The following is a 72089-nucleotide window of genomic DNA, read 5'->3' as shown; positions in this document are numbered from 1 at the left end:
ACCTACCATTCCCGATCTTGTTTTATTTTCACACGTTCTTGAAGTTAATCTATGTGATTTAGGTCAATTTGAGGCCAAATAAGTCAAATTTGATGTATTTTAAATAGTAGTAGTTTGACTTATTCTGATTCCGTACCAATAATTATAGCCACTATAGTTTCACTGCAGTGAAATAGTCATGCGTTCCGATTTGTATCATAATCATCATTATCAGCCTGTGGCAGTCCACTGCTGGACATAGGCCTCCCCCAAAACTGGCCACTGAACCCGATCTTCGGTTCTACGCATCCAGTCACTGTCAGCTAGCTGCCTTGCGCAGGTAGTCGCTCCATCTAGCAGATGTCGATTCCGATTTGTATGGCGGGCCCATATAAATATAATTAAGACTTGGACCATATGCCTCTTGCTATGGCTAGTGTTAGCAAACTCGTCAGGTTAGAGACCCGTGAGGTCACCTACTCGCTCGGTGAAGTATAGGAAGCTGGCATAGCCCCTCGAGATTACCAGCATAGGTAGGAAAAAAAACACACCACATGCCTCCATCTGAGTCGTAAGATCCGCGTTTTGTTGTATGAACTATTTATCTATCTATTTATCCCCAGATGGGTCGTTTGCTCGTATACCCATCTAGGACACAAGACACCCGGTACTGGAGTTGATAACAAGTAGTATGGGAGTAGTGGAATATAAAAATACTAACTACTAAGATTACCGAACTATGGATTTTTTTTACAGTATGAGTTCGGAGTATTTTTTGCCTATTTTATCGTTTATAGACAAAGAGACTATTAATTCATATATCTGGATAAAAATTGAGGATTTCAACCCGTATATATTACTAGTTAATTAATAAAATTCTGTAACAAAGCCGCTTAAGTATTTCGCTCCCATGAAACCTGACACCACCGCTCCAATATTATGTTGATTCGAGAATTTCACAAATGAGTTGGTTATCTACGTATAGGTGAATGTGTAGTCTTAAATTAAGGAAATCTTATTACGAAATTCCGACGTGTGTCGCCGGCTAAAAGCCGGGGCGAGAGATGTGGGCCCTAATGAACGTGTTCAAAATTTATAACACCTTTAGCCTTTTAGTTACTCTGTAAGAAGTAAATTGGACCTCAAACGCTTTACCCTAATGGGCGATAAGTTTCTTCGTATTGTGTTCTTTATTTTTTTTATACCTTCATTGATTACGCATTCGCTGTTTTCATTTGACCAATTTTGTTAATATATTTTAATCTGAATTTTGTTTAAGGCAATAAAGCTGTCGTAAAACTATATTATACACCGTGGAAAATGATACATTCTCGATTTTATGGATATCAATCAGCACATATTGTGAAACTACATAGATACCATGAGTTCCAGTTTCTTGGGTCTTCACAGCTCTTTTTTTATTTTATGTCTGTTGGTGTGAAGTGATTTTCGGAACCTGTATACATGTGTCATGATGCTAATTCCGCCTCCTTCCTTGATATATGAGCTCTAAGTCACAATTGAATAGTTACTACCAGGGTTGTTCCAACTTTACTTAGGCTTACTTATCAAAATGAATGACTGCTACGTGGCAGAAACCAATACTGTAGTATCTCTTTTTTTTATTGCTGGGGCACGTACCTATACAAATATCCGGTCGAGTGGGTATTTATTATAAGTTACCTACGTAATTAAGCAAATTATATTTTTTACTAGTTTAAGTTATATGTATTTTTCCTTCATCGTACACGTCATTCGTGAACATGCATTGAGGTCCTGTTTCACTAGAAATAATGTTTTGTAATAATAATATACGTGCCTGCAGGATTTTAACGCAAACATGGTCGCATCGCCTGGTTCATAGAAAACCGGCGCATTATACTTTAGGCCACCAAGACTTCTATTTTGTTCGAGCTTAATACAAACTACTTAGAAAAGGTAAATATGTAGTTCTTTCTTTATGTAAGTACCTACTCTCAAACTTCACAGTCTGCAATATAAAATGGTTCGCTTTATAAATAAATGGTAGCAATATTATATCGAGATATTTCTGAATGTTTTCTTGGTGAAAAACAGCATTGTGCTATCAATCAATTATGAGATACATTAGGACGTTGCGACTATAACAATAACTATAAGATATTTCCGTGTTACGACTGAGGGGGCAAGTAAGTGGTGTTAATTACAACTTTAATGTTCGACCACGTGGCTTACAAACACACATGTGTATACATACACGTGTCAAATGATTACATAAACATTAAGGTAGCTACCGGGATGTATCCTGTCAATTTGGATTACAAAGCTAATTGTGATTAATGCGTACAATTTGTATCTAAATAATCGTGTTTCTTGTATTTATATAGATAAGTACATTAGCTTATTTTTTCCATTGCAGATTTTGTATTTAATACTAATAACAAATACTTACTGGTCTTAGGACCTCTTGTGAGTCCGCACGGGTAGGTACCACCGCCCTGCCTATTCCTGCCGTGAAGCAGTAATGCATTTCGGTTTGAAGGGTCGGGCAGCCGTTGTAAGTATACTGAGACCTTAAAACTTATATCTCAAGGTGGGTGGCGCATTTACGTTGTAGATGTCTATGGACTCCAGTAACCACTTAACACCAAGTGGGCTGTGAGCTAGTCCACACATCTAAGCAATACATTTTATAAAAAAAATACCGCACCACCACCCGAATGTTGAGCACGACCACTCTGCCAAGAGCGCATATAACTGAGAAGAACTCCTCTATCATGTAACATTTCTTCGCTCACTCCCCTCTTACACATATCGTCTTTCACGATATCCATCCATTTGTTCTTAGGTCTACCTCTTCCTCTAAATCCTTCCTTCCTTCCTAAAAATGTATAAGTACTACCATCCTGCCTATTTCTGCCGCGAAGCAGTAATGCGTTTACTACATTTGAGACTTTGAGAACATGTTTCAAGGTGGTTGACGGCGATTCTCTTTCAATTCATGTAATTAAAACATAGTAAGAATTTTTGCTAGCATAAATAAGCAATGTATAATTTTTCAAATTTCAAAAGTTCATAATGTCAAGCCATAATGATGCTATATTAAAGAGATACAGAACAAAACTTATATTATTTTCTTCGAACGCCGAGTAAACTTGTCGATTGTCTCATGTTTCTTCGGCCGGCATTAGAATCTCGTAAAAATGTTTTATTGAAATCTGATATACTCATCTTCAGTTGAATGCCTCGAGTATTTGTTGAAGGCCAACAATAATATTATTTAGTCCAGATTCTTTCTAAGTTTCGTAATTTAGGGGTAATTTTTTTTTTCATTGAGTTAGTCTACATTTTTTATTGCATTCGATGGACTGCCGAGCACACCTTCTAGCATTCCAGCGGTGTTTTCATCTTTGTTTGTTCTCTCTATCGTAATTATAACTCTGTTTATTTTTATGTTTCTTTAATGACCACTAGCTTAACACATTCTTTGACTACAGAATAACAAAATCAGAACTCATATTCGTCATCTGCTACACCTGTGTCTTCTTTTTGAAGGCCTTGTTTGTTTAGCTCTATGATTTTCATGAGAGAGATCATATGTCATTCATTTCTCAACCTGGAGAGACTCAAAGTAACGGGTAATTTGAATGGAATGCGATCCAGGGGTCAGAATCTGAAAAGATGTAGTGATCAAGTATCCGAGCGCCTGGACACGAGACTGAGCGACACACTTAAGTGTGCCACTGATCGACATAAGCAGCTGCAAATCACACAAAAATTACTCAGGTGAGCGCATCACGATGCTCAACAATTAGCGAAGGACTGGACAGGAAGGATGATTTTCATACCTAACAAAACGTTCAACACCTACTGCTGTGTAGTTGAATATAATTTCACATTTAAACTAAAATAGTTCTCAAGAGGACTTTTGCAAATCTAATGCAATATCCAGACCGAGTTTTAAATGGCAGTTGACGTCATATCCGACACATTCACTGCAGTCGGATTTTACGCCTTTATACTCGTACTGCATCAAGCATTTTTTGAATTTAAATATACTGAATATGTTATTAGGCAGGTTTGTTGTATTTTTCGTAAAAGAAAAGAAACTGCCTTATGAGTTTGAGCCTGCCGGATATTTAACAGAACCCATAGATATTCTCAAGGCATGGCTGTATCTTTAGGCGTAAAATTAGAGTTAACCAGCCCCCATTGCGCTTTTATAATAAAATTTCGGAAGCTTGTTATTACTATGGCAAGAGCTACTCCTACCCGTACACGACGTGCCCTCTAACTCTAATAATTTATTACTTCGCTGGTTTCATTTGAGTGTCGTTCAAACCTGTTCGGCATACAGATATTAAGTTGGTACCCACTTCGGCTTAACACGGCATAGCTGTGAAAACATTGACTACCGATATGAGACGTATGTCTCCCAGCTAAAATCGGGTCTTCATCGCCTATCACGTGCTGTGGGGTACAGCACTCTATGAACACCCAACAATAGCTTATTTTGCGATTAATATGGAGATTTAAGCAATGGTACTGCTGAACATTACAGAATTTCAGCTTTTATAGAAGAAGATTGAAGTCAAAAAGGCTGTATGCATATCTTTTGATTAAAACCCGTATATACGTAGTTCGCTTAGATCATCTAACCATCATTTCCCAAAGCTGGCGATAACGCCCCCTTGTGGGCGCTGAAGGCCTAAAGGGGGGCGGTAAGAGACCCGGAAAAAATATGGGGGCGCTGTGTAGAGGCTTGGGAGGCGATTTGTAATTTCATCTAGAATTACTCTTAGACACCCACTACTGAGCTTTCACTATACTGGTTTTTTAGCAGGCGAAAAAATGGGGCGCTAAAAATAATTTATTCTCAAAGTTTACGAACCCCTCATCTAACCATATTTTATCTAACGCCCCAGATGCTACAAATATTTCTACAATTATACAATTTACAACTTCGTGAATCTTGAGATTTCAGTTTTGTCTCAATGAAACTAGTTTAACTCAGATCAAGTTTTCGTTTACGGCGAGATCTGCTCGTTGTCGGAATGAAAGTGGCAAGAATTACAAAACTTGGGCTGAGGTTTCAATGGCTTATTTAAAGTTTACTTAGATTTTGTACTTCTCTTTGGTGTTGGAGGTAGGAACTTTCCGAAGGCTTTATAGAGGACAGGAAAAATATGAAAAAATGAATATGTGCCTGTGCATTCATTTATAAACTAGCCATTTATAAACTACTTTTATGTATTAATCAATCGGCCGTGACGGCGATAACTGTAAAGTATTTGAATCGTTCGAAATAATTTTTATTTAATTTTTATTTCTGTAATGTACCAAAACCTAGGTGCGGCATAATACTAGGATTACAATGTAAGTCAATGAGGATAATTAAATAATTTTAATTTAAAGTAAACAACTAATTTAATAAATGTATCCAGGAATAAAGTCCACTGACCTAACTTAGTGTCTATTAAGGCCAAACACTTTGTTCATGTGTTCTTTAGTTACATCACTAACATTGTAATACTAAATAATGGAAATAATATAAAATGAGGCTATGGAATGAGCTCCCCTCCACGTGTTTCCTGAGCGCTATGACATGTCCTTCTTTAAAAGAGGCTTGTGGAGAGTATTAAGCGGTAGGCAGCGGCTTGGCTCTGCCCCTGGCATTGCTGAAGTCCATGGGCGACGGTAACCACTCACCATCAGGCGGGACCGTATGCTCGTCTGCCTACAAGGGAAAAACAAATCAATATAAAAGACAAGATTAAAACGTTAAAGTGGTTATAATGAAACCTAAATTACAGTATTAATTCTTTGAAAAACAGAAGAAAACAAATAAGTAACGTACCTAACAGTTAAGTGATTTATTGCACTGAATTTTTTAATTGGAATTCATAGTTTGAGCGTGGGATGATATAATTAATCACAAATCAATATAGAGAGAAAACGTTCAGCTTACACAAAAAAAAAAAGAAAATACCTATAAATAATTAATTGAAGTAAAGTAAATATCCATCATTATTAAAAGAAAATAAGAAATTAACCTTCAGTAGATCGTGGAGCGCGCGATCCAATAATGATTTATTAATTTATCAACAATCGAGTTTCGGCATCGTAAATCTTTATAACGTTGTTAATAAAACTCGTTAAGCGTAAGTAATGAAAGAGGACGATCGACAAATGACTGGGTCTAATAACACAGTAAATACGCAGATTGTATGCGAATAAACTTATTCAATGAGAGAGCTCTCTCTCTTCATACGGTATTTTCTTTTTACAAATTTGAAATTTGGGAACAGGCAATCTCAAATGGACGATAAAGAAATGTTATAGGTACATCTATATATTACAGATTTGTTAATCTATGTATATTTAAAGCTAAATTTAGTTTAGTTTTACTTAACAAGAACATAGTTAATGAATGCATTATACTATTGCTGTATCACTTTTGACACGCTATTTAATATTAACATCACATTATAATAAAGTATCGTGTAATTTACGCGTGCAAGTTTTCATTAGTAGGACTTTTTTTTTATTGCTCTTCTAAGCAGACGAGCGCACGGCCCACCTGATGCTGAGTGGTTACCGTCGCCCATGGACTTCAGCAATGCCAGGCGCAGAGCCAAGCCGCTGCCTACCGCTTAATACTCTCCACAAGCATCGTTTGAAGAAGGATAAGTCATACTGCTCGGGAAACACCGTGGAGGGGAGCTCATTCCATAGCCGGATGATAGGTGGTAAAAAAGACCTCTGGAAACGCGCTGTGGATGACCGCAGTGGCTCCATACTACGGAAGAACTCTACTCCGGTGGCGGGCGGTGCGATAGTAAAAACGAGATGACGGTATCATCTCAAACCGCCACCGCGCCCGCCACCGCACCCGCTAGTCAACGTGAACAAGCACTAAATGTTAAATAACAGAACAAGTTCTTGCGGCAAATGGTGCGGTGGAAAGACACCGTTTATGGGTCCCGTGCGACGTGACTTGTAGAATGCTGGACGTTCACTCTGTTGCTCATTACGAATTTAAATAATTCGGAAAACTATGTTTCCACTGTTGAGCGGAGTTAATTAACGCTTTTAGACACTAGTTTGTTTGACCATTTTGAAAACTAGCCAGACTTTGAGAATGGATTTACTTTTGGTGTTTTTACTCATACGGCTCCATCCTGTATAATAATCTATGTCATTTGTAGAAGATCTCTTTTTGCAATTTCGACTCGTTTCCCTAGTTTGGCAACGATTCACGTTGTGATATTTAAGTAGATAAAGGCTCTGATAATAGCACATTCTCGCTCACGACTCGGTCGTGCGCGGACGTGCTTTCCGATCCGTGGCCCGCTTGCGAGCTGCGTCTCAGAACTCACAGTTGTGCTCGACAGTGTAGTGACCGTGAATACATCGTGCGTACAATTCAGTAGTGCGGACGTGCCGATCCGTTGGTCGCTTGCGATCTGCGTATCGAGGTCCATTTTTGTGCGCTAAAGTTTTGTAACCGCGAACCCACCCTTACCAACTGCCTTTTTCAAGGCAAAACCAATCGCTACGTTCAGCTTCCTGTGGCACTCACAGGCTAGCGATTTCCTAACCCTTCCCAAAAACAACAGTCTTTTTCAAGACTAGACCCCCGCTCGCGATTCTGCCTGCTGTAGCATTATACAGCCCGAGCGGGTTCCTTTCCTTTTCCCCGCCGATTGCCGTTTTCACGGCATAGGCATTCCCCCCCCCTGCTCCTTGCTGTCCTGCAGCACAGGGGGGTTACAAATCCTATCCGGGGCCTCGCCTTTCGGCGAGTTCAACAAAAGTCCCGGGGCCGCCCCCCCCGGGCAAGAAGACCGAAGAATGGAGCATGAAGATAGTGCTAGTGATATTGTCGGGTTCCTCCGGGATAGGTACCCGTCAATTAGGGCCGAGTATCTCGAATTTAGGGCCTCTCGTGGCAATCCCTCCCCCCCGCGTCCGTCGCCGCGTATCTCAAACGTGCCTCGGAGGCACGCCGCGCGCCCCCCGCCGCCGCGTCAAGTTCGAGCGCACGTTCCAACGATGCGACTCACATAGCGCCTAACGCTACCCCCACCCCCGCGCCCGCGTCGATTACGTCATCGCGCGCTTCGTCCGTCGCGACCTCGATCGTTTCGAGTTCAGGCTCCGATACCGAATCGGAGATGGATTTCGAATCCGCGTCAAGCCCTCAGCCTGGAACTTCGGATGGGTTCCAAACCGTAACGCGCGGCAAAAAGCGTACTCGCGCCGTGGAGTCCCGGAGCTCCACGACGAAGCAAACTAAATCCGCGACCGCCTCCCGCCCGCAGGTAGTCGTGACACCGGAGTCGGACTCCGCTCGCCGCGTAACCCCGCCGCCGCGTCCCAAGCCCGCGCCCGCTCCTAAAGTAGCTGCCCCGCCCCCGCTGATACTTCAAGAGAAGACAGCGTGGAATCGCGTGTCCCAGGCCCTTCAGGCCAACAAAATTAATTACACCCATGCGCGTAACGTCGCGCATGGGATTCAGATAAAGGTCGCAACGCCGGGCGACCATAGGGCCCTCTCTTCATACCTCCGAAAGGAGAACATAGGTTTTCACACCTATGCTCTTCAGGAGGACCGCGAGCTCCGCGTAGTGATACGCGGAGTCCCCAAGGAGTTAGACATCGATTACATAAAGGAGGATCTGACCGCTCAGTCCCTCCCGTTAGTTAGCGTGCACCGGATGCACAGTGGGCGGGGCAAGCAGCCCTACAACATGATCCTGGTAGCTCTAGAACCCACCCCGGAGGCCAAAAAGAAGATCGCATGTCTCACGACAATTTGCGGCCTATCCGGGATCTCAATCGAAGCCCCCCATAAACGTGGTACTCCCGGGCAGTGCTACAGATGCCAGCTTTACGGCCACTCGGCTCGTAATTGCCACGCGCGCCCCCGCTGCGTAAAATGCCTCGGCGATCACGCCACATTAGATTGCTCGCGAGTTAGGGAAACCGCGACCGAACCTCCAAGCTGTGTCCTATGCCTTAAGCAAGGGCACCCCGCGAACTACCGTGGATGTCCTAGGGCTCCGCGTAAACGTCCGACCCACCCAGCCCCCCGAACCGTCGGCCCAAAGACTTCGGCGCCTTCAGTGCCGAAACCCGCCTTCGTGCCGGCTGCAGTTCCCACGGTCTCGGCGTGGAAAAAACCGCTGCCGTATACGAAGGCGGGAACGCAAACCGCACCCCCGCCCCCGCTCGCGACACGCCCCGCGCCCCAGCCCCTGCTCGCACCTCGCCCCGCGCCCGCGTTCCGTCCCCCGCAACCCTCTGCCGCCAACGACTTCGCGCTCGTGCGCGACTTCGTCACTGCGGTCAACTTCGACCGTCTGCGATCGTTCGCAGACGCTATCCGTAGGTCGGTAACCCCCGAACAGCGGCTCGCGGCCGCGTTCGACCACATGGACGTATACGAGTCCGTGTCCCGCACTTTGTAAATCTTTACCGGTAACCAATGGCGCAAAAAGGTAGAGAAAAACCGTATTCCCTTACGTTAGCATTCTATAATGCTAACGGACTCGCGCGGCAACGCGATCAAATTTTCGAATTCCTCCGCGATAATCTTGTAGATATTCTATTAGTGCAGGAAACCTGTCTGAAGCCCTCGCGTCGCGACCCGAAAGTCGCGAATTACGTCATGGTTAGGAATGACAGACTCACCGCCTCCAAAGGTGGGACTGCCATTTACTATAGGCGGGCCCTGCACGTTGTCCCTCTCGATACTCCCTCGCTCTCACATATCGAGGCGTCAGTGTGCCGTATCTCGCTGACGGGACACCAGCCGATCGTCATCGCATCCGTTTATCTCCCCCCGGACAAGCCCCTTCTGAGCAGTGACATCGAGTCACTGTTCGGCATGGGAGACTCCGTCATCCTGGCAGGCGATTTAAATTGCCACCACACTAGGTGGAACTGCCATCGTACTAACGTTAACGGTAGGCGTCTCGACGCGTTTATAGACGACCTCACCTTTGAAATAGTCGGTCCCCCAACTCCAACATGTTATCCGTATAACATCGCGCTCCGTCCGAGCACTATAGACCTGGCATTGCTTAGGAACGTAACTCTGCGCTTGCGTTCCATCGAAGCAATGTCAGAGCTCGACTCAGACCACCGACCTGTCGTTATGCAGCTCGGTCGCCCCCACAACCCAGTCACTGTTACGAGGACCATGGTGGATTGGAATAAGCTGGGCACGTGCCTAGCCGACACCGCTCCGCCAATCCTCCCTTACGGCCCGGATTCGAATCTATCCCCCGAGGACACCGTCGAATCCATAAACATCATTACCGATCACATATCTTCCGCGATCATTAGATCTTCTAAAGAAGTCGATGTGGAGGACAGCTTCCACCGCATCAGACTGTCCCCCGATCTTAGGAATCTCTTAAGAGTTAGGAACGCGGCAATCCGGGCCTACGATCGTCTTCCCACGCATTCAAACCGGATTCGGATGCGTCGTCTACAACGCGAAGTCCACTCCCGCTTAAGCGACGCGCGTAACGATAATTGGCATAGTTATCTAGAACAACTCGCGCCCTCCCACCAAGCATACTGGCGACTAGCTAGGACTCTCAAATCCGAAACTACCGCTACTATGCCTCCCCTCATACGCCCTTCAGGCCAACCACCGGCATTCGATGACGATGACAAGGCTGAGCTGCTGGCCGATGCACTGCAAGAGCAGTGCACCACCAGCACTCAACACGCGGACCCCGAACACACCGAGTTAGTCGACAGGGAGGTCGAGCGCAGAGCTTCCCTGCCGCCCTCGGACGCGTTACCCCCCATTACCACTGACGAAGTTAGAGACGCGATCCATAACCTCCAACCTAGGAAGGCACCCGGCTCCGACGGCATCCACAACCGCGCGCTAAAATTTTTGCCAGTCCAACTGATAGCAATGTTGGCTACAATTTTAAATGCCGCTATGACGCACTGCATCTTTCCCGCGGTGTGGAAAGAAGCGGACGTTATCGGTATACATAAGCCGGGCAAACCGACAAACGAAACTTCTAGTTACCGTCCGATTAGTCTCCTCTCGACGATAGGAAAAATTTACGAACGGCTCCTTAGGAAACGCCTCTGGGATTTTGTTACCGCGAACAAAATTCTCATTGACGAACAGTTCGGATTCCGCTCTAAACACTCGTGCGTACAACAAGTGCACCGCCTCACGGAGCACATTCTGATAGGACTAAATAGGCGTAAACAAATCCCGACCGGCGCCCTCTTCTTCGACATCGCGAAGGCGTTCGACAAAGTCTGGCACAACGGTTTAATTTATAAACTGTACAACATGGGAGTGCCAGACAGACTCGTGCTCATCATACGAGACTTCTTGTCGAACCGTTCGTTTCGATATCGAGTAGAGAGAACTCGTTCTCGTCCCCGTCAACTGACCGCCGGAGTCCCGCAAGGCTCCGCGCTCTCCCCGTTATTATTTAGTTTGTATATCAATGATATACCCCGGTCTCCGGAGACCCATCTAGCGCTCTTCGCCGACGACACGGCTATCTACTACTCGTGTAGGAAGATGTCGCTGCTTCATCGGCGACTCCAGATCGCAGTAGCCACCCTGGGACAGTGGTTCCGGAAATGGCGAATAGACATCAACCCCACGAAAAGCGCAGCGGTGCTCTTCAAAAGGGGTCGCCCTCCGAACATCACTTCGAGCATCCCACTCCGTAGTAGGCGCGCAAACACCTCCGCCGTTAGTCCCATCACTCTCTTTGGCCAGCCCATTCCGTGGGTCTCGAAGGTCAAATATCTAGGCGTCACCCTCGACAGAGGGATGACATTCCGTCCCCATATAAAAACGGTACGCGACCGCGCCGCGTTTATTCTAGGACGACTCTATCCAATGCTTTGTAGTCGAAGCAAACTGTCCCTCCGAAATAAGGTAACTCTCTACAAAACTTGTATACGCCCCGTCATGACGTATGCAAGCGTAGTGTTCGCTCACGCAGCCCGCACCAACTTGAAATCCCTTCAGGTTATTCAATCACGATTCTGCAGGATAGCCGTCGGAGCGCCTTGGTTCCTTAGGAATGTGGATCTCCACGACGACCTGGAGCTCGACTCCCTTAGTAAGTATCTACAGTCGGCATCGCTGCGCCATTTTGAGAAGGCGGCACGACATGAGAACCCTCTCATCGTAGCCGCTGGAAATTACATACCCGACCCAGTAGACCGAATGGTAAACCGTCGACGTCGCCCAAAGCACGTCATTACGGATCCTCCTGATCCATTAACGGTGCTTTTAGGCACCACAAGCACCGGTCACCGTCCTCGTCGAACCCGTCGCTTGCGACGAAGGGTTCGACGAGCGAACTAACCCATAGACACAGCCCACTGAGTTTCTCGCCGGATCTTCTCAGTGGGTCGCGTTTCCGATCCGGTGGTAGATTCTGCGAAGCACTGCTCTTGCTAGGGTCAGTGTTAGCAACTCTCCGGTTGAGCCCCGCGAGCTCACCTACTAACGTTAGGGCGAAGCTGAAATAGCCTCTCAAGGCTATCAGCATAGGTAGGAAAAAAAAAAAAAAAAAAAAAAAAGATAATAGCACTCCATCAAAGGTTCTTCTTTGCTCCGCAACGTTTTAGTTTCAAATTTCATTTGCACTACGATTTTGTGTCGTCTTCGTGTTTATTCTGGTTACGATTACTTATTCGAGTTTAAGGTACACTAATTTTATAGTCTGCCCGATCTGATACATTCATACATTTAGTTTTCAATGTATTTCGTTATGCGGTTACCAAAGACTTTAGGACACGACAAACGGATGCCGTCAAAGATTCTCAGACTTCAGAAGTCTCAGACTCTTTTGTGTAACGACTAGCTTGTGTGATAAAGAGAAAATGTATTAATAGTTAATATTTTCTGTATGATTAAAAGAAAATACAATTTCAATTACATTATGGAAATCAGCTTCTTCATCTATTTAATCAAGGTGAACAATTCAACAGAATTACGAAATTTTAGTCCAAGTATTTAGGTGCAGAAAGATTATCTTACCACCAATAAATCTTTGTTGCGTAACGTTTTAAAACCAAAAACATAGTGAGTACAGGAAAGAACGTCTCGTCTTTAATGCAGGGATCCGCTAAGTGGCAAGTTTCCCTCGCTACGTGGCGTCAGGTGCGTCCGTAATAATTCTTCGCTGGGCTATAACGATCCGGCTAAACCAACGATTCTATCAGATAAGGCATGGGTTTATGATGATATTAAATATACGATTACGTACAAGCTTTTGAAGTTTTATAGTTTTACAGCTTGCTCTATGCTTAGAAGCTAATTATAGAAAATTTCAGAAGTAAAATGTGTGTTATCACCGATACCTGATCAGGGTCAATTCTTAAGTGTTGTTATCATTGAATATTCAATATTGGAATAGCGGTAAATGAATGAAATTCTGATACTGAGACATGTTCTTTTATTGATTTGATAATGTACATAAAACACTTTATATAAAAAAAAATCATGTCCTGCGTCCATCGACAGGTTATAGAATTAATAATAAAATTAATTTGTTAAATTAAATTTCATTACTACAGATAGAAGAAATGAGTAAACAAATTTTTAATTTTAACTAAATTCTACGTTAATTACTCAAGCAAGGGAAAAATTTTAAATTGAATACAACTGATGTTTAAGTGTAATGCGATAAAATCCGTTTTCCATTTAATATAATGCTTATGAAAAAATGTTACTCTTTTTTTTAAACTTGACTTTATTATCCATCAAATTATCGTACCAGGATCTTTTAAATGAAATTGATTCTTTAGGAATAAACTTCGAAGACCCTAATTTGCCATACTTCTTCTTTCTATTGACCGGAGTGAGTCATTTATTGGATAGAAATCGTTTGAATACAAAATTAGTTTCGTCACCCATCTTGTTATTAAAATAATCGAACTGAATAAAATTGCTATGCTCTCAGTCACTCTTGAAGGGCATAGCGAACATATCATTTGAACGCATTTGGTATATTATCAGACACGTACAGAAAACTGGTCCCTAATTTTACAGAGTACTGAAAATAAACACAAGCAACGAATGGAATGTCTAAAGTATTCACAAGTCTCTAAACTCGGTTGGATTAAACACTTCCGCAAGTATTCCAGAAGCAACTCGTTTAGGACTAATATAGCCATTTTACGGGTACTTCAAATAATGATATGAAGAAGCAAGTTACATAAATAATAGACAATGAAAGAATTTTTTTGGTTTCATTTAAATATGTCTTAACTTTACACCTTCGGATTTCGGCAGTTTTTGTAATTACAATCGTTCAGGTTAATTAACGAAACTTTAAATCAGAATACGGTATTTTGACTAATATGTTTACTAAAACATGTTTTTGATTCTCTAGATTTATGGATAACTTCTTACCTCTGATTAAAAATGGTTAACAGAATGGGTACCGAATGGTTACCCTGAAACAGCATTGTGAACGATGATTGGAAATTAAATTGTATAATATGAGTATAACAGCATGTCCCACCCTTCAAACTAAAAATGATGATTACTTTGTAGCTAAATGGGCAGAAAGTATGACTCAAAATGCACGTTTCCACCAATTAATGCTGGATAGCGACCGCAGTAGGGCCGGATCTATTTAAAGTGCTGCTTTGAATAATCGTGAAAAATGCCCAAAACACGTCATTAGGGATCCTCCCGATCTATTAACGGTGCTTTTAGGTACCTCAAGCACCGGTCACCGTCCTCGTTGAACCCGTCGCTTGCGACGAAGGGCTCGACGGGTAAATTAACCCATAGACAAAGCCCACTGAATTTCTCGCCGGATCTTCTCAGTGAGTCGCGTTTCCGATCCGGTGTTAGATTCTGCGAAGCACTGCTCTTGCTAGGGCCAGTGTTAGCAACACTCCCGATTCGAGCCCGTTGAGCTCGTCTACACGTCAAGGAGAAGCTGAAATAGCCTCTCAAGGCTATCAGCATAGGTAGAAAGAAAAAAAAGTGAAAAATATCAGACAAGCTACATTAGTCCATTTCATCAGATCAAACTGCCCTATACTTGTACTAAAAAACTGCAACACTAACTCTATTATTGTTAAACCATATAAAAGAAAATTACAAATAAAGTAAATGACGATGTTTCAAAAAAACACCATTCGGAACAGCAGGCCCCGAAAACCATAAATCAATTAAATTAACGTTCCACTCATGATTAATTCCGCGTGTATTATTCTCTCGAATGCCACTGTAATACCAAACAAGGCTATGATATTTTAATCAAACATATTTTATCGGTGACATTTCAAGGCTTTGCTTATGTGAATTTAGTAAAGAGAATAATAATACCATCGCAATGACTTTAGGACTTCAGTTTTTACAATATCTCAGATTTAATATTTGTAAAATAAATTTCAATAAGAATAAAATTTTATACAGTAAACAATTATTGTTAAAACAACCAGCACGGTGGTAGGACGTCTTGTGAGTCCGCACGAGTAGGTACCACTCTGTTCTGCCTATTTCTGCCATGAAGGAGTAATGCGTTTCGGCTTGAATGGCCGGGCAGCTTAGTTAAAAGTGAGACCTTACAACTCATGTCTCAAGGTGGTTGGCGCATTTATGTTGGTACCTTATGTACTAAAATGGTACCTACCCGTGCGGACTCACAAGAGGTCCTCCTACCACCAGTAATTACGCAGATTATATTTCTGCAGGTTTGATTTTTATTACTCAGTGTTATTCATTCGCCGTGGAAGTCAATCGTGAACATTTGTTAAGTACGTATTACATTTACATTACAAAAATTGGTACCCGCCTGCAGCATTCGAACACCGGTGCATCACTACATACGAATGCACCAGACGTCTTATCCTTTAGGCCACAATGACTTCTTATTCACTCACAGCGGTCGCACGTGGTGCTCATACACAAACCAAATGACTCTAAACCACTAATTATTATTGTTATCCGCGCTTCTTTTGATAATTTAACGGCATGTATATTGAAAATAGTGAAAAGTCAACACTACAGTTTACATATTTCAACATTTCTCGTATTTCAACGACCACCGAATTAATTAACAATCGTAATAAGTAAAAGCCCGGCCTGCTGAGGTCCCGAGATATATACAAATATATTTTTAATTATTTATTTTATCCAAATTGTACTTTTCAAACCTTCGCTCAAATATTAACAACAACTTCTTCTTCTTTGTCGCTTCCTCATTACTCAGGGTCGTGACCACATTGGTCCAGTTTTTGCACTAGCTTTCTCCAATATTGCCTGTATTCGGCCTACTTAATGGCGCCGGGGACGCTGGTGTTTGTGACCTCCTTGATAATGTCCGTCCACCCGGTTGGCAATCTTCTTCGACTTCTCTTTCCTTCCACGTGACCTACAACTATTAATTTTTCCACGTTCTCAACAACAACTTACTGAAGCTTAAATAGTGATTAATTTCTCTTATAGTTTCAACTCAATCTACCCAAAGACGAGCCAAACGAGAACGAGAACACGAGCAGGACATACAATATCATTTATTTTACATATAAGTAATATTTGACTTCATTTCAACAAAAGTATTTTGTTACCAACCAGGAAAACAGTAAAATATTTACAAAAGAACTTTTATCAAATAATATTCATTTCTCGCATTGATTTTATATTGTCCTCAAATCTAACTCATGTTAACGTTGGGTGCGGAAATTCAAAGCGAAATGTGTACATGATACCTTTTTCCTCATTGTGTTTTATAGTCATTGCGTAGAGGCCATTTTCCTTTAACATGGTTTGTCGAAGAACATTTCCTGATAACACCAAGCTGGCTTTACAGAAGAGGAAGTAAGTAAGGTCTAGTCAAAGAAACGCTTCCAAATTTGGAACATATTGGATTACAATTGAAAACATTCAAATACAGGTTAATGTTTATCCTGTTTATCCAATGTGTACTAAATGTTTCAGAAATTCTTTTTGAAAATAGTCAAGTTCAGCTATTAATAATAAGATAATTATTAATTGTCAAATTAATCTAAGAATATTATTGCGATATCTATATATTAATACGTGAAGCAAAGACTTTGTACACCTTTTTACGAAAATTGCGCGGACGGAGGAGTATGAAATTTCCCACACTTATAGAGAATATAGAGAAGGAGTGCAGAATGCTAATATTTTATTTAAATTATGCAATAATAATACATTAAAATAAAAAATAAAACATTACACACACTACCATGTATTTGACACACACATACACACATATAAAAACTCTTTGTTTACTGTCAATTTTTTGTTATTTCTTAGAGTCTGGTTGTCAAATAGAGAATAGGTTATTATAGTTTATCTTCAATATTATTTGTCTATATTATAGTCTTGGCGAAATCTGTGATTATAGAAGTAAAGTCTTTTGACAATAGAACCATAATAATGTTCAAAACTATAATTTCAATTAATTATAGTCGAATATCGACTACTGCGAGATCACCAGTAATCATTAAAATGTTGTGTTGATTTCTTTGATCTTTGAAAGCTAACAAAAAGATTGGTCTAATGCGAAAAATGAAAACGCTATCGCTTATAGTAAATCAAATACAAAAATAAAGAAAATAAATTGGACTGAAAACATTTTACAATGCAATTTACTGCAACCGCTTAAAATAAGTAAGTTAATATTATCACATTTAGTCCACAAATCTTAAGTTCAACAACAAAAAAATAATAACCATTATTTTTATCTCTATGATTCGCAACTCGATGAGTGGAAAATAAGATACTGTTGTGGACCTTTGGACTCGAAAATAAACGTCACATCATAAAAGAAAAATATTAGACAAGTCACGAGTGTACAATCCGTATTACGAGTATGGCTATCTCGCTCTTGCTTTATGATAATACATAACGTTAAAGAGAGACGGAAGCGAAACCAATGATCTCTATAGATCTTGTATTAACTCAGTTCTAAACTGCTGAGCAAGCTTATGTCAGCGTCTTCTCAGATTTGTTGAGTAAACTGTGTCTGTGCCGTTTATTTTAACGCCGATACAATTTTGTGTAAGGACAATTTTGTATGAATAATCATATTTACATATAATATCACATTTTTAAACTAATTCCGTCCGAGTTATGGTGCAAAAAATAACAGTCTAATAAACTATATAAATAGTAGGGTCATTAAAATTTTAATGAAAACATTCTTGGCTTTCATAATTTTTAAAATGTAATCACGTAGAATTATAATTTATTGCATCAAACTGGTGTGCAGAAATGTATATTTTTAAATCTTAATTAAATGAAGCGTTATTGATGCACACTTTAAATGATTATGAAATTCGATAAATAGAAATTTCCTACTTACTATATACCTAGTCTGGGTCTTATACTTTTCAATTTCGAACTTAATAATACGTTTAATGTTGAATTTAATAGTAGTACATACCAACTTTACGAAGAAACTGAAAGTTTATAAAATATTTACCTTTTGAAATATTAACTGAATCTCTGTGGACTTAGAGAGCTAAACTGAAAGCTGAGTGCCTCAGTGTGGTTTCGTCAAAGCAATTATTGAAAGTAAGTTATAAATAACTCAAACTTAGAAATATATAAAAGTAGTTTCATAAAAGTAACTATTATGTATTCGCTATGGAATCATAGGGCTCGTTTAATTCAAGGAAATTTTATTTTCCTTTTGGTTAAACTGCTATTTTGCTAACGCTGCTTAAAAAGACAAAAAAAAACATACTTTAATATTATTAATTTTTTTTTATTGCTTTGATGGGTGGACGAGCTCACAGCCCACCTGATGTTAAGCGGTTACTGGAGCCCATAGACATCCACAACGTAAATGAGCCACCCACCTTGAGATATAAGTTCTAAGGTCTCAAGTATATTTACAACGGCTGCCCCACCCTTCAAACCGAAACGCATTACTGCTTCACGGCAGAAATAAGCAGGGTGGTGGTACCTACCCGCGCGGACTCACAAGAGGTCCTACCACCAGTAAAACGTACGTAAGTGATACAACTTAACAAGTAATTCGGTTTCCAAACAAAAATTGAGAATTATAAGTAAAGTTTTTCGTAAAACACATAGCTTTCGCTCAAACCAGACTCCTCTCTCCCACCTGACAGCCTAATAAAGAGTACGTTTAGTAGAATTTTACTTCTTTATTATCTAATCAAGTTTATGTTGGCAATCAAAAACAGCGTTTGCAAATGATAGGTAGAGCAAAGACAGTGATGACGTGACGTTTTCCAGCTTTGTACTTGACTGCTATCTGCGTTTAAAGTAGATTAGCTTCAACAACAGAGTGCAGACAATAAGATTATCTGTTTCATTCTATTAGAGCATGAAGTCTACTCCGTTTTAAGATATAATTTTAGGCGGTTCACTTAAGTGATTTAGAAACGGTAGGTCTCGCTTACATAGCTGCGGTAAATTAATAAAGTGACTCCAGCAGAATTGTTACATCCATATGTTCTTGTTAATCTATCGAATCTGATAACCATTTCGGACTACGTGAGCCTCGACCACCCAGTCTCTTCGTGTATTTAAAGTATGGTCATTGGCTATTAAAGAGCACTGATTGTGAAAAACTGTAAAATTTATTTGTATTAATTAATTCGAAGAAGTCTTTGAATATCTCTTCAAAAATTGTAACTTATGCAGGCTCTGACTTTTATTTTTGTGTAAATTTTGTGTATATTTAAAGTTCCACGGCACTTCATCAAGCCCAAATTGAATACATATCAGCCATTAGGAAAAAAAAAACCCAGAAATATTTATCAAATTGACTTACTATTCATTTAGCATATAATCATTATTCTCTCGTCGAGATGGTTTATCGGAAAGTATTTGGCGTGTCTTCCTGATCTCACGGTTACTCGAATACTCGATCATTCCCCTCACGAGTCACGCATTATAGGACGAAACTGTATAAGTAGGGGCGTTATGCGACCGATCCAAAAGACTTTGTAACTTTTGCTTTGATAGCAACAGTCTCACAAACTTAGCCGTCAAACGTCTTGAAAAGTTTCGGGAAGGTGTGATCGTTATTTAGAATTGAACTTCGTCAGTGACAGTGATTGAAATGTCGTAAAGAAAATTTCACGGAGAAGACGACATAATTTAACGTGACTTATTTTAACGAGCGTTTTAACTTGATACTGGAGTTTACATAATTCTTTCCAATACAATTATTCCTTAAAAGACTTAAAACAGCATTGGTCTTGCACCCGAATGTATTTAATAGTCAAATAATTAGAACGAAAAATTTATCATAATTGTTTTTTATTTTACACGAGAGTTCTAATTCACTTGTGTAATTAGTATAACAGTGTGCCTGTCGTTCGCCTTAAGATTCCAATCTCTAATATACTGATGATAGCATCTACTTCTTTTCGTCTTCTATCGTGTAATTAATTACATAAATTTGCTCGTAAGACGATATTGATGATGAAAATTAACAAATTCCAGAAATCATGACATCCGAAAGGTCATATTGAGTTCGTGTGTCTCTTCATCTGTATTTATATTTTCATAGTGCATCATTTATAAAACATAACAACCTCTCTCGTAGTTAATGTCAATGTTTACAAAATATATTATAAGTACTAATAATTTTACATTACAAGATCTATTGATACGACGAAGACGTTTAAATGGAAAAAAATACCCTTTGAATGACTTCTCGCGTAGAAAATAATTTATTTGAACGAAGATCACGCGTTTGTAAGTCAATATCTTTGTCGGGGTCACGGAATAAAGGAGCCCGGAAGATAGATAAGTTGCATTCTGTTACGTGGGTAGAACAGGAAAATGTGTTTGTTCACTGTGAATAAAACATATGTGTCTCTGATAAAAACTATGTCATCTGTAAACCTTATGGTTGACATTCTGTATTCATTGCTGGTTATAAATGTATGCCAAAAAATTGCATCTGTTTTAGTGCTTATTCTCGAACCATCCATTCATTCATAACTTTATAGAAAGTATCCAAAGACAATAACATTATGCTTTGATGATGATGAACTTAGTGCGAATACCATTACCGTTTTCTTTTTAATTACTCGACAAAGAAACGAAAATACATTTTGTAATTTAATTTTAGTAAGTGTATACATATACTTAACAACATTATGATTTAAGAAATAAAAGTTAAATCTAAGTGGAAACCGCGAAACCTCTCCGTGGTATTAAAATATTAATCACGAGAAAATTATAAAGAAGCTTTGAAATTCTTTTTGAGCTTTTACAATCACAGACAATTCTCATACTCGCGCTTAGTATTTTTTTCCGAATTAATTTCCAGTTACTGCTCCTTTAACCTATAGTTGGGATTGAAATTAACTATTAAAATTCGTAATAATGTAATAAAATATGGGAAACAAGTTTTTATACTAGTTTTATTGAAGATTTTTTGATCTGTTAAGTTAGATAGTTCACTACTTCTTTGCTTATTTCGTTTCTGTAATCCAATATTGTTAGGGGTAGCCTTGTCAATCTAATGGATGATTAATGGCTTCGAATTCCAAAGCTACAAGGCATATGTTTGTTTAATGTAGAACGCAACTCAATCGCGACCGAGCGTTTCTAAAAGCGATCTTTTACATAATTAATCCTATGAACGCGATTATAGACACATTTAATGCTTTAAAAGACGAATGTTCAGCTGTACGATTGTTTATAAAAACAGTTTTTTTTTCAAGTATGTAATTTGGATACATGTCGAGCTACTATTATTACTTTCTCGTCAGTTGTCATTGATAATAACGAATGTAGATGGTCTGAATAGGTAGATACGATATTACGTAACTCAAGAAAAAATGTATTGGTTTTTGTAAGTATGATATATTTCATGGTGCATCTAACGTTAGACAGTTTTGAAACCTATACAATATAACTATATGAATACTTTAATAACAAGTGGACGAGAAGGCCTTTACTTGTATGGAACATTAAAAAAATATATTACAAATTAACTGCATCCTTATTGATAAAAAAAATTAACAAAAATCCGAAAAAAAAAAAATTACAGCTCAATCTTCCCGTGACTTTCATCCCATATGAGTAGTTAATCCGGCCCCTTTTAAATTCGTCTAAATAAACGTAACGTCCCTTTTTTGCTCGCCCTTTTTTCCTGAATGTATAATGACGTAGCCTGTAAATAAATAAGGGTTACACAAAGAACGTTTACGTCGTTGAACGTCAGCGGCCGCAACCCTTGAATGAATTAACTACGTTCGTTCAATTTCAAACCTCAAACTCCTAAGTTAACAGTCGCTTTGTACAACAGAAGATCGCGTTTACATTTCTTATTGTCAGCTGAAGAAATGGCTTTTGTATTGTGTTCAGGTGAACAACAATTAGGAAGACCGTCTCTTTAAAAGATTTCACATTTACTAAAGCATTGTACGATGTTTTAAATGTTTTTTCGGTTGTAATTGAGCATATTCCATCCACACTACGTAGAACAAGTGCGTGCATCCACAGTGCGTTTCCAAAGATATTTTTTCCACGTATCATTAGGCTCTGGAATGAACTTCCTTCCTCAATGTTTCCTGAGCGCTATGACATGTAATTTTTTAAACAAGGTTTGCGGAGAGCACTCAACATATATTCATTTGCTTACCAGGGCAATAAAACAATACATTTAAGTCCTCACAACGTGATCGCTTGAGATTAAGTCGAAGTTCTAATGGTATTGAAAAAAGGTTGTCCCATCTTTCAAATCCGAACGCATTACCTATCACTTCGCTAGAAAATGTTGTACTTTGTTCAACTGCTCGAGCAAAAAGTTTTTACATAGCGTTTCACAATTCTGGTGTGCTGACTTCAAACTATTGAACTATACGAAGGGCTCGGCCAGTAAATTAACCCACAGACACAGCCCATTTCGTTTCTCGCCGGATCTTCTCAGTTAACGTTTCGCTGATATGGTGTCTGTAGGCCATCTTCTTAGGTATGAAAAAAAAGACAAGAAAACAAGACATAAAGATGTACTTCTAAACGTCACACCTAGAGGTATCTCTAGGACAGACAACTGTAGATCTGCGGTTGTCTTCGCTGCACCCTAATTTTTTTGTTCTTTCTAGAAACTTCTTCTTCTTTATCGTTTCCTCACTACTGAGGGTCGTGATCACCTTGGTCCAGTTTTTGCACTAGCTTATTAGGTCACTACTAGTCACTACGCAAACTAGTCAAATCAAAAAAAAAAAAAAAAATGTATTTTGAAGAGCACAGTAGTAGTGGTAATGGTCAAATTATAGAAAACAAGTTCAAAAAACAATATCAGTTATGCAACAACAACGACAAAATTACATAGATATTTTACGTAATCCTGATCAGTATGACCGGGATCCAAAATATTTACACTGACGAACCCTCGCTAGCGCAAACGGATACAACTCGAACTGCAATTTCATTCACACGTTGACAGTTCCATAAACAACTTGTCGTTGAGTACACGTATTTGTTCCCAGTTTGTCGAGGTAAGCCTTTGTGTAAGCTCTCCACAATAGTCAACTAAGTTAGAACCTACGCTAGTTGATACACAAACGAACCCAGTGTTATTAGCTTGTACTCTTTATTTAGTGCGATCTAGATTAGTGACATTTTAAAGCGATTTAAATTAACGAATAGTGACAGGATTTATTGTGAGCACAGTCCGTATGTGTAGGTAACCGTATGTGTGTGTAGGTAGGTAGGTAAGGTGTCACCTATTTTTGCCGCAAAGCAGTCATGCGTTAATTTGAAAGGTTCAAAATTGATACTTTGACACATGGGTTGCGGCATTTTCGTTATCTTTGGCCTCCGAAAACCACTCGCTGCCATGTGGCAACGAGCGCATCTACCCATGTAAAGGCAAAGAAAAAATCTTCAAATAAGTTTAATGTCTACTTCTTTTTTATAGTCATCGTATTAGGTAACTTATTGCTGCAAAACTAGGTTTGCTAACACTGACCCTACCAAGAGCAGTGCTTCGCAGAATATAGGGCAAAGAAATCTTATACAGTTGGAATTGGCGGAATGAATACAGTAAAAGCTCCTTATTTGTGTTTCCTTCATTCGCGTTTTTACTATTCGTCGATTAAAAAAATCCAACCCAAATCCTATATTCGCAGCTAAAGATTTGTTTACTCGCGGATCGAATCGGTAAATCGATACATACACATTTTTAAGAAGGGTTCCAATATCTATGAAGGTATCTAACCGAACATCCTTTGATAGATGCTGCCTTCGCCGCAGTCGGCGTTTTTGAAAATGTAAACAGACAGAATGAAATCATCCTTATTACTCACTGCGTATAATGTATAACCTCATATATGTAAATTACCAATCCATATTCACGGTTTCGGTATTGACGGCATATTTACGGAGCATATACCCTGCGAAAAAAGAGCTTTTACTATATATAATACTAGCTGACCCGGCAGACTTCGTAATGCCTCAATCGATAAATAAAAGACTTAATAAACTTAAAACAAACAAAAGGAATCCGTCCGACGACAAAATTTTATTTTTATTTAATTCTGGGCATTTTCATATTTATTTACCTTTTAAACCTTCTCTGGACATCCAGAAGTAATTCAACACCAAAATTAGCCAAATCGGTCTAGCCGTTCTCGAGTTTTAGTGAGACTAACGAACAGCAATTCATTTTTATATATATAGATAATATATGTATAATATAATATTAATTAATGAATGGCTTTAACAGTTTTTACAGCATTTTTACATCTTAATGACAGCTCTAAGCTAGTGACTCTCAGTTGTAGTATATTATAAACCAAACTACATATTATATGTAATAACAGCTTAAGTTCAATGATATGAACAGTTTTCTTTAAGTATTATATTCTGTGCTCGACTCTTGCTTGGAGGCATTATACTCTCAAAATAAATGGATCATTCGCAAAATAATACTAAAAACTACCTACTTCTCGAGTATCCAATGCTGTACCGTAAAACTTGAACGCTCATTCAAGTGAGTCGCATGTTAATCCCCATATATCTATGTATGTACATATCAAACGGACTATTAAAACATTTGCCGAGGTGGAGGCAAACAATATAAAAAACATATAACAACAACCATACAACAACAAACACAGAACATTTTAACCCAAACAGGTAAACTTAAATTGTGTCGTGAAACCAACTGAGTGTATTGAATTGAGTGCGGTCGCATTTATAAATTCCAAGCGTCACACTCCGTATCATAAATCGTTAAAACTTTTATCAGAAGCAGTGCAGTTTCATATCGAGGTCGGTGAGTTTGTATGGAAATAATATATCCATTAGTTGGTTTATATAATATACTTCATTTTAATTTTATTTTTAAGTCGAGTCGTGTGTTTGGAGTAATTTTGTAGTTACTTCATTAAAATCAGTGACCTACCTGACTGTATCTGTAAATAAATATGTAAACAAAAATTAAGAAGATTTTTTATAATGGCAAACTTGTTGTAGCTTGCTTGCTAGTTTGTTTATGCTCTATCCATACTGTTGATTTATTATGTGTATGTTAGTATATTGGAATGTAAATCGTATAATGATTTCATAATATATATAACGCTATAATATATCTATTTATTGAAATAAATTTTATTATATTGTGTATGTATTTTCTTTATAATGTATGACTATTATTAATAGTACACCACAACATACCTGCTGCGTCTTTATCTCTTTCTGGAAGAAATCGCCTTTAGCAATAAGACCGCCTATTGTACAAACGTATCTGTTTCATACTGTATTCTGTTTCATACGTTCATTGTTTACTAATGTTCATTGTGTTTTGGTGTGCAATAAAGTACTCTTTAAATATATATTTTCAATTCTATTCTATTATTCAATTCTATTCAATTTAATTCAATTTACTATTCAATAAAGTACGTTCAATTAAAGTACTTATTCAATTCTATTATTCAATAAAGTATGTCTCTCTCTCTCTCTCTCTCTCTCTCTCTCTCTCTCTCTCTCTCTCTCTCTCTCTCTCTCTCTCTCTCTCTCTCTCTCTCTCTCTCTCTCTCTCTCTCTCTCTCTCTCTCTCTCTCTCTCTCTCTAAACCTGATATGTTTGTGCATTATGTTTGCCCTAACTTTAAAGAATTAAGGGTGAATAATTGTAATGGAAAATATGATAGACAGATTTATGAGAAAAGTAAAATTGTCGTAGTTTACATTTGGGGCTTTACAGATGAGCAAACACCAGGCGGCGAGCCAAACAGTCACTCATACCAATTACACATTAAAACTGTTGAAAGGAAATGAAACTTTTCACTTAGGCTGTAAAGAACAGTGTAACAGCAATAGTTTTCAGATATCTGTTGAGAGCTTTTTACTTTTAATAAATTTTATTATTGTTACGAGCATACGTATGTATATGTCTAAAAACAATTACTCGTCGTATACGCCTGCTTTAAATTTTGCATTCAATAAATATACATTTTTTGTAATACCTACCTATATTATTATTCTTTAGCGTTTATTGATATTTCGCTTCACGAAAACAAGCTTTTCGATCGATAACATTTTTAATTATTTTTATTATTATTTCAAAATACTCAAAAGTTAATTATGTAGAATTTAAGTTTCTAGATTCGAATAAGAATCATTATTAAAATCGGAACTGTTCGCAAGCCCGCCGAAGTCCTTAGATGAAAACGGAAAATTTAGGAAACATGAGTTACTTGTGTAGGGAATATTTTAATAGTGGTCTAACAACTTAAACTTAAACTTTACAAGAACTGTATTGATATAAAACACTTTACCGAAATTTAAAAGCGACTTCATAATATTTGCGACTTTCAGATCTTATTGTAATTCGTCCAAACTGATTAGTCAGAGCACTTTCTTTTTTTTTTTAATGCTTCGATGGGTGGACCAGTTCACAGCCCACCCGGTGTTAAGTGGTTACTGGAGCCCATAGACGTCTACAACGTAAATGCGCCACCCACCTTGAGATATAAGTTCTAAGATCTCAAGTATAGTTACAACGGCTGCCCCGCCCTTCAAACCGAAACGCATTACTGCTTCACGGTAGAAATAGGCAGGGTGGTGGTACCTACCCGTGCGGACTCACAAGAGGTCCTACCACGAGTATACCACTATCTATACTAATATATAAATCTACAGTGTTTTTACAGATGTTCCGTTATAACTACTGAACCATGCATCCGATTGGCTTGAATCTTGGTATCCGTGTAGAAAATACATGTACTTAATGGATAGGCTAATATTTATATAAATGATGGAATCCCTACTCCAGTTGAGGGGGCGTTAATGATGAGAATCTTTGTGGGGGTGAGAAATAATAATGTTAATTTTAAATGCCTAGCGAAGCGGACGGGTACAGCTACTATACTAATAAAATCAAGTCACGTTTCGACATAACTAACTTTAAATGTGAAACCATTTAATGAAACTAGCTGCGGGTTTCTTCGTTTGATAAGACGATGCTAAAAGCCGTCCTTCGATAACTACTTGAAACCAGTTGGGACCGTGAAATCGTTTGTTGGTCCGGGGTTGAAAAATCGTAGATTTCTATTGGGGTTTTTCCAGTTTTTTAGATCATCATAACTAAATCTACTAGCCAGACTTACCCAAATATAATTAATTTTAACTTATGAATAATCGCTGAATTTCTTTACTTATCTACAACAAAACGATCTTTTTTTTTGGTTAGATGGGTAGACAAGCTCACGGCCCACCTGGTGTTAAGTGGTTACCGGGCCCATAGACATCTACAACGTAAATTCCGCCATGGAGATAAGACCTCTAAGGTCTCAGTATATAGTTACTTATGACGACCGCAATATAATGTATCCTTTAAACTTTAATTATATCTTCAATAATATAAATAAACAATGTATTTGATTTATATATTTCATCCTTGGGCCATGACAACGAAGCGTAGATAGTTTCGATACCTTTGAAAATTCGGTTAACCACAAAACCAGAACCTTCTCTGAATTCCATTTAAGCTTTGTATTTCAAATATTTATGTAAATAAAGACATATGAAGCTTATTAAATATAAAATATGTTTATTACATATTTTTTTAAAGATTAGATGATTGTAAAAAATGTGTTTGTGAAAAAAAGTGATTGAAAAAAGTAAGTTTTTAAACGGTAGTATTGACCTGGATTAAGCCTTAAATTATTAAAATTACGTATTACACGAATTTCACGTTGTGTTTTGATTGTTTTTTTTTCTGTTTACGAAATTTAAAAGGGAATGGAAAATGTAGTATTTTTACAAATGGAGAAGTTGTTGATTAAATAGCTCCTGTACTCAATAAAGTAGCTTAAATTTAAACTAATGTAATGACTAAATACGATGTGAAATTATGTATTTTTAGTGATCCATAAAAATATGGTCCCTTTGTCGGAAAACATCTAGTCCACCCTATCAGCTTAATCGATCTACAAGCGCGCCGACCTTCCCGATCTCATCGTGTTGGCGACAGACTTAAGCGTTGCGCTTTTTGACTGATTGACCTATATCTTCCAAGACCACGTAATGTAATACAAAGCCCGAGCAAGGCATGCACAACTTCATTCTATATTCGTCAACCAAAGATAAGAGCATAGTAGAACGAACTAAAACTCTTTTTCTCTCTACTATCTCCTTCTGTAAAACGCCTTCCCTAAAGGATAGTTTTATCAACTATCACTAATATTACACGTACCACTCAGCCATAAGTTGATACGATCAGGCTGTACCTTACACGAGGAACACACCCTGAGGACTTACTAAATCCAAACTAGACCCAAATTTTTTTGATAGATCCGAGGCAAAAACCCACCTTGCCTAAAAATTCGGTAATAACAAAGCATATTTTTATAGAATACTAGCTGACCCGGCAAACGTTGTGTTGCCTTAAATAAGATTTCTAGGGAAATTCTACTGTAGAAAAAAAACCTCATTTAACCACATAATACCTCATTATAAACAAAAAAAAATATCCAAAAAATTAAAATAAAAAATAAATGTTTGGGGTGGACAACCCTTTTCACTTAGGGGTATGAAAAATAGATAGTAGCCGATTCTCAGACCTACTGAACATACTATTGATACACAAATAAAACCAAAAAAACATGGCTGAAAAATGTATAGTATTGTATAGCTCTCAAGTTATATATTAAGTGTATAATCTATGATGTATAGTGAGTAAGTAAGACAGGAGACCGGCTTCGTCCTCATCCCTACTACGTGATGTTTGCTGGATGAGTGGTGACACCTGGCGGGGATAGCTGATCAATTGATAGTTGATCAGTAGTCGACCGGCGAGGGCGGGAGATCAAATTCAATTTAAAAAAAATCATAATTAAAGGAACTTGAAATTATAAACTCTGAATAAGAATTTATCGTACTACAATTATAAAATTTGATTGCCATCTTGCAACCTTATTGCAGATCTGTGCATAGAAAAAAATATATTAATCGGGGTGGAAAAATAGGGGTTGATCATATAAGAGTGAAAATTGAGAGTAATATGATTTTTTTTATTTTAAGTCATAACAAAATAAAATAAAAAACTTGCCAAAAAAATTAAAGTTTATAATTAACAAATAAAAAATAGCGGTTGATCATAGAGGGATGAAAAATTGAGAGTAACATCAGATTTTTTATTTTAATTCATGACGAATTAAAAATAAAAATGAAAATCTTGCCAAAAAAATTAAAGTTTATAATTAACAAATAAAAAATAGGGGTTGATCATAGAGGGGTGAAAATTTCAGAGTAATATGATTTTTTTTATTCTACGTCATGACAAAATAAAAACAAAATTCTCGCAAAAAAATTTAAAGTTTTTAATTAGCAAATAAAAAATAAGGGTTGATCGTAGAAGGGTGAAAATTGAGGATTGTATGTATTTTTGTATGTTGTATCATAAAAAAATAGAAATTAAAAATTTTGTCTAAAAAATAAAAATAAAAATTTTGGGGTGGACTACCCCTAACATTTAGGGGGATGAAAAATAGATGTTGGCCGATTCTCATAGATACCGGATAAGAACAAAAAATTTCACCAAAATCGGTCAAGCCGTTTCGGAGGAGTATGGCAACGAAAACTGTGACACGAGAATTTTATATATTAGATTTAAAATATCTTCAGGATTCTCACTGTTAACGTGTGACATCTTCACATATTTCTGATATTAATTCACTTTCATCCCACGTAGTAACCGTAAAACGCTATGTCGATGTTCCAGTGAAAATCACGTCGGCTGTAACATTGCTAGTGGCAATTGTCGACACGCATAAAAGCCCGGGATAAGGGTCACGATAACTTCATTAAAGTGACTTCGTTAGGGATGGAAAATTGATGACTAATTAACAAACTGAATGTTAAGTGAGTAGTTGAAAGCACCCGAAGCTGCGAAAAAGGGGTCACCTTTGAGTGCTATTTATGAAGAAACTTTGATCTTCCAAGTCAACTACCTTGTTAATACAGCTTTTATAACTATTAAGTTTTGTAGCTGTTCAATTTTCTCATCAGCTAATGGAAATTTACGGCGGTAGTTTTAAAAGATGAATCGTAACACTTTGTCGCCATTCGCGAAACTGCACATCGAACTTAATTCAAACAAATAACAAATGTTTCATGTTCTGTTTTGGATAAACAGATAAATTCTTAATTACAAATTAATAAATGTAGCAGGTAATGGAAATTAATTTATAATTGATAAACATTATTATTTGTAGGGGTTCTTACTATGTTTTTATTTCGTTTTGAAAAAGTCAAGACTGAGGTTAGGATCCAATCCCAACAGGCCCAATCTGTCCCTCGATCTAATCAAATTTTAAGTGTTACCACTGGAACTCATTGACTGACCGTCTGCGAATGCGTTACTTTTACAAAACCACTGACCGTGACGAATAAGATTTAAGTGACAACTCTAACTTATTTCTCAAGGTATGCACTGGTGTTTGCATTAAATCATTTATAATTAACTAGAGTACTAAGGAACTATTCAATTCATTGTCATAATTGATTAATAAATTATTCATTAAATCAACTCCTGTTAAAACCATACCGAATTGCCCGTAGATATCGATATTACAGCTTATGGAAGTTTCAATTATCTCACTGTTAAACAGCAGACTTAATAAAGTAAAATGTAATACAATACTTCATAATATGTAGGTTAGTAGTACAAATATATTTGTTTATGTACGTGTAAAATTATATAGAAACAGAATGAAAAAATTTAAATAAATATAGTAAGTGGTGAGGAATTAATTAAAACTGCTTTTACTGTTTAATCTTTAATTTTTTTTGCCGTTGTATTATTTTAGACGGTTTAAAAATATATACTAAATATGTAATAAATACTAAATAGTTTTTCATGAGATTAAACCAAAAAAGTAGTTCTAATTATATCCATGAACGAAAGTAGTAAGAAATTGTTCTAAAGACCTTGAAGTTTGCCTTAAGATCACGATACTTCTTGTAATAATAAAAAAAATATATAAAAAAAAAAAAAAAAAAAAAATTGCTTTCGTAGTTACCGCAAATAAAAACTAGACAATATTTTTTTTAATTAGAGAGTTCTTTCTATAGCTATATAATAAAATACGAGTAATAACTATGCTTCTTATATTAATTAGAGCTATGATGATGATATTATTATGTAAAAAATTTTGATTGAAATTTAATTCAGAGTTGTAAGAAAATATCCTATTCATCGCGCGAATGGTTTTTTTTGCTTTAAGATTAAATCATCCATGTCTTAGTACATAATATACTTACGTATATTAAATTTTGCTAGTTTTATCAGATTAATAAGACAAACTTATTAAATAACTTTAAAGTTATCGGTCTCTGTGTGCTAAGCTTCAATTTAATCGGACGTTCATAAGTGGACGTAAATCTCGTTCAATGATTTTACTACAGAAATACATACATACAAACTAAGCTAATTAAGGCGTGTTAATAAGAAATTTGAAGTTTTACAATCGCCTTTCTCGTAGCAGTAAATCAGTACCTATTTACCGTGATGCAGTTATACGCTCCTTTAAGTCTCAAGATGGAACCGTCCAACTATTGTTGATATGTTACCAAAACCTTGCGATGTAAGAGTTATGTCTCAATAAAATTGTAATCTACAAAAAAAAATTATATCATTCATTGTTGAACGACCCTGCAGACCGCCAGGTTTTAGGCAATAAGAGAGTCCATAGAAACATAACGCGAATGCTGTCACCAAGCTTCAGACGTAACTTCAAATTGTATTGTGTAACGGCTGTCTCAGCTTGCAAAATGGAACTCTATATTTCTCCGCATCAGAAATGGGCAGAATAATAGTGCACGCCCCGCCATCAATAATTACCTACGCATTTTATAAATTTTGGAGACTTGAGGTTTACTATCTGATGCAATTTTTTTAATCTGAAAAGTCGTTCATAGACTCATATTAAATAATAATCAGCATGTTGTCGCTGTCAAACCCAAATCTGCTCTGTGCAAAAACTCTATTTTGAATTAATGAGTAAAAACATTTTCGTATAAAATTTTATCTATCTATCAGCCCATGGACGTCCACTGCTGGACATAGGCCTCCCCCAAGCCTCGCCACAAAGACCGGTCCTGCGCAGCCTGCATCCAGCGGATCCCCGCGAACCTTAATAGGTCGTCGGTCCACCTTGTGGGAGGCCTACCCACGCTACGTCTCCCAGTACGCGGTCGCCACTCAAGAACCTTCTGGCCCCAACGGCCATCTGTTCCGCGAGCAATGTGTCCTGCCCACTGCCACTTCAGTGTCGCAATCCTTTGGGCTATGTCGGTTACCATGGTTTTCCTGCGAATCTCCTCATTTCTGATTTGGTCTCGCAGGGAAACTCCGAGCATAGCCCTCTCCATTGCTCTTTGGGTGACCTTGAGCCTTCTCATAAGGCCCATTGTGAGCGACCACGTCTCAGTGCCATATGTCATCACTGGCAACACACACTGATCAAAGACTTTCGTCTTGAGACACTGTGGTATTTGTGATGAGAAGATTTTACGTAGCTTTCCGAACGCTGCCCATCCGAGCTGGATTCGACGGTTGACCTCTTTTTCGAAGTTGGACTTACCTAGCTGGACAGTGTGTCCCAGGTAAATATACTCGTCAACAACTTCGAGCTTTTATTATTAAAAACATTTTTAAAATTTTATATGAAGGTGAATTTTTAAGAACTATATAAAATGAAAGACACATAACCACATAACAGTGTTTTTTATACGGTAGATAGGGCTGTGAACTATACGAAAAGGTCAAAAAGTAAAAATCTCAAAAAGTACACATAGCAGATTTTGGTTTGACAACGACGATGTATGAACTAACATAACTATATTTAAATTATAATTAGATGTAAAATTTCGAAATTTAAAACCCATTAAAATATTTAATGCCGGTTCATTCAGACCTGGTGCTAGAATTACTCGAATCTTTATGCATAAACTAAAATTCGCTTCAGACTTTATTCTTGCCGGTGAAGTTTAAGCCTGATATTCAAGCATTTCGCAGTAACGATAATTACGTAATAAAGGTACCATTAAAGTGCTTGTCGGAGGGAGGTTTAAGTCTTAAATGCTTTGGAAAATTTTGAATCGTTTCAAATCTTTGTTTTCTGAGTTTCTGTTGTGATTAATAACATTTCTGTAGACTATGTTTTGGTTGGTCTTCTTCAAATCAATCTGCCTTGTCGTGGCTTCTGGGTATTTTGTGTAGAAGCCAAAATCCGCAAAACTGAAAGAGCATCTTTTTCGTCCGTGCAAAATTGAAGGGCACGTAAGGTCAGGTGAAACGGTGTTCTCACTGATCTGCCAGGGGCCCATTAGAACGGCCGTAGAATAGATTTCGCCCTTGGGAATAGGGTGCAGCATTTTCATCTCTGAGTGTTGTGTTGCTCCAGACCAATAGCCTCCTCTGCTAAGCAAGGTCGGAGCCTAATCTATTTCTTGATAACTACAGGAAGATCGAGCCAATAAGAATGGCATAGATTTGATTAAACAACACTAGGTATGATTTTTGCCCTAGGCAAATATTATTTATTTATAACTTTTTATACTTGACGGTATAAAGGCGGACTTAATGCCATAGGCATTCTCTGACAGTCTACCTTAGGGGGGTGCATAGATGAACCTTGGTAGGTGTAGACTAGTGTTATAGTTATATTACTTAAACATACGTATATATATAACATACATATTATTTATAGATACAAATATAAATTATTAGTGATTGATTTCCTCATCATCCTCGAGACCTGCCAAAGAAATTACCAAAAACAGAAGTTGCTCGTGAGATAATGGGAATGACAAAGCATTACAGCTCTAGAAAAGGCCGCTAGAGAACCGACCGCCAAACGAACTTGAGCCACATGGTACACACTAACCACTGGACCGACAAGGCCATTGCTAATAACTTCCATTTTTAGATATATTCACATTGTCTTACCGCCCTGAGTATCTGGCGATGAAGCATCCTCTTTTTTATGCTACATACATATATGCCTTATTTTAGTAATAACTACAAGCACAAGTTCATCAATTGGTAAAGACTACCCAGAATCGAGCCATGGCTTAGCTGCCTGATCACAACCGACATATTACATAATATGAAACCAAAATGTTGAAACACAAATATTATTATTATCATTCAAGTTCAAGGTTAAAGTTTGTCAATATTTCCCTATGGTGAGCAACTAAAGATAAGCGCGTCATTATTAAGAAAACGAAAAGAGCAATAGCTCTGGGCACGGAATAGATGCTCTGAGTACCGCACTCATTACGGTCCTGTAAACTATTCTTCGTGCCTTATTACGCCAGAGCTTCCTTATCAACGGACGTCAGTGGACGTTATTAATAACTCACATCACATCTAAATGCTATCCGTTTCATGTTATTCAGCTTGATGTATCTGGAACCCTTTGTTTCAGTGACGGGAAATGAAATATGTACACGTCCGTGATCGTAATAGCCTTACTTGAAACAAAGCGTAATGCTACATTACAAAATTCCTAGTATTGTGTTTGGTTTTTTTTTCGTTACCTAACGGCTATTCCAATTACGCTCTATTTGGATTGTTTATAATAATTCCAGTATAAGCTCTGTAGCTTTGTATATTTACATAATTATAAGTGCATAAAAATAAATAAACAACCAATAAACGTTGGGGTAAACGTGTTCTTGGAGGTCGCTAATTGCATTTAATGGCAAACGTTGTGTAGGACGCCCTCAGGCTCGATGGAGTGAAGATCTGTGCAGGAAGTCTGTCCAGAGCTGGATGAGAGAAGCCGAAGAACCGAGGATTGGTATAGGCTGATGATGATGTGTGCATGCCTTTTTAGTTTAACTACTCTACTCCGATTTAAAAAGTCAATAAAGCGTACTATAAGTACTATTACTCATTATAGGATATAATAGTACATAGTATGAGTATATATGTATAACACTAAAAGCAATACTGTACTATAAGTGATCGTGACACTAGCGCCCATGACATGTGTGTGACATTAAGAATGCTTAGACCAATCATGTAGTTTTCTAGCACAGAATAATATCCTTTTGCCTTCTTCTTCTTCTTTGTCGTTTCCTCATTACTGAGGGTCGTGACCACCTTGGTCCAGTTTTTGCACCAGCTTCCTCCAATGCTGCCTGCATTCGGCCTGCTTAATGACGCCCGGGACGCTGGTGTTTGTGCCTAGCCAGTGCTAAAAGAAAGACGTAAGCTATCGATCAAAGGTCATAACGTTCATAAATACATAAAATTTAATGCTTTTTATTTCAGAGTTTTAATTTAATAGTTCGAAACGTCGAACGTTTTATAACCCGAAGCTACATTTTAAAATGTGTGAAGTTCGTTATTTTTAATGATGTTTTCCAGCGCTGTAATTTTGCATTACAAGTTCATTGCGCAACAATTTGTATCTCCCTAATCCACTTTATTTTTCGCCGTTGGCGAATTCATCAAAGGGAATTGATGAATCGTGTTTAATGCGGCACCGAATTCAGAAATTGGTATTTAATTAATATTTCGGATTTTTACGGGTCGTGTCCATTATTGTAACACTTTATTTTGATATTTAAACTTTATTTTAAGGTCACGTTTTTGGAACGAAGTTCCTTATGAGACGATGCGGAGGGGTACCGTAACCGGGAAAAAGTCCGTAACGTAAGATTTTTATTAGTAATGCACACAGTGTGACTTAACTTTGTAATAACGTACAAAAAATAACATATTTTTTTATCTTTCATTGACTACGATCTCAGAGCGTTCGTTTGCGCAATACACTAAATCTTGTGCAAACAACCGTGAAAGAAGAGTACCACAATAAGTTTGAACGTTGCCGAATGACCGTGGGTTGTTGCGAAACCTCCAGTTTTATTTTCTTTATACCTCGAATAGAACTTAAAATTATAATTTTTATAATAAGGAACTACGTTGCTATCCGGTGTACCACGACACCACACATCTTTTTTATTTTAAAGTTTTATAAGCACAGTAACAGGATACTTAGAGTAATGAGGTGTAGTCACTTCTACCCGATCAGCTAGTTCTTTCGTATTCGGAGTAAAAGTTGGCGGTACCATCTAGGCGGGTTTCGGATATCTCATCGACTCAGAGTAGGTACTGGCGATCATGGCGCCTATGATACCTGGCCCAGCGTCTCTTGTGGGTAAGGTGGCAGAGAGAGCTGCGATATACGCAAAACCCGTTACTTACCCACCGCCTGCATCAGTAGAATTCGTCTCAACCGAGACTAGGACGTGTATTGTTGGGCAATCGAGGGTTATGTCAGAATATGGCCTGCCAATCGCCCCCTTAGACGGAAGTCTTGCGGATTCCGGCTGAAATAAAAAAGAAATGCGCTGCGGTTCCATAGACACTACCTACATACATATTTCATTCTGATATAAGAATATGACTTTTTCAGAATAAAAACTGGTGTACTTTTCCAGGTATATTCACTTTTTTACGAAACGAATTGTTGCTTTATTGTTGTAAAAGAAAAAGAAATAGATACACTTTCACAGCTAAAGTTGTAGTAATTGTTACCTATAAGTAATCGCAATTGAACTAACATATCAATAACAATGCTGTGTCGTGTACGTGCACATTTATCTTGAAATTTATTTCTTGTTATTTTCAACGATTTTAACATTAACTTAAACTTAGATTGAAAGCTATTTTTAATACGCTTTTATTAGTTTCAAACGTATGTATGTTTGTAACGGAATCTTTGAACATAATTTTGACCCCTTTCAAAACGTCGGATTAACTCGAAATTTGGTATACTTATTAAGGACCGATGACAATTCAATAAAAAAAAAAAAAACTAACAAAATACGCTTTTATAGAAAATCTAACTAAAAATAGAACGTACATTTTAATAAATTTGAATTAAAAATAGTGTAAGAAAAAAATATTTTATTGTAAAAAGAGTGTGGGGTTTTTTTTTTTATGATTGAAGGATTACTGGTGGCCCGGAGGCCTTTCCAGTTTCACCAGGACAGGTGGGCGAGCAAAGGCTCAGCCAGGAGGGGTGGGATTTGCTAACAGCTACCCGAGCGCCTCCGAAGGAGACCTAACAGCTCAAGAGTAGCTGCTTCGCGAATGAATCTACTACCGGATCGGAATCGCGACCCGCTGAGAAGATCCGGCGAGAAACTCAGCGAGCTGATTCATGGGTTAGGTTGCACGGCGAACTCTTTGTCGAGTTCGACGAGTACGGTTACCGAGGTCCCTAAGCCTGCTCCTAGAGCTGAAGGCGTCTAGTGCAAACGTTATTGGATCTGAGGGATCCGTAAGGACGTGTCTAGGGCGTCGACGGTGACTGGCTCCTGCATGATCAGGATTCGGGGAGTAGTCAGCGGCGGCTACGATAAGGCGATTATCATGACGCATAGCCTTATCGAAGTACCGTTCCGACGCTGACTTCATGTATTTCTGGATAGATTCGAGGCCCAGGTCGTCGTGTAGGTCAACGTTCCTCACGAACCACGGAGCCCCGACGGCTAACCTGCAAAAGCGGGATTGTAGGGATTGAAGGGTGTCTATGTGTGTGCGGGCCGCGTGAGCGAACACCACACTCGCGTAAGTCATGACGGGCCTTATGCAAGTTTTGTAAAGTGTCACCTTGTTCCGAAGGGACATTTTACTCCGCTTACAGATCATGGGGTAGAGTCTACCGAGAATAAACGCGGCACGGTCACGGACTGATTTTATATGCGGGCGGAATGTCATCGATGCATCCAGGGTAACGCCCAGGTACTTGACCTTCCTGGCCCAGGGTATGGATTGACTAAAGAGAGTAATCGGGGGTGTGAGATTCCTCCTCCTAATACGGGAGGAAATCCGTGTGGAGCTTTCCCTCTGAAATAGCACCGCAGTACTTTTCGCTGGGTTGATGTCTATGCGCCATTTTCGGAACCACTGTCCTAGGGCTAGGGCTGCGCTCTGAAGCTTCTTCGCGATTAGGGACTTGTTTCTACTGGAATAGTAAACAGTCGTGTCGTCGGCGCATAAAGCTAAATGGGTCGGCGGCGACCGGAGAATATCGTTAACGAATAAGCTAAATAGGAGGGGTGAGAGGACAGAGCCTTGCGGGACTTCAGCTGTGAGACGTCGTGGGGAGGAGCGGGTTCCCTCGACTCGATATCGAAAAGAGCGGTTCGACAAGAAGTCCCATATGATGAGCACGAGACTATCCGGCACGCCCATGTTGAATAGTTTGAAAATCAAACCGTTGTGCCAGACTTTGTCGAACGCTTTTGCGACGTCGAAGAAGAGAGCTCCCGTGTATAACGGTTTTGGTCGATTAAGCCCCACAAGAATGTGCTCCGTGAGGCGGTGCACCTGTTGAACGCATGAGTGATTTGTACGGAATCCGAATTGTTCATCGATGAGAATGCCCTTGGATGAGACGAAGTCTCTGAGGCGTTTGTAGAGCAGACGCTCATACAGTTTGCCTAAAGACATGAGGAGGCTAATCGGGCGGTAGCTCGTCGGATGATTTTTTGGTTTACCGGGTTTATGTATGCCGATAACGTCCGCTTCTTTCCACACCGCGGGAAAGATACAGTTCGCCATAGCGGCATTGAAAATAGATGCCAACATCAAGATGAGTTGGACGGGTAGAAGTTTAATAACGCGGTTGGATATACCGTCGGAACCGGGAGCCTTGCGAGGACGTAGGTCTTTGATCAAGTCTTTAACTTCCATCGGGGTGACGGGTGGTAACGCGTCCGAGGGTGGCAAGGAGGCTCTGCGTTCTACCTCACTGTCTACTAATTCTACATGAACAGGGTCCACGGATTGAGTGCTGGGCGTGCACTGGGTTTGCAATGTATCGGCCAGCAGCTCTGCTTTTTCGTCATCATCGAACGCCGCGAGTCGGCCTGAGGGGCCTACGAGGGGGGGCATAGTTACTACCGTATCCGATTTGAGAGTACGAGCTAAGCGGTAGTAAGACCTTTGAGAGGGCGCGAGCCTTTCTAAGAAATCAGACCATCTGGCATCTCGGACTTCGGCGATGCGAGACTTTACGTCGCGTTGTAGGGCACGCATTCGAATTCGATTTTCCGCGGTAGGATACCTGTCGTAGGCGCGTATCGAGGCGTTCTTAGCTCTAAGGAGTTCCCTAATATCGTCGGACAATTTGAAGCGGTGAAGGAAGTCCTCCGCTACAACTTGTTTCGATGACCTATCTAATGTCGAGGTAATGTGTGACGTTAAGATGTCTATGGCTTCAGCGGTATCCTGAGGAGACGGGGTAGAGTCCGGGCTAAACGGGAGCGATGGTGGATCAGATTCAGCCAGGCTGATGCTCAGCGTGTGCCAATCCACCACAGTCCTCGTGACGGGAACGGAATCGGGAGCGCGACCGAGCTTCATAACGACGGGACGGTGGTCTGAATCTAACTCTGAAACTACTTCGATCGAGTGTAAGCGCAGAGTTACGTTTTTTAATAACGCTATGTCGAGTATATCCGGGCGATGCGCGATATTTAGCGGGTAGTGAGTCGGGGTTAGCGGAGCGACGATATCGAAGGCGAGATCATCGACTAACGCGTCAAGCCGCCTGCCATTCGGGGTTGTAGTGTGTGAGTTCCACCTGATGTGTTTACAATTTAGGTCGCCCGCCAGAATGACAGAGCTCCCCATGCCGAGCAGCGCCTCGATATCACTGCTTAGAACGATCTTATCCGGTGGAAGATAAACGGACGCGATAACGATCGGCGAGTGTCCCGTCAGTGAGATTCGGCACACTGATGCTTCGATATTAGCGAGCGCGGGAGGATCGAGCGGAACGCAATGCAGGGCTCTTCTATAGTAAATGACGGTACCACCACCACGAGCAGAGAGCCTGTCGTTCCTGAACATGTTATAGTTCGCGATTTTAGGGTCACGGCGCGCGGGCTTAAGTAGGGTCTCCTGCACTAAAAAGATATCAATTTGATGGTCACGCAAAAAGTCAGAAACCTGATCACGTTGATTTGCGAGACCGTAAGCGTTAAAAAATCCTATCGTTACGGATAGGGGCCTTATTCTACTTATATACGCCATTGATTACCGGCGGAGTGAGGGGAGGACGTACGTATTTAATGACGCGTATACGTCGGCGTATTCTTGCACAACGGCGATAAAGTGTTGTGCAGTGGAGGCAGCGCGAATGGCGTCGCCCAAAGCGTTAACGCGCTCAAAGTTGATCGACTGAAAGAAGTCGATCGCTAAAGCGAGATTGTCGGACGCAGTCGGAGGGCAAGTCGCGGGAGAGGGACGAGTCGCGGGGGCGGGACGAATTGCGGAGGAGGGAGTTGTAGCCGTGTTCGTGTACGGCAGCGGTTTCGCCCAGGCCGAGACACTGGGCACCGGCGCCGGAACGAACGCTGGCTTAGCCTGCGACACAGAGGGTGCCGAGGCTTTGATGTCTGGGCCGGAAGCTCGGAGGCGGTTTTGGCGGGCGACGCGTCGATTTATTTTAGGGGCTCGGGGGCATCTGCGGTAATTTGCGGGGTGACCCTGTGTTCGACACAGGACGCAGCTAGGCGGTTCCGTCGCGGTTTTTTGATCGCGAGTGCATAGGGCCGTGGCGTGATCGCCTAAGCACTTGACGCATCGGGGGCGCGCGTGACAGTTACGGGAAGAATGCCCGTATAATTGGCAGTTATGGCACTGGCTAGGTGTGCCTTTCTTGTGTGGGGTTTCGACTGCGATTCCGGAAAGGCTACAGACCGTTCGGATGTTGAATATTTGCTTACCCTCGGGGGTGGGCTGGAGGGCGACGAGAACCATATTATATGGCTATCTTCCGCGGCCTGTATGCATGCGGTGTACGGAGTTAACCGGTAGGCCTTGTTCGAGAAGGTCGGCCTTAACGAGCTCGGCATCCAACTCTTTAGGGATGCCACGTATAACGGCACGGAGTTCGCGCTCCTCCTGGAGCGTATACGTCTGGAAACTTATACGCTCCTTACGGAGGTAAGAAGAGAGGGCCCTATGGTCGTCGGGTGTTCGAACCTTAATTTGAATGCCGTTCGCGAGGTTACGGGCATTCGTGAAATTGATATTTTTGGCCTTAAGGGCCAGAGAAACTCGTTCCCAAGCTGCCTTCTCTTGAAGGATTACCGGGGGAGGGGTCTGGGTTTTATTTTGTGCCACCGGACGCGGCGACGGAGTGGCATGGGCTGGAGGCGCAACGGGAGTCTGAGGGCGGGGGCGCGACGCGTTCGCGGCTTTGCTAATTTTAGCGGCCGCGGGAGCTCGAAACTCCGCGGCACGCTTCTTACCCTTTTGCACCAGGGTGAATCCATCCGTCGATGAGGCGGGGGCGAGGTCGACCTCCATCTCCGAGTCAGAGTCGGTGGACGAGGAGGCGGGCGCAGGTGACCTACGAGTAGGTGTTTTGGAGGGTGTGACGGAGGCCGCGGATGATCGCGCTGCTGGAACGGTGACCACGGCGGATGACGCAGCAGTTTTACTCGCCAGTATAGGTGACGCAGGAACGGCAGGCACGACGGAGGCTGCGGTGCTCGATGCAGAAGCTTTGCACGCAGGTACAAGCGACGCAGGAGCAGCGAGCTCGGCGGAGTCCACGAGAGGGCTCGCGGTGTGATCGGCCTTGAAGGCCTGAAACTCGGAAGTGAGCTTTGGGTAGCGAAGCCGGAGAAATTCCGCAAATACAGCGTCCATGATGGCTACGTGCCCAGGTGGGGCTACCCTGGGTCTTAGAAAACACTCGCCTTGCGGCGAGGCCCCAAATTCTCGGACCTGAGCGGTTCTATTGAACACAGATGGCGATACGGCACGATTACTACAGGACAAAGAAAAAAACACAACAAAACGGAAATAACAAAAAGAAACAAAACAATTAAACACTTCCAGGAAGACAGTTTGTCGGCAGATGTACCACGAACACAGAAATAACAAAAGGAAACAAAACAATTAAAAACTTCCAGAAAAAACACTTGGTCGGCAGATGTACCACGAAAACAGGCCGCGCGAACAATGGCCGGGCTAACAAAAGCCGGGCGAACAAAGGCCGGGCAATCGAGTGGTCGATGAGCACGTCCGCACGTGACGGGTGCCTCTATCGGAGAGCGTGGGGTGCATGGTATCAGTAGTTATAAAGATTTTATGAATATGAGTAGAAGGGTTATTTTGATAATATCCTCAAAAGCACCCCACGCTTTTTTACAATAGAATCATTTTTTCTTACACTATTTTTAATTCAAATTTATTAAAATTATTTTTTTATTTTTTAGTTGCCTATTTTGTTAGTTTTTTTCAAGCTTCTCATTATTTATCTTTATTTAGATGACGCATCCTACGAATAGTTACTGTAATATATCTTTCGAATTAACAGTCACTCTTTTTTTTGTATTTAAACCCTTTTACAGTTGACATAATCAATCAGAAATGTACAGAGAGATTGTAAATACACCCACGGGTTACCTTTCAGCGTTTCAGATCATATTTCCAGTCCGTTTGAATAATACGATGTTGGGAGAGTCTTTAAACGTGAATAAGATTTTTCATGAAGAGCTAAGTAATGTACTTTTTGCTACAGTATTATCGGCGTCAGCTGGATCGCATTTTCTTTATTAAGCTAGACACGTAAGAAGCGGAACTTTGATAATTATGCACCTAAGACCTATTACAACTAAAAATGTAACTCGTATTTGGCTTAGCAGTGTGCATGTGCTGTTTAGGAAATGCGCTGTCATCTGTCGTCGTTGCGGATTGAACTCAAACTGCAGTATAGGATGCACTTATTTATTCCACACGCACCCCAAAAACGTATACATTGATAATCAACTGGTTTTTATATCTTTAAACCTTTTTTTAAAGAGATTTTATGACCTGGTAACTGGGACCTTTAAGTCATATTTTAATTTATATTATTCATATTTTTATGAAAAATGATATTATGGAGTGAAATGAAATGAAGATGATTAATTTGAGACACTAATCAACTGGGATGAAATTAAATGAAATGAATTGAGATGATATGGAATGAAATATAATCTCAGTAAAATGGTGGTCATTTGCTAAGATTTTTTCAGTGGACTTTTTGAAGGATCCCGAGAAGTTACGTCCAGCGGCTTTGTTTCATTTTCCCACATTTGTGCACTTTCACAGATATTAAACAGTTAATAAACCACCATTATTACACATTTAAACCCGAAGAAACACTAAATAGATAAAATAAAACAAATCACACAACTTCACTCCTCGCGTTCCCGCCAAAAAGTTCCTCTATAAACCTTTTAAAACGTAGAACATAGATTAATTATACAATTAATACCTACCTAAAACGCAATTTTATCATGACGTTTATCTTTCGTCTGACAGCCTGTCATTTTTCCTTAGGGATGTCTCCCGCTGCTAGTGCTGTGAAAAACCATTCACCACACCTGCACCTACCGTTCGATAGGCAAGCCCCTCTCTTCGAAAGCAGTAAAAAACACAATGAATACGGTCAGCTTATCCTAATAATCTGTTTTTTTTTAAATGAATATGTCTCAAACATTTCATTTGTAATTTTCATTTTTGGTTACTCAAAGTACCTACGTTATCAGACCTACACCAGTCTCCGAACTTTATTCAAGATGCACACCGAAGTTTGTTAGAATAAATTTAGTTACGTATTCAGAAAACACTATCTTTTCACGTTCCATTTCTCACGTCTCGCTAGACATGTTTAATTTTATAAAATCGAATAGCTTAAAATTTTCATTTTTGAACAGAACTTTTTCTCCGATGAAATTTGGAAAATACAGCGCATTTATAGAATGCTATAGAAAATAAAATATATTTGTACCTCGGTATGTTCGTGATATTCAAGTGAGCGTGTCGTTTAATAGATACATTTAAATTTGTAGTGTCGTAATTGGTAGTAGAAAAAAGTTTTTATTTTATTTTATTTTAAAAGGCGGAGCACTGATACAAATCTCTGTAATTCACATTTAATTTGATGACAGTTAGAACAAAGACATTTACAGAGATTCACTGTATAACTAAAAGTATTAAACTTTGCGTGAAAATCCCGTTCCACAACCTCGTTTTTCAAGGTGGTGTACTCGCAGAAGTCGAGCAACGCCCGCCGGGCTCGGCGCTACTGAGCTACGATCATAGCTACGACGGTCGGTAGCGACAGGGCTGGTCCTGTCTTCGCGACGAGGACGCAACTCTGCTCCCTAAGTCTCCTAAGCAATTTTTTTCGAGTCAGAACAACCTAATGACTTAAAATTTTGGTCTTAGAAATAGATACGTGTGTATATTATTGCTTTTTTATTAAGCTCTATCTAGGTCAGCAAAGTGAATGACGAATCCCGGCGTCTTAACTAGGACTATGGGCGCTACACAGATTACGTAATATTATTCTCTTGTTTCATATTGAGTGAAGCCATCTACTGCTTAACCACATTTATTATCAGTGCCTTATTTAAATACTTAATATGTCCGTATGTAATTAAGTATTTTGAGGTTTTAAAAGAATCTAAAGTATAATATGTGTGTCTAACATTGTTCTAATATTTTCCCCCAAGAATGCAGAGATAATAAAACGTTATGAAAACTGAAATTCGTTACCACAGATCGTTGATTCGCTTCCGAGAATTCTTTGCGAAAATACCAGTAACTTCGAATTGTGCTCGCGGCCACGGAAAACAACTACTATAAAATTTAAAGCTGCTTTCGGACTGAAAATTTAATGGGTCGTTTCAAATCTTATTTCGTTCGAACAATATTCCGCTATTTATTACTAAAGTTACATAAAAGTTCAGGCAATCCAGAATATACAGCATCTGTTCCAGCGGAAATTTAGAAAACCTACTACTCCCCCATTGTGCCAAGAACAGGTACATGTCGTTTTAATAAGTTCATATTTCGTAAGCCGGTAATGGGAAACGTAAGCTGATAGGAAATGTCTCGCACAAAATCGCGAACCCACGACCGACGATCATGTATCGTGGTACTGTTAAGTCTCTAACCAATATTTGCAATGTACACAGTGTGTTTTGCAAAATATTCTTATTATTATTTCAAAACAATTTTATTTACTAATACTATTTCTTCAACAATTATATTAGGCGGTATCCGAATTCACTCAAGCGCGCTGCATAGAAGCAGATCTATGGAACTGCTGTGTAAGAGCAGCAGGTTGGTAGTGTATAGCAATCCGACCTGGCAGGCTGGTTTTGGTCCAGCGGGATATTCCGAAACACCAGCGGCACCGTCTGGGGCGGCCTAACGTGCTGCCGTACTAAGTCGGCCGACGTAGACTCGTCGACTATCGCCTCAACGACCCATCGGGCGTCCTAGGAGTGGTGCCGCGAGTTTGGTTGTAGTTGACCGCAGGAACCTACTGTTCTGTCTAGGTTCTGAACCCGAGCGGAGATCGGGCGTCGGGTAAGAGAGTGCAAGGTGAGTCGCTTGGTGGGTAAGAAGTACCCTCCGTTAGCAAAAGCACAATATAAGCAAAATATTTACTGGTCCTACCACCTCTTGTGATTCCGCGAGGGTAGGTACCACCACCCTGCCTATTTCTATCGTGAAGCAGTAATGCGTTTCGGTTTGAAGGGTGGGGCAGCCGCTGTAACTATACTTAAGACCTTAGAACTTACATCTCAAGGTGGGTGGCACATTTACGTTATAGATGTATATGTAACTATACTTGAGACCTTAGAACTTGTATCTCAAGGTAGGTGGCGCATTTACGTTGTGGATGTCTATGGGCTCCAGTAACCACTTAACACCAAGTGGGCTGTGAGCTCGTCCAGCCATCTAAGCAATAAAAAAAAAATAAAAAAAAAGGTCTCCAGTAACCACTTAACACCAGGTGGGTTGTGAGCTCGTCCACCCATCTAAGGAATAAAAAAAGTAAATTTAGGACAGATGAAATAAAAGATTAAATACTTCGAATTCAAGACCAGACACATAGTAAAAAAGTGTGTGTGTCCGCTCCGACGCACGACTGGAGTTTACTGGATATAAAAAATTAAACGAAACAATACGAGAAATAGTTCTATATTACGACAACACGATACACAACAGATTATTAACAAATTAACGAGACACAAAACAAACGACTAACAAATATATGAAAATACAATAATGAGAGAAACGCGCGATCAGTACGAGGCTTTGTGGCGGACTGCCGGCGCAGCAGCCCGGCGTCACCTGCGATAACGCGGCCGCGCGTTGGCTCCTGATTGGCGCGCGCACGCATCACGCAATCAGGAGCCAATCAGGCGCATAAAGCATTTCGTGTGACATGCTAGGCGCATAACGCATTTCGTGTGACATGCTAGTACGATTTTGGTCCCCATAATTTTCATACCCCGGGCCTATATATGTAAATCGATTCTAAAGGAGTAAACTCCAAAAACAATAATTAAATGAAATTAAACTAAACTTGATTCTTGAAGTATTCAACGCTAAATACGTATGTACTCCTCGAATTCGCTTTTATTTAAATGAGTTTCACATCTAAAAAGTTTTTAATTAATCCCTCGTCATTTTCAAATCAACTTTCTCAAAGAAGATTAAACATATACAGTAATTTTAAAGTTCTCAAATTAATACCATTAGAGCTCAGTACAATATGTAATTTTTATGTAAAAACCGGCGAGCGGGTCTTTTTTTTTAATTGCCTATTAGTAGAAAAGAGCGTACAACCTACCTGATGGTGAGTAGTCGCTAAAGGACGTCAGCACTCCCTGGGTATAACCAACGAACAGCCTACCGCTGAGAATTCTTTACAAAATCTATATATTAATACGTGAAGCAAAAACTTTGTATCCCTTTTTACGAAAATTGCGCGGACGGTGGAATATGAAATTTTCTACACTTATAGAGAATATAGAGAAGAAGTGCACAATGCTAATGTTTTTTTAAAATAATGCATAAAAGATACATTACATCAATAAAGAAAACATTACACACACTACATACCATGTATTTGACGCACACACGCATGCATACTATTTATTGTCAAACTTTTGTTCTTGGACGTCTGTGGTCAAATTAATTGTTTGTCTTTATTAATATTTTTCTATAGTATAGTCTTGGTGAAATTTGTGATTATAGAAGTATAATAGTCTTTGAAAATAGAATCATAATAGTGTACAAACCTACAATTTCAATTAATTATTAATATTATTATAATTTCGACTACTGCGGGAACACTAGTTTATTTAAAATCGTGACCATACAACACTTTTAAATGGGCTATGACATTCAAATTCTGATGTCCATAAGTCTGGTACTGAAGGCAAGGTGGTTCTTAAGTCTATCTATCTGCTTATTTAAAGAACCAAAAATAAAAAAATTCTACTAACACCGTCATTTTAACTAACAGGTATACAATAATGGAGAAACATGACCCTAATTTTCTTGCAATTGCCAAATTATTTATTTATTAATTTCCTAAAGTTAAGCCCCGGTCCATTTTCTTTATAGATGAAGAATATAAAATAATGCTTGCAAAGTAGACAGCCATTAAGTTAAAAGGCTGCGTGTGACCCTTTCATTCAAATTATTTTTAACGTAATACTAAATATTACCAGGGTTTTACAGGTAAAATGATGTAATTATTACTTCATATTTTAGTAAGTTATATAATTTTAATACGACATTAAAAGCGTTATTGTCTAGGCTCTTACCATATTATTAGCTTTTACATTTAAAGCTTGTTTTGCTTGTTAACTTACTTGATGCTCAATACAATTTAAATTAATTTGGTTGATTAAAAAATTAAAAGTATTCAACTAAACTATTTAAAATACGTGAATAAAATCGATAACAGAAGACATTTTTACATATATATGTGGGATGGTATGGTGAAATCTAGTGGATATTTAGTTAAACAACAAAATCTATTATTTTTTCCAAAAAAATACCATTCGTAACATCGTTGTCAATCTTATATCTGTCATTTATATTTTCTTCTTTTAAAATAAAACTCGTGTGCCAGTGTGAATTAACCAAAAAGTACCGATCTCCCTACTTATATATGAAATATTTTTTTTAAATAAATAATTAACTAAAATTTCTATCAAAGTCTTATCTCAAGTCTTTAGAACAGTAGAAATATAACGAAATGAAAACATTTTTAAAACTCTGCATCGTCACAAGAGAAAATACCTCCTTGAAGTGAATAATGAACCCAAATGCGTGTTTTGGTTGATATTAGGGCCTCGAGAGGATACCATTGTTAGGACAAATTACGAGATGAGATCCCCCTTTATGCTGTGTACTCAGAGCCAAGTTTGAGGTCGATTGAGGTGACAAACGATGACCTCGCTGTCTCGTCGGAGATAATGTGGTTTATTATTACAGTAGATTAGCGCACATTGTTGGGTGTTCAGTCACTAATTTTTACTTTTTGACTTGTGCGAAATTGAAATATTTTGTTTATAGGTCCTAAGCGAATTTACTGAAAATCTAATGTTTTTTTGTCTTATATTCAAAGATTTTGTTTTTCTTTAAGCTGTGTTCATGAAATATTGTTACGCCGGTAAGAGTAACGCCATCCGTCATCGAATAGCAAAGACGAATATCGAAAGAACAAGTAATATCGAGAACGCTCGAGCAGAGCGTAACACCATCTATTGTAAAATAACGGAAACACATATCGAAACGACTGGACTTGCCGGGAATGCTCTCGATAATTGTAGAGATTTCGTATCGACTATAAAAGCGTTGCAGAGATGACAAGAAGACAGTTAGTTATCTTATGTACTCGCCGCGAAACGGAACGAATCACCTGGAGCGAAGCGGAAGAAGCGAATTACGAAATGTAAAGTGTTCTATAATAGTTCTAAGTAGTCTAGAGTTTTAATTTGTACTTCGGTGGAAGTTTTATTTATCCTGAACCCCAGCGAGAAACAATATTGTTACGCTGGTAAGACTAACGCCATCTATCGCTGAATGGTCGAACGAATATCGAAGGATCTAGTAGCACCTAGAACGCTCGAGAAGTACAACGCTATCTATTGTCAGATAGCAGAAACACAATACTCGAAATGTGTTGAATATTCTCGATAAATCAAGGGATCGGCTATAAAAGCGTTGCAGAGATGGCACGCAGTCAGTCACCTCATTCCGATAGAGGCACCCGTCACGTGCGGACGTGCTCATTGTCCACTCGATCGCCCGGTCTTTGTTCGCCCGGCTTTTGTTAGCCCGGCCATTGTTCGCGCGGCCTGTGTTCGTGATACATCTGCCGACCAAGTGTGTTTCCTGGAAGCTTTTATTTGTTTTGTTTTAGTTATTTTTGTGTTCGTGGAACATTTGCCGACAAAGTGTTTTCCTGCAAGTATTTATTTGTTTTGTTTCTTTTTGTAATTTCTGTTTTGTTGAGCTTTTTCTTTGTCCTGTAGTAATCGCGCCGCATTGCCACCTGTGTTCAATAGAACCGCTCAGGTCCGAGAAGTTGGGGCCTCGCCGCAAGGCGAGTGTTTTCAAGACCCGGGGCCGCCCCACCTGGGTACTCAGCGATCATGGACGCTGTATTCGCGCAATTCCTCCGACTTCGCCACCCACAGCTCGCCTCAGAGTTTCTGGCCTTCAAGGCCAATCACACTGCGAGCCCTCTCGAGGACTCCGCCGCGCTCGCTGCTCCTGCGTCGCCTGTACCTGCGTGCAGAGCTTCTGCATTGAGCACCGCAGCCTCTGTCGTGCCTGCCGCTCCCGTGTCGCCTATACTGGCGAGAAAAGCTGCTGCGTCGTCCGCCGTGACCATCGTTTCAGCTGAGCGATCATCCGCGGCCTCCGTCGCGCCCTCTAAAACACCTACACTTGCTCGTAGGTCGCCTGCACCCGCCTCCTCGTGCTCCGACTCTGACTCGGACATGGAGGTTGACCTCGCCCCCGCCTCATCGACGGATGGATTCACCCTGGTACAGAAGGGTAAGAAGCGTGCCGCGGAGTCTCGAGCTCCCGCGGCCGCTAAAATTAGCAAAGCCGTGAACGCGTCGCGCCCCCGCCCTCAGACTCCCGTTGCGCCCCCAACCCGTGCCACTCCGTCGCCGCGTCCGGTGGCACAAAATAAAACCCAGACCCCTCCCCCGGTTATCCTTCAGGAGAAGGCAGCTTGGGATCGAGTTTGCCTGGCCCTTAAGGCCAAAAATATAAATTTCACGAATGCCCGTAACCTCGAACGGCATCATCAAAACACCCGACGACCATAGGGCCCTCTCTTCTTACCTCCGTAAGGAACGTATAAGTTTCCATACTTATACGCTCCAGGAGGAGCGCGAACTCCGCGTTGTAATACGCGGAATCCCTAAAGAGTTAGATGTAGAGCTCGTCAAGGCCGATCTGTTAGAACAGGGCTTTCCAGTGAATTCTGTGCACCGTATGCACACCGGTCGCGGTAGGGAGCCATATAATATGGTTCTAGTCACCCTCCAGCCTACCCCCGAGGGTAAGAAAATCTTCAACACACAGACCGTCTGTAGGCTCTCCGGTATCGCCATCGAAGCCCCCCATAAAAAAGGCACTCCTAGCCAGTGCCATAACTGTCAATTGTACGGGCACTCTTCCCGTAACTGTCACGCGCGCCCCCGATGTGTTAAGTGTTTGGGCGATCACGCCACGGCCCTCTGCGCTCGCGACCAAATAACCGCGACGGAACCGCCTAGCTGCGTCCTGTGTCGAACACAGGGTCACCCCGCGAATTACCGTGGTTGCCCCCGAGCCCCTAAAATAAATCGCCGCGTCGCCCGCCAAAACCGCCTCCGAGCTTCCGGCCCAGACATCAAAGCCTCGGCACCCTCTGCGTCGCAGGCTAAGCCAGCGTTCGTTCCGGCGGCGGTGCCCAGTGTCTCGGCCTGGGCAAAACCGCTGCCGTACACGAACACGGCTACAACTCCCTCCTCCGCGATTCGTCCCGCCCCCGCGACTCGTCCCTCTCCCGCGACTTGCCCTCCGACCGCGTCCGACAATCTCGCTTTAGCGATCGACTTCTTTCAGTCGATCAACTTTGAGCGCGTTAACGCTTTGGGCGACGCCATTCGCGCTGCCTCCACTGCACAACACTTTATCGCCGTTGTGCAGGAATACGCCGACGTATACGCGTCACTAAATACGTACGTCCTCCCCTCACTCCGCCGGTAATCAATGGCGTATATAAGTAGAATAAAGCCCCTATCCGTAACGATAGGATTTTTTAACGCTTACGGTCTCGCAAATCAACGTGATCAGGTTTCTGACTTTTTGCGTGACCATCAAATTGATATCTTTTTAGTGCAGGAGACCCTACTTAAGCCCGCGCGCCGTGACCCTAAAATCGCGAACTATAACATGGTCAGGAACGACAGGCTCTCTGCCCGTGGTGGTGGTACCGTCATTTACTATAGAAGAGCCCTGCATTGCGTCCCGCTCGATCCTCCCGCGCTCGCTAATATCGAAGCATCAGTGTGCCGAATCTCACTGACGGGACACGCGCCGATCGTTATCGCGTCCGTTTATCTTCCACCGGATAAGATCGTTCTAAGCAGTGATATCGAGGCGCTGCTCGGTATGGGGAGCTCTGTCATTCTGGCGGGCGACCTAAATTGTAAACACATCAGGTGGAACTCACACACCACAACCCCGAATGGCAGGCGGCTTGACGCGTTAGTCGATGATCTCGCCTTCGATATCGTCGCTCCGCTAACCCCGACTCACTACCCGCTAAATATCGCGCATCGCCCGGATATACTCGACATAGCGTTATTAAAAAACGTAACTCTGCGCTTACACTCGATCGAAGTAGTTTCAGAGTTAGATTCAGACCACCGTCCCGTCGTTATGAAGCTCGGTCGCGCTCCCGATTCCGTTCCCGTCACGAGGACTGTGGTGGATTGGCACACGCTGGGCATCAGCCTGGCTGAATCTGATCCACCATCGCTCCCGTTTAACCCGGACTCTATCCCGTCTCCTCAGGATACCGCTGAAGCCATAGACATCTTAACGTCACACATCACCTCGACATTAGATAGGTCATCGAAACAAGTTGTAGCGGAGGACTTCCTTCACCGCTTCAAATTGTCCGACGATATTAGGGAACTCCTTAGAGCTAAGAACGCCTCGATACGCGCCTACGACAGGTATCCTACCGCAGAAAATCGTATTCGAATGCGTGCCCTACAACGCGACGTAAAGTCTCGCATCGCCGAAGTCCGAGATGCCAGATGGTCTGATTTCTTAGAAGGACTCGCGCCCTCCCAAAGGTCTTACTACCGCTTAGCTCGTACTCTCAAATCGGATACGGTAGTAACTATGCCCCCCCTCGTAGGCCCCTCAGGCCGACTCGCGGCGTTCGATGATGACGAAAAAGCAGAGCTGCTGGCCGATACATTGCAAACCCAGTGCACGCCCAGCACTCAATCCGTGGACCCTGTTCATGTAGAATTAGTAGACAGTGAGGTAGAACGCAGAGCCTCCTTGCCACCATCGGATGCGTTACCACCCGTCACCTCGATAGAAGTTAAAGACTTGATCAAAGACTTACGTCCTCGCAAGGCTCCCGGTTCCGACGGTATATCTAACCGCGTTATCAAACTTCTACCCGTCCAACTCATCGTGATGTTGGCATCTATTTTCAATGCCGCTATGGCGAACTGTATCTTTCCCGCGGTGTGGAAAGAAGCGGACGTTATCGGCATACATAAACCCGGTAAACCAAAAAATCATCCGACGAGCTACCGCCCGATTAGCCTCCTCATGTCTCTAGGCAAACTGTATGAGCGTCTGCTCTACAAACGCCTCAGAGACTTCGTCTCATCCAAGGGCATTCTCATCGATGAACAATTCGGATTCCGTACAAATCACTCATGCGTTCAACAGGTGCACCGCCTCACGGAGCACATTCTTGTGGGGCTTAATCGACCAAAACCGTTATACACGGGAGCTCTCTTCTTCGACGTCGCAAAAGCGTTCGACAAAGTCTGGCACAATGGTTTGATTTTCAAACTATTCAACATGGGCGTGCCGGATAGTCTCGTGCTCATCATACGGGACTTCTTGTCAGATCGCTCTTTTCGATATCGAGTCGAGGGAACCCGCTCCTCCCCACGACCTCTCACAGCTGGAGTCCCGCAAGGCTCTGTCCTCTCACCCCTCCTATTTAGCTTATTCGTCAACGATATTCCCCGGTCGCCGCCGACCCATTTAGCTTTATTCGCCGACGACACGACTGTTTACTATTCTAGTAGAAATAAGTCCCTAATCGCGAAGAAGCTTCAGAGCGCAGCCCTAGCCCTAGGACAGTGGTTCCGAAAATGGCGCATAGACATCAACCCAGCGAAAAGTACTGCGGTGCTATTTCAGAGGGGAAGCTCCACACGGATTTCCTCCCGGATTAGGAGGAGGAATCTCACACCCCCGATTACTCTCTTTAGACAACCCATACCCTGGGCCAGGAAGGTCAAGTACCTGGGCGTTACCCTGGATGCATCGATGACATTCCGCCCGCATATAAAATCAGTCCGTGACCGTGCCGCGTTTATTCTCGGTAGACTCTACCCCATGATCTGTAAGCGGAGTAAAATGTCCCTTCGGAATAAGGTGACACTTTACAAAACTTGCATAAGGCCCGTCATGACTTACGCGAGTGTGGTGTTCGCTCACGCGGCCCGCACACACATAGACACCCTCCAATCCCTACAATCCCGCTTTTGCAGGTTAGCTGTCGGGGCTCCGTGGTTCGTGAGGAACGTTGACCTACACGACGACCTGGGCCTCGAATCAATTCGGAAATACATGAAGTCAGCGTCGGAACGATACTTCGATAAGGCTATGCGTCATGATAATCGCCTTATCGTTGCCGCCGCTGACTACTCCCCGAATCCTGATCATGCAGGAGCCAGTCACCGTCGACGCCCTAGACACGTCCTTACGGATCCATCAGATCCAATAACCTTTGCATTAGATGCCTTCAGCTCTAATTCTAGGGGCAGGCTTAGGGACCCCGGTAACCGTACTCGTCGAACTCGACAAAGAGGTCGACGTGCAACCTAACCCATGCATCAGCCCGCTGAGTTTCTCGCCGGATCTTCTCAGCGGGTCGCGATTCCGATCCGGTAGTAGATTCATTCGCGAAACAATTGCTCTTGAGTTGTTAGGTCTCCTTCGGAGGTGCTCGGGCAGTTGTTAGCAAATCCCACCCCTCTTGGCTGAGCCTTTGCTCGCCCACCTGTCCTGGTGAAACTGGAAAGGCCTTCGGGCCACCAGTAAACTTTCAATCATAAAAAAACGCAGTCAGTCAGTAATCGGAACTACTCGAAGCGAAACAGCGAACGGATCACCTGAAGCGAAGCGGAAGAAGCGAATTGAGAATTTTAAAGTGTTTGTGAAGTGTTCTAAGTGTTGAATACAGTTTTTAGTTGTACTTTAGTGTAACATTTATTTATCCCGAACCCCAGTGCGTTACAATATAAATAGGGAGTGCCAATAAGTTTTTTCGCCTATTTTATACCTCCAACTTAGTGAACACAATACTATAATAATATCACGACTTACAATATAAACCTGCCTGTAGTCCAAAACGTCAATGCAAATTGAATCTAATAACGTTACCATTTTGTTATAATATATATATAGTATTCTTGTGTGCTATTAAAAATTGTTTTTGTCGTCAAAAAACCTAATGAATAAATCCTAAGTCGTGTCCATTGTAACCGTATTTTGAATCATGATGAAGTTTGGAAATTTGTTTTTGTATTGTGTATTTGTATAACCAGTGAATATTTTTCTAAAAGTAATCAAAGAATATATCAAAAATGTCCATCCTCTCTATAGCTGTAAGTAATTAAGTGATGAATCATCTTTTTTTTTTATTGTTATGAAAAGACACTTAATTATCTTGAGTAAGAACTAATCAATCTTCTAATTAGTAAGACAGATTGGGGTGATCACGCAGAAAAATAACGCTTTTATTAATTATGATGAATTAAAATTTGTAACTGTTTGCTTTGAGGAACTGTAGCAAAATTAAAGTATAATTTATCTTTTAAGAACAACTGAAAAAAATCTGCATTTCAATTTGGGAGTTAGTAACATATGATGTATATTTTTTTGATGCCAATTATCATTTGGTATCAATTAGTGTTGGAGTACTAACTGAACTTCGACCACACGAGCGAAGCCACTAGTAGCAGCTAGTGATCTATAGGTTTGAGAATCAACCCATGCATCAGCCCGCTGAGTTTCTCGCCGGATCTTCTCAGCGGGACGCGATTCCGATCCGGTAGTAGATTCATTCGCGAACCAATTGCTCTTGAGTTGTTAGGTCTCCTTCGGAGGCGCTCGGGCAGTTGTTAGCAAATCCCACCCTTCCTAGCTGTACCTTTGCTCACCCACCTGTTCTGGTGAAACTGGAAAGGCCTCCGGGCCACCAGTAATCTTTCAATCACAAAAAAATAAAATAATATTTGAGAATGTGGTATCAAAAAGTTTCCTTTCATGATCCTCGAGTTGAGAGAACTACTAACTAGTAGTCTATTGTGTTACACTACGTCGCCGTTGGGGTGTTGCAGTAGGCGTCTTCGGAGGTTAGTGTTCGATTCCAACAATAAAACTTGGGGCAAGCATTAAAAATGAAATCAACTCATAAATTTTGTTTATCAATCCATTTTGGAGCGCTTCAACTTATAAATCCAAAACTAATAACCCGTAATGACAACGCAAACGTCCTGAGAGAAGCCAGCTTTGACTTTGCTATCATATCGCGGCACCATTCAACCCGAGCCTTCTCCAATTTGAATCGCCCTATGAAATTTCGTGGCATACGGCAAAAAACGATTGCAAATACCCCTGTGTGGATCTGAAGTACACGTCCCGATTTAATCTGCTGTTAAATATTAAACATGAGCATGATTCACCCATTGTATATTGTGCTTAAATTCGGCGATTAATAATAGCGATATCTAGCGGCGAACAGTTCAATTTCAAAAAGACATTTTAATTTCATACGCATAAACTTACTGACTTCCACTGCTGGGTATAGAAAGCATTAATTTAACTCATAAAAAATCAGAGATCTAGTTTTCTCAAGGTGAGTGCGGTATTCGTGTAGTCATGGATTCCGATAACAACTAATATAAGTTAGGCTGTAAGCTAGATTGTTCACTTTCTTTTTATTGCTTAGATGGATGGACGAGCTCATAGCCCTCCTGGTGTTAAGTGGTTACTGGAGCCCATAGACATCTACAACGTAAATGCGCCACCCACCTTGAGATATAAGTTCTAAGATCTCAGTGTAGTTACAACGGCTGCCCTGCCCTTCAGATCGAAACGAATTACTGCTGCACGGCAGAAATAGGCAGGGCGGTGGTACTTACCCGCGCGGACTCACAAGAGGTCCTACCACCAGTAAATCACTTCAACAACAAAAAGAAAAGGAATAGGAATATAGCATTTGGTATCACCTGGCTATTTCTGCCGTAGCTGCTATAATACTACAGAGCTGTTAGTTTAAACTTATGTCTTACGGTGGGTGGCGGTAAATGTCATAGGTCAATGAACTGAAATGAAATGAACTCGTTCAAAAAAAAATTTTCCTATCGTATTTAAGTAGGTATTTGTCATAATAACAAACCACCCGATTTTTGAAAGCTGTTTTGTTTATTTCAGATAAACTAGCCTAAGATGACCTTGTATGGCGATCGCTCTCAACCACTTTTGGAAGTATTAAGTCATGACAAATTAACAAGATACATAAGGAATCTCGAAAAAATATATCAATAAAAGTAATATTCCACTGGAATTGAACAAGCTTCGTACGCAATATCGCACCAACTAAAAAAGAAACATTTCTAATCAGACCAGACATTATCAAGATTTTATTCGCAAAGTAGATAGAATTTCCCACGTAATGTAAATCGTTTATTACATTTCCTTAAACGCTAAGAGGGTTTCGCTTACGATAAATTTTTGGGAAGCGCCGTGGAATTTCTGTAGGAAGCAAAAACACGTTTTAAGACACACTCCGGAATTCGGCAATTATCTTCTTTTGAGACCTTACCGACAGTATTCAGCTGAGAAGAATGTTACATTAACTTTAATACAACTGAATGATTACGTTGTAACTTACTAAAATTAGAAATTCTTGATTTGAACACTTATTTATTGCGTTTACACAATAGTTTATCCTGTGTTTGTCGTCTGATAGTACATAATATATAATTAGCATATTTCCGTGCTTAGAATATTTAATATATAAATATATCTAATATTTTTTTATGTTTTGGAATGAGCAGTGAATTGACAAATATATTTCAAATGTTTAAATGAGTATTTTATTTGTAAATATGAGCAAACCAATGCGTAGTCTTCAGCGATCGTATAATTGCGCCTCTTTATGTTATGAAAAAGTTACAAGTTACAAGGAATAAAAACATTTTTGGATGTTTTGGATTCAATGTATTAATAATATTTAAGAAATGTATTTATATTTTGCAGATTAGGTTCAGAGCACTTTTTTCTCAATTTAATGATAAACAACAGATGATAGCTTTTATCACGTTGTTATCAAAATGAGTTTTTTAATTTTTTTCATATCGGTTTTACTTATCATTATTTATTTTCACATAAGCATTTGTATGTCGCATCCAGACACGACAAGCGAAGCGAAAGCGTGCCACATAGTGAATGTGAGCCGCAACTACTCGTCAAACATCGGCTAACTTCGGGTGGTCTTCTTCGGCAAAACCGAAGTGTCATCGCTCGGGTTGAATCGAAATACATTCGTTGCCTGACTTAGGAAGAGAGAACACGTCTCGGAGCTGTTATCGTTTCGTACTGCCAAATCTTTTTGCACGATTACCCGCCATACGCACACCATGTCAAGAAACAATGAAGATATCTACCAATTCTGTGACATCTTGCTGGCGGTAGGACCTCTTGTGAGTTCGCACGGGTAGGTACCACCACCCTGCCTATTTCTGCCGTGAAGTAGTAATGCACTTCGGTTTGAAGGGTGGGGTAGCCGTTGTAACTATACTGAGACCTTAGAAATTATATCTCAAGGTGGGTGGCGCATTTACGTTGTAGATGTCTATGGGCCCCAGTAACCACTTAACACCAGGTGGGCTGTGAGCTCGTCCACCCATCTAAGCAATAAAAAATAAAAATAATGGATATAAAACTTGGATATTATTCTCTATACTTTTCTATTACTGTTTTCACGAAAATTGGGCTCAGATTTCATTATGTTTTACTTCTTTATATATTTCTTATTTTAATCCAAAATAACCAAAATACTCTTTCAAATATGAACTCTTCGAAAACAACTTCATGTTGTTTATACTACGTTTTAAAAACAATGGGCCCATCCCTCAGGCTGTGTTCGGTTCCTTCAAAACATTTTCTGGAAACAAATCCTAAAATGTCCTAAAATGCAAAACATCTAACAAATTGTATATCAAAATACAGTAGGTTTTAACAGATTCCAAAAAAGGGATGTTTTTTATGTTCGACTGTATTTTTATGTGTGTTGTATTTGCTGATTCTTCCATTATTTTTGACCAATTTTAAAACTCATTTTTTCTTTTGTAGTACTCTCGGGGTAATTTTACTCTTGACGTTCGTTTTCAGATATTTTTTAAATTGCTTCGTTTCAAGGCTGACACTGAGTTTTCGTTTAAAAATTTAATATAATAAATAACAAAGTTAAGCCAAATATCTACATATTAATACGTGAAGCAAAAACTTTGTAACCCTTTTTACGAAAATTGCGCGGACGGAGGAGTATGAAATTTTCCACACTTCTAGAGAATATAGAGAAGAAATGCACAATGCTAATATTTTTTTTTAAATAATGTATAAAATATACATTAAATCAGTAAAGAAAATATTACACATACTACATACCATGTATTTGACGCACACACGCATGCATACTATTTATTGTCAAACTTTTGATCTTGACGTCTGTGGTCAAATTGAGAATAGATTAAATATTGTTTGTCTTTATTGATATTTTTTTATAGTATAGCCTTGGCGAAATTTGTGATTATAGTATGTGTACAAACTTACAATTCCAATTAATTATAGTCGAATTTCGACTACTGCGGGACCTCTAGTAATAACTAAAATGACAAAGATGGGAATAGTGAAATCGTCATAAATGAAAATAAGGTCAAGGTAAAATTCATGAGACCTTAAATATATAATTAAATAATTAAATAAATGAATTTCAAAAACATGAAATGATTTTTCGAACAGTATTTTTTGCTCTTACATAAAATAAAATAAAAAAAACTCAGTAAATTTCTCGGTAATGAAATTTAAAAATAGATCTATACAACGTTCAACGATATCAGTTCGTTGAAATTTATAGTGGAAACCTAAAAAACAAACATTCGAATATAAATACATACGTCCAAAATATTAAAGAGAAAAAATTCCTACTTCCTAAGAGTGTAAAGCTAAGCCACTACTGCTACTTCCTCGTCACCCGTCACACTCGTAATTCCCTAATCTAATTTAATAACATATTCTTTCCTTAAAAACATGCTAATCCCACCCCTGCCCTTGGGTCATTTGGGTTTTTATAAAAATCAGAACAAGTTCAAAACTATTTACAGATAAAATGCATTTAAAGACATGCGAGTAAACCCAAGCAGAGAATATGAGCGGAAATAAGAAAACTCTGTGTTTGCTGAAACAATTAGTGCTCCTGAGAAAAATACTTGGTCTCTCAGTTCAATACGGGATGTTTGTTCTCTGATATGTATATAATTATGATCGTTGTATTAAGAAAGCCGTTTCCTGTGTGAACTATTAGTTATCTACGCGATAAATATAAAATGGATTCTGCTTATTAGCAGCATTTTTCTTCTGACATAGATCAATAGTTAAGTAAGCAAAATTGAATTCAACTTTTAGGTGGAAGGACCTCTTGTAAGTCCGCGCGGGTAGGTACCACCACCCGACCTATTTCTGCCGTGAAGCGTTTCGGTTTGAAGGCTGGGGCAGCCGTTGTAACTTTACTTGAGACCTTAGAGCTTATATCTCAAGGTGGGTGGCGCGTTTACGTTGTAGATGTCTATGAGCTCCAGTAACCACTGGACACCAGGTGGGCTGTGAGCCACCCGTCTAAGATAAAAAAACGATCATCGTTTTTATATGCTTCTGCATGTGACTAAAAATATTATGGCGAACTTCCACATCGCAGCGCGAAAATTACAAACAACAAATACACATTTTCTTCGTTGAATTACTTATCGCTGAGAAACAGAAGTTCGTCTGAGTGAGCGTTCACGTCCCTTTGTTTTCCCGAAGTTTTCAATTTCAACACATTCCGGGAGTATTTTACGATGCTTACGTATTCGAACTCGATACGCTTAAGTACCAAACCATCTTAAACGGGCTCAGGCAGCTAATAAAAGAGGGTTTCGATGCGAGCAACTCCAAATGAGGACTCTAAACACCTGTTTGTTATTCCATGTTTTTCGTTACGCGGAATTCGGGAAAACCAAGGGTTGGCTTTACGACTTTTTTTCTTGGGGTAATTTATTTGTACGGTTATCTTTTGAATCTGTATTGAGATGGTGCAAGAAATGATAACGAAGTTTCTGGAAGGATGTATCTAGTTTTACCCGGTTTTTAGGTAAGAAGGCGAAACTTACGTCATACCATATGCTGGTAAAGTCGACCTAAAGGATAAGGTCCGGTGCATTCGTATCGAGCGATGCAACGGTGTTCGAATCCCGCAGGCGGGTACCAATTTTTCTAATAAAATCTAATACGTAGTTAACAAATGCTCACGATTGACTTCCACTGTGAAGAAATAACATCGTGTAATAAAAATCAAACCCGCAAAATTATAATTTGCGTAATTACTGGTACTGACTCACTCACTCTTGTGAGTCGGCACGGGCACGGTACCACCACCCCGCCTATTTCTGCCGTGAAGCAGTAATACGTTTCTTTTTGAAAGGTGGGGCAACCGTTGTAACTATACTGAGACCTTAGAACTCATATCTCAAGGCATTTACGTTTTAGATATCTATGGGCTCCATTAACCACTTAACACCAGGTGGGCTGTGAGCTTGTCCACCTATATAAGCAATAAATAAATAAAAATGGTACCAGATCATTCACGAGAGACAAGATAACGTTAATGATGCAACTCACATTGAGATATGAGGTTGTATTTTCGAAAAATATGTTGCAAAACGGCTGATGCACAAGTCAAAATACAACACGTGATTACTTTACGGCACAGAGGCTCACGATACTCCCAAATAAAAATAATGACTAACCCGACTTTTACTCTCAGATACCTTTATACGTACGAAAATGAGCGTCACCGGTAGACTGCGGCTTGAGCGTGCCCCTGACTTTGATGATGCCCATGAGCTACACGAATCACTATTCCAATTCTCTTCAGCATACGAAGGCAATAAAACAGATCTGCAAATAGCAGCAGCATAGAAGTAAAAACAATTACCGTAATATATAATAGAATGTAACTAGTTTTAAAATATGAACAGTTACAATTCTCAATTAATGTCAATGTGAATCATTCTTCATTATGTCACCTAAATAATCTTAATTTTTTTTATTATTGTGTTCTATAATCTTAAAATCGCCAGCGGCTTAGTCAAATTCAAAGGCTGTGCAACGCTGAATAGAACTCACTTCGACGATACGAAGCCTTATTGTAACTGACAGAGTCTAATTATAAATCAAACAATGACTTAACGTGCTGTAATCCATAATATAACCATACCTAGAACCTAAATATTTTAAATTTATATTGTTCAATAAATAAATACCGTTATATAACGTGAGATAAAAATAAAGGTTAGAAAGTCGGTAGGCAGCGGCTTGGCTCTGCTCCTGGCATTGCTGAAGTCCATGGGCGACTGTAACCACTCAGCATCAGGTGGGCTGTATGTTCGTCTGCCTACACGGGGAATTATGAAGAAAAAAAAAAGGATCAAGCCGCAACGGACTACCGGGCCGCAAGTACAAAATAACATCATCTATTAAAACTACTTTTTACTGGTGGTATGCATCTTGTGAGCCCAAACAGGTAGGTACTACCACTCTGCCGCGAAGCGTTTCGATAGGAAGGATTGGGCAGCCGTTATACTGAAAACGGAGTCTTAGAACTCATATCTCAAGATGGGTGGTGGTATTTACGAAATCTACGGGCCCCAGTGACCACTTAACACCATCCGGTAGGCAGCAGCTTGGCTCTGTCCCTGGCATTGCTGAAGTCCATGGACGACGGTAGCCACTCACCATCAGGTGGGCCGTATGCGCGTCTGCCTACAAGGGCAATAAAAAAAAAAAAAAGAAAAAAAAAAGAGGTGGGCCTTGAGCTCGTCGACCCATCTTAACATAAATAAATAAAAACACTTTTACGTAAAACATCCCGAGCTTATTATTTTCGATGATTCAAATATTTTATAGGTTTCGCAGTTTAGTTCATTATGACAGTCGTTCTCGTTAAAATTATTTTAATTATTGGTCCCGAAGAAAAACAACACCACGATGTTCGCTGCACACAATTAATTGAAAATGCAGCTTCATTTGTAGAATTAATGATCGCAAAATAACGTTCAGCACAAAAAAAGGAAAGACCAGGCGATAGAATATTAAGAAAAATTATGAAAATGTCTTTCACGCCACTTTTCATAATAAAGATCAACTAGATTTTTCAAAGTCATAAAAAAAACAGCGAATGTGACGAAAGAGATATTGTTTCCGCAACTAATGATGATACGATGAATGATGTACGTACATATACATTATATATATCAAAATTTAACTCCATAATCCACAAATGCACCCGTCGATATAAAATGTTGGTGGAACACAGTACGAATAATATTATGTAGTTCTTCAAAAAGAGATACAATCTGGGTACTGGCGCTGGTTTTGACTCCGAACATAATTTCTGTAAACACAGACAGTGCTTAGTACTGTCGAGAAATGGTTTCTAGCTGTTTCACTGTTTTATTATTTTTATTTTTAAATGCCCTGAGTGTTTGTGTTTATCCTATAATATAAAATAAAATACTAAAAAAAGATTCACTTCACTAATTGTAATTCCTTCTGCTTGATGATCTTAAAATAAACGATTTCTTTTTATTACAAGTTGAAGTAATATTTACGAAATTCGTTCGTCAACCGAGTTGCAAAAATGTTACACCAATAAAACTTATTTGAGACCGCTACTAGAGCAATATAATTTGTGACACAATAAAAATTACCCTGAGAATTATTGCCGCGTAAAAACCCTGCACATAAAACAAAACACTAAATTTAGTGAGCTCGCTTGCTCTAAAGAAGGTTTCACGAAATGGTCTAGTGATGAAGAAAGGCGGCTGCTCAATTTCAACCTACTACCTACCTACAGCTTTCAACCTACCAAAAATTAATAGTAACCTTGACTCACACTCTCTCGTCTATCTTATTACTTCCCCTACTAATAATAGTAAACAGGATGAAATTATATTATATATTATACATATTTTTTCTAAGCTGTTGATGACTTTTTGTTAGTTTTTAATTGCACTGTATGTATTTTTTTCTTAGTTTTAAATATATATTTATATTATTAATTTAGTATTTAATAAATAAATAAGGTATATAAACGCATATACTAATACTATGAAGAACAAACCTAGGTACTGACTAGGTAGCTTTTAGGTATTATCCATTTGTCACTTTAAATTTTTTTAAGTATAAAATTAGGATATACGAGTAAGTAAATATGTATATCCCAAGACACACAAAGAAACAACTTTCCAATTACAAATTGAACTTGTCATTAGCTCTTTGTTTGAACAATTCGAACTCGTATTTGTGTCGCTACACACCCATATTACTGCCCCACAAAGCCAGCGTGGTAATCAAAGTGGCCGGTAGACATGGACCACAGCAAAGGGAAACTTTACATGTAATTTGTGTGTGGCTCGGTCGTGTCCAGATACAAGTTCATAATTGCTTCAAAACATTTAACACTGACGAAAATTTTTAAGGAATGCCTTTTTGGGGCTTTTCGTTGTTAAATAGCAAAAGTGTTTTTTTGAAGTGAAAACTTCTTTAGAATCGTTGTGATTTCAAACCGGATGCAACGGAAAAAACGACAGGTAAGAGACACAAATACAAAAATGTGTAGGATGAAGCCAGCAAAGAATGAGACAGAAATATACATACTATTTAATACAGCGCCATCTGTGAGATTTTTTAATACTAACGTGTGTATGAAAGCTCTTGTAGTGAATTTTAATTTAGGATTATACGTGAAATTAAAATATCAATTCACAGAGGGCGCTACCTTACAATTATTTACTAATGACAAAATTTTACATATACTTAAGACGTTTAGGATAATTGTATTTTAATTTTGGAAGGTTTCACTTCTACCACGTGTGAATTGCACACATTTTTTTTTATCATTTGATCCTCTGTCTGTTCATATGTTGCCGATATTTTACTCGGGAACTATTGGCACTGAATGGCGTTTATTAGCTAGGTCATATTAGGAAGAATGGAAAAGAGAACCCCACCGTTTTTGCTACAACCCAAGCCGAGTAATAATAATATGATAATTTATAATAGATAGTTAAGGGATCTCGAAAGATCTGTTAAGTTCCTTGCCAAGGTCTATACCAAATAGTTTCACTGCACGTTCAATTACGAGTAGTATAAGGGAGCGCCTTTTAAACATGCTGTATTAGGATGAAATGATTTTCTTCTACGTAATTTTGTAATGTGGAAATTTGGATACGTGTCAAGGTTCGATGACATAGCCATTGGCTTAAAATTTAGACTACCACCACTTTATTACCACAATTTTATTACCACCATTTGGGACCCCCAGATAGAGTCATTGCGTTTAAGTCTTCATTGTTCTGCAAAACAGATGATGATGCTGCTTGCGATACAATGACTGCTTCATGGCAGAATTAAACAGAATTGTGACACCAAATCGTGAGCGCTTGCAATATGTTCTTAATACCAGTAAACGTATGACTATTACCAATTTTAATTCATTACTGAATAACATTTTAAATATAAATCTTTTTTTTATTGCTAGATGGGTGGACGAGCTCACAGCTCACAGCTCACCTGGTGTTAAGTGGTTACTGGAGCCCATAAACATCTACAACGTAAATGCGCCACCCACCTTGAGATATAAGTTCTAAGTTCTCAAGTATAGTTACAACGCCTGCCCCACCCTTTAAACCGAAACGCATTACTGCTCCACGGCAGAAATAGGCAGGGCGGTGGTACCTACCCGCGCGGACTCACAAGAGGCCCTACCACCAGTAAATCACAAGAGATCCTACCACCAGTAAAACTGCAGTGACGTTGCGACTGTGTCTTGCGAATTACATGCATAAATAACATTCATACTAATATTATAAAGCTGAAGAGTTTGTTTGTTTGAACGCGCTAATCTCAGGAACTATTGGTCCGATTTGAAAAATTCTTTCAGTGTCAGATAGCCCATTTATTGAGAAATGCTATATGCTATATAACATCACGCTAAGACCAATAGGACCAATAGGACCCAGCGGCGCACCAATAAGAATGTTTCAAAATCGGGGTATTTTTTCTTTTTGAGTCACTATACGTAAATATACGCCAAAGTAACAATTCGACGCGGACAAAGTCGCGGGCAAAAGCTAGTTAGATTAATAATTGAATGCAAATTTTCTAGTAAATGGATAACAATGTGCTTGCTATACGTAGTCAATAACAGTAATCCTGTTACAATAAAATCAAAAGAAATATAGATAAGTGTCCTTATTCTTGAGCGACCAAGGTCAGAAAGTTTCTAACGCGTGGGTACGTCAATTTTGGACAGAGCTATTTCCACGTTATCTCGATGGTCGTTCTGTATCACCCCGGGGAGCGTCCGGCGCCAGATCGGATCCTGATCAAATTACATATTTTATGAATCCACAGAGAGTTTTATGAGAACACCTAACAAGACGACGGTCACGTTTGTACAGGCAAAGTGACTAATAAATTTGTCTGAAACTGTCTTTTGTTCTTGTAATAGAAACTAGACGAATAAATAAATTTAAAATGTTAAGTCGTAATTCAAAACAAAAGCCAAAATCTGTATAATACGTCACACAAAACAAATGAAGTTGGGACTACCGAATCTTGTTTTTCATATATTGATTTAAACGAGCAATTCTTGTATATTAATATATATATGTATATAATCTGAATCTCGGAAACGGTTCCAAAGATTTTCATAAAATTTAGTATACAGGGGATTTCGGGGGCGATAAATCGATCTAGCTACGATTTATTTTCAGAAAATGTTGTTTTGTTCGTGTTTTCAATAATCAACTCTTCCCGACATCTATTGGCGAATAATAATACTATTTTTTTTAATTGAGGGCAACTAACCTCTTCAAAGACACAACAAGATGGCGTTATCAAAAAAATTCATTATAAGAGTATTTATTATTTATCCCGCTTTAACTGTATTCGAATTCAATGATAATTCTTAGTTTATTTGCAATGTAATACTTATATTTTTTTAAATTTACTATCTACATAAAATACTTATATGAAGGTAATTATTTTATTAACAGTAAACTCCTTACTACACTACTCGTTCCTAATCGTTGTTATCGTGCGCATCGTCCCGGAAAAACGGAATTACATAGACGGTACATTGATTTTTCCAATAATCACCATCCGACTTCCATAGATGGGTTTATGGTGTGAAGATTATCCTCGAAGCGTAAAGTTTGGTATTGAACAACACCCTCGCCAAATTGTGTATAACGTTTTTTAGGAGCGCTGTCAAAATTTTGAAAGAATATTGTTTTAAAGAATCTTGAAGATTTCTTTTTAATTGTGGATCTAAGACACTTCTCGGCCGGAAGGTTTTCGTCATTAAAATCTTTTGACCATCTACTTTTAAATTAGTGTCACTAAATTTAAGAGCGAATCCATCTTCAATATTAAATTTAAATAAAATTAGAATACAGTAAATTTACAATAAAATTTTACAAGAAAACTAATATTATTATAAAAAATAATGTTTAATAAAATATCTTGCTTATTTAAACCATTCTAAAATAAAAGGTATTTTACATTAAATCTTTCTCTCTTTTAAATTAAAAAAATCAGACACGTCTCTATGAATATAAAACCCTGAATATGACAGATACAGAGTGAAACGAGACAAAGATATGGGTCACCATACAATTTACAAGGTCTACTCACCGTCGAGGTTTTACTATGCGACCGTCGGATCACTTTATATCATTAATGACACAACCCCTGGGCCCGAAATTACGGCCGCCCCCTATGAAATTTCCATGTAATTGGCAAACCCGCGCCAGTACAATGTCACCTGAGCGAATTTCCTGTTCCCTTTCGACAAATACACACCGCAGTATTAGGAGAATCTATTGTGTCCGGAGAAATATTATTTTGATTGTATCCCTGTTGTTTATGATTCAATGGTCATGAGTAACTTGTCAATAAGGTGGCTTCGTAACAAGATCATATTGATTCTCCTAAATTAGCAATATGTACACGTGTTTGTTTGTTTATACAATCGAATAAAGAATTATGGTAGTTTAAACAATGAAATAAAATATCTAATGAATCGTTTTCGGCCAGTTCTTGAATCGCCGGTTTTTCACACCAGATTCGACTGCGGATTAGGTACGTCGGAATCTAACCCGCTTTACAACAACAAATAAAGCTAAAAACCATTAAAAAAAACGAGGATCCCTGACATAAGTACACAGATACACTTTATCGTGGTGCAAGAATCCAGCAAATATATATCAGGCAATAAATCAGGCAATCTAGGTGAGAGTAGAGACCATAACGTCCTCTTTTCGAACATTCTCTGCCTCGATAGAATAACACGCGGAAAGTGGAGAGTAGAGCATGTGCCTTCCAGTACTTATACCATAAGAGCTGCCCGTAAGAAGAACCTTGGTCTCAGAGGTCTCTTTTAGGATATATTTCTGGGAAAATTTGTATCTGATGTATAGGAAGGTGGTTACACGATTTTATTAATTCGTCGAACATTTTCAAGGAATGCCTTTTTGGGGTTTCGGGCTCTGTTCATATGGATATTTTACTCGGGAATGACTGGGCATTCCTGGGAGAGCACTGAATGTTGTTGAGTGTTCGTTAGCTATGTCATGTGAGGAAGAATTAAAAAGATAACCTCATAGTTTTTTGCAACCACCAAATCTGAGATGAATAGTTAAGGGACTTTGAAAGGTTTTTTAAGTTCCTTGCCTAGGTTTATTCCGATTACTAATTCATCGAATGTTGTTTACACTAAAGAAAAAGCGGTAAATACCGTGAAAAACTGATTGAATTTTAGTACTGTTGATTTATCCAATAACTAATCGCTTTCATTAATTAACTATAATTTAAGTAGTCCTGTGTACAAACTGGCTCTATGTATTTAAGTTTCCAAATGTTAACAAATGGGTAATACATTATAACTCGTGGATGCTCGCAAGTTTCCCAGAAAGCTTGAATTTACAACTTGTACGCTTGACGTTTTGTTGGATTTATTAAAAACTCCACAAAGTCGTAAAAAATAAGGACTTGTCAAAATTATAATATTATTTTATATTTTTTCCTTCGATATAAAGGCCTATGTTCTCACTTTATTAAAAAAACAGAACAAAAGGATGTAATGTTTTAAAATGAAGTACGCATTATTCGGTGTTCATAAACCACTTCCTTGATGAAGGAATAACATGTAGTAATAAAAATCAAATCCTCAAAAAAATTTGCTCGTCAAGATTCAGTATTCAGGGCTCATCTAGTGTCAAGTGCTATGTGAAATGCTACCAACCACATTGAGAATTTCAAGTCTCACTAGTATCGTATAACAGCCACGCTTTGTGCTCCACAATACAAGTGGAGCACCAATAAATAATGTTTTAAAATAGGGGTTTAAATAGCTCCTTAACATTCTATAATTCAAAAATATTTTAACTTTCTACATAAATAAAGTGGGGGTAAAATTTAGCGTTATGCCAAAGTAACTATTCCACGCGGACGGAGTTGCGGGCAAAAGCTAGTTACTTTATAAAGTTTTTATGCCTTGCTGCACATAATCTAATAATCAGAAGTTGTAAATTAATAGAATAAGGCTAGAAAGCACGAAGTCACTTCTTTTTTATTGCTTCTTCTATCAATTATTTTTATTCAAGTAAATTTACTAAATTAAATAGGAGGAAAGCGGCGATTTACTGGTAGTAGGACCTCTTGTGAGTCTGCACTGGTAAGTACCACCACCCTGCCTATTTCTACCGTGAAGGAGTAATGCGTTGCGGTTTGAAGGGTGGCAGCCGTTGTAACTGTACTGAGACCTTAGAACTTATCTCAAGGTGGGTGGGCGCATTTACGTTGTAGATTTCTATAAGCTCCAGTAACCACTAAGCAATAAAAAAAAGCAAAAGCAAAAAGCTGGTAGCCTATGAACGAAACAATGAAAAAAAATTAAATGGTAAGCATTTGTAAACAGATCTTCTAAAATAAACCCATTCATGAATAATAATGATGCCATGAAACAAACTTGAAAATTGCACCACCAAAAAAGATAGAAAGGTAATTTGCGTAAATGAAAACCGGTATGAAATTGAATTCACCATAGTAATATGCATGGCTAATAAATAGCAGCCCGCTAAAGTTGAACAAAGTCAACGCTCACAAGATAGATGCTGTAATGTCTTTAAGTCTTCGACCACTGTTCACAAATTCGAAGAAATCCCTCAAGACCATAATATATAACTCGCAGAATATATGCCAATAAATAAAAAGCAACAAAATCAGGCCGCTATCTACGCGTTCCCAATCCATCGCGGTAACGTGAATAACAATAGCTTGTTTTCGTGAAAAATGCGACTGTTTGCTCGGAACAAAAAGCAAATATATACCTATCTGCGACGGACGCTTGTAACCGCTAACCAAGAATAATCGTGCGTATTTTATGGCTTCAAAGCGGATACAATATGTGATTTGGACGCTTAAATTGTGATACGCTGTAGATTTAATTCTAATTTAAACAGCAGTGTATTTTATGGGAGTAGTAATAATTTCCACGAGATAAAACAGAAAAATGGGCCAAAGGAGTGACAGAATGGTGTCCAAGATATAAAAAACAAAATAGAGGAAGACAGCAACGTAGATGGGAAGATGACATCAAAAAAGTGGCAGGAACGACTTGGATGAGAAAAATGCAGGATAGAATATTATGGAGAGCCCTACAGCATAGGTCTCCATGCTGTACAGCAAGACGATCAATAAACCGGTGTCGAATAATAAAACTAGATAATAATTGTATTAAAAATGTAACTTAAATTAGGTTGTCAATAAAGTCTTCTAAAAATTAAATCTTAATCTTAAATCTTAAAAAAAAAACACAAATAATATTATATTATACGTTGAAATAGGCTATTTCACTCACGGCTCATAGGCTCACTCTGGTCTTTTCCATTTTTATATACGGAGCGGAGACCTGGACCCTTAAAGCAGCTGATCGCAAACGCGTGGATGCTTTTGAGATGTGGTGCTGGAGAAGAATGCTCCGGATACCTTGGACAGCGAAGAGAAGCAATCAGTCTATCTTAGATCAACTGCAGATCAAGACTAGACTGTCCACACTCTGCCTTCGCCGCGCACTCGAGTACTTCGGTCATATTGCTCGGAAAACACCGGATAGCTTAGAAAGACTATTCGTGACAGGGAAGATCGAGGGAAAGAGACCGCGCGGGCGCAGTCCGACAAGGTGGTTCGACCAAATCCGCACCACACTAGAGATCCCATTCCACGACGCCCTTCATGCGGCCAATGATCGGAGGCGCTGGCGGGACATCACAAGGAGTAAAATCATGTCGAATTATAATGGTCACGACCCTCAGCAGTGAGGAAACGACGCGAGGAGGAGGAGGCTATTTCAAATAACGTTATATATTTAAGATATGGCATGAAATTAGAATTTTTGTTTTAATTACGTTATTGCGATCCAAAAAACATACCAATTTCCTGGTCATTAATGAAGGAATTTAAGATCTCACACTCTATGATTTCAACATGGAGTTTTAAAATTATGAATCACGTAATATTTATTTTCCTTTCAAGAGTACGGAAGGAAAATAAATAGAAAGATTAAATAAATCACAGTATTTTAAGTTTTAGACTGGAATCTTTAACTCTTTAACTAACAATTTTTGCAAAACTTATCTACCAGTCTTTGAAAGTTTTAATAGACTATGACACCTTTTAGTGGAATAATGAGTACAAAAAAACCATACTCCTGTGCAAAATGTACAGAAATACGTGGTTTTATTTGGATTACCTAGTACTTTTTTTTTAATACCGTGTTCTTATTTTGACGTAAATTAACTATTAATTTCAACTCAGAAGAAAAGTAACGAGTCTCTTGAAGATTTAAAACTTTGATATTATAGTTCTAGAGCCACTTCTAAGTTTATGACTTTTAAATACTAGGCTGCACTAAAAGTATCGGGAATGGAATATTTCCACTGCTCTTGTCATATTAAAATCTTTTTAATTGAAAACTCCTTGGTTTTAAAAATCGAATACCATTTATTTATTTAAAAAAAGATTCTCGGTCTTGTCACGAGGTTTTGTCAAACTT

This window comes from Bombyx mandarina, chromosome 09 (genome assembly GCF_030267445.1).
Source record: "Bombyx mandarina strain Sakado chromosome 09, ASM3026744v2".
In the NCBI taxonomy this organism is placed as follows: domain Eukaryota; kingdom Metazoa; phylum Arthropoda; class Insecta; order Lepidoptera; family Bombycidae; genus Bombyx; species Bombyx mandarina.
Note: the sequence above shows the minus strand (reverse complement) of the source record.